The following is a 72,089-nucleotide window of genomic DNA, read 5'->3' as shown; positions in this document are numbered from 1 at the left end:
GGACGTAAAGCAATCAACTATTCCTGAACAACCTGTGCGAGTTTTAGGTCATATGGCCTAGCCAGGTCAAATTATGGAATTATCATCATCATAACTTTGAAGGTCTATGGATCTAGTTCTTAAAACTTGGACAAAAGAGTAACTACATGTATGTATCCCTATATCCTGTGTGCGTTCAGGTCACATGACCAAGATCAAAAGTCATTTAAGGTCAATGAATTTACTATCAGTTACCATATAAAGCGATTTTTAATGACTGTCACAAGCCGTCACAAGGCATATTTCAGGTAATTCGGTTGGGTAGGAGGGGCCTTTAAGTCTTCCGCGCAAATTACTTTGTTGTATTTATTTTTTAATCTACCATCAGACATTGGTCTATCTAGCGGAGGTACAGCTGGGATTGCAACAAGTCTAGTTTTTCTTCGCCATTATTGTCGTGCTTATCGTCGTCTATAATCTTCGAAAAAGTGAGTGTAATTTCAATCTAACATTGAAATAGCTCAAGGTCCACGGGCACATGGCCATGGGAACCGGGGTTCTGGAGATGCTTCAAAAATACCTTAGGGTGCTGCGGGTATTCTCCGTAGGCAGCACCCCAAGGTATTCTGGAAGATGTGTTAACATGGAAAATGTAACCAAATGACTTATATTTTGTAGTGAAACTTTTTTCTTAAAACATTTGAAAAGGCGGCCATTTCTTGAACTTTTAAATGTTTTACATGTATGTCAATAGTTTTTCAATCCTAATAAGGCCCCCAGTTTCGTCAAATCGAATTTTCTTTCCACAAAAAGAAATACCTTCAGCAATAATAATAAGACCAGATGAGGGAGAGAGAAAATTAAGGAACTTGAACGAGATAGAATCAGGGCCTTCGATTTTTATTCCAAATCAGGGGGGGGGGGGGCAAAGTAAAAAAATGTCCAAATTTTCGGGCGGGGTTGTGTTCCTGATTGTAATATAGATTTTGAATTTTGTAAGTAAAACTAATACTTTTGTGCCAAGCTTAATAGTGGGTATTTTTTTACACGTTGATACGTTTTGCATTATATGAATGTGCAATCGTCAAAATGATTTTTTGGGGGAAAATCGATATGTTTGGCCTAATATTTCCATGGGGGTGATCCACCCGCTTCCGATTCGACTCCTCTGAATGGAACGGTGCAAAGAATGTGTGTATTTTTTCTTAGGTGCATTACATAAAACAAAAATGAAGTATGTGCTTAATACCTCGGTCACATTTACTCTACGGCGGCCGTACGGCTAGTCGAAAAACAGCCGTTTTAACATACATGTATTTTGGTGCCAGCTATACATAGGTGGTTTGAATTAAAATTAATAAAACGGCTGTGTTCGACTCGCCGTACGGCCGCCGTAGGGCAAATGTGACCAAGGTAAAGTACCTACCACTCAACATGTCGATAATTTTTTTTATATAGAAAAGAGGAAAGAGCCACTATCAACGGACCTAAAAGAGCAGCTGCTACTCTTAGTCCCACCCAAACAGGGTAAGACTCATTATTTTGAATATATTTACATGTAGGTCATTATATAAATAGAAGGTGAATAAAACAGGGCTGGGGTACAGGCGTTGCCTGTAATTTTCAAGAGGAAAGGAGGTTGACATGTTAGCGATCGAATCATTTATTTGTCGTTTAATTCGTACCTCTGGACAGCGCCAGTACCCTTCATATGATTATAATGTATTATACAGGAGTTGATAATGCTTTTGCCCATGGGGATATTTTCATACGCATTTTCTCGAATTGGCCGCTAAAGCTAATTTTTGTTAGTTTTTATAGGTAACTAATGACTGAAGTTCTCCATAAAGGACAAGTCCAACCCAAAACGTTGATGTGAATAAAAAGAGAACAATCCAACAAGCATAACACTGAAAATTTCATCAAAATCGGATGTAAAATCAGAAAGTTATGACATTTTAAAGTTTCGCTTAATTTCACAAAACAGTTTGATTCACATCCTGGCTAGTATACAAATGAGGAGACTGATGACGTCATCCACCCACTATTTCTTTTGTATTTTATTATATGATATATGAAATATTTTCTCCTCATTGTCAAGTGATACAACAATTAATTCATCCCTGAACATGTGTAATTAGCATCGTTTAATACGATATGGTTCAGTCAAGTTGGTCCTTGTTGACAAATCTAAAAAAAGAAACATTGTATAATTCAAACAATTAAAAACAAAAGAAATAGTGAGTGATGGATATCCTCTACTGACTCACCTAGTTGTGCATATCACTGTTTTGTGAAAAATAAGTGAAAATTTAAAATGTAATTTCTTATTTTACATTCGATTTTGATGAACTTTTCAACACACGCTAGTTTGATTTTTCTCTATTTATTCAAGTCAGCATTTTCTGTGGGTGGACTTGACCTTTAAGCACAATTTTTTTTCGAATGGCAGAGTTGAAAATAACAGAGGTAATAAAGGACAGAGGATAAAAAATGGCACAGGCAAAAATTGCAAAGTCAACTCTGCAATTTTTATCTCTACTATTTGTTTTTACATATATGTCCAGCACGCGCTACGCACTTGCATTATTTAATTCTATGAATTCCCACAAATAATCCTTAAAAAGGTGTTTTCAGGACAGTAGGCCTATATGCATACTTGCCAACCATTCCACTTTGGCGGAATCATCCCGATTTTTTATTGCCAATTCCGCGTTACGAATATCAACTCTATAATTCCGATTTTCATTAATTTTTACATTGATAATATTGAAAAAAAACGGCTGGAGCGAAGGTTATAGACCAATCTGAATTGGCGCAAATATTCACTACTGAATGACACGCGCCGTATAAGCTAAAACAACAACAACAGCTTGCGGACACCTGGATATCGCGATATCCCAATAGCATTACTTTTCCACTAACGAATTTGATGATTAGGACCTCATTGTCTGAAGCACAAATGTTAAAATAATGAATTCCACGTGTTCAGGGAGGAATGAAACTTCATTTCACATGACAATGACAAGAAAATAAAAATATTTCATATTTCATATAATATAATACAAAAGAAATAGTGAGTGAGTGATGTCATCAACTCTCTCATTTGGATGTAACTGGCTCGTTCATATAACTATTTTGTTGAAAATAAGCGAAATCTTAAAATGCCATAACTTTCTTATTTTACATCCGATTTTGATGAAATTTTCGGTGTTATGCTTGTTGAATTTTTCTCTTTTTATTCAAATCAAGTTTTTGTTGGAGTGGACTTGTCCTTTAACCCTAATTCTCCCGGGGGGGCCATAATGGCCCCCCCCCTCAACAATTTTCGCGATATATCTGCTGCGCGAAATTGTTTCACCTCGCAGCTCACTGACTTTTTACATTCAAGTCTCGCGCAAATTTTGAGACCAAAGTTGTGACGCCCGGGTACGCGGTTACGACATTACGCAACATTATGCAAGTGCATGTCAGACCCAAAATTGCTCATAAACGTGATTTCATGTACAAATCCAATGCAAATTGCGTATTTAGCCAAAATTCATAAATGTATCATTATTTCTACTTTTACTGATTAAACTTAGTTAATTTTGCCTTGTTTATGATCAGAATTATGTCTGGAACAATTTCCATTGAAAAAACAATGAAAACAAAAAGTAAAAAAACAAAGAAATACATAAGAAATTCAAAAAACAATAAATACATAAGAAATTTATTTCCAAACATTTTTTTTGAATTACGATTGTTAAGAATGCTACAAAGAAAAATTTTACCAAAAATTAGCATTCTAGGAGCTTTATTTAGTGAATTAGAGCAAAAAGTATGATTTATGCATAAATTAGCATAATTTATTCATATAAAATAAAATCTCATTATTTTGGAAAATTTTACCATACAGCCTTGTAGATTACATCCCACACTACCAGCGTGCAAATTTTTGCGTCGCTCGCGCGATCGGCGGCCGAGATCTTAAGGGAGGCCAAATGCCCCCCCCCCCCCCCGGAATGACAAGAATAAAAATACCCCGGGAGATTTAGGGTTAAAGTGATTGCCCTATTTGAAGATCTGAATATAAAACATTTCCATTCCGTGCTTACATTTGCATTGGTGCATTGGTGAGATATATCTGCTCTTTATGATAAAATCGTTCCTAAAATGTCACTTTTTCTGATCTGAACATCAAAATTTTCAGCTCGCGTTTCGCGCTCGCGTCATTTGGCCAGTAAAATACGTATAGTCTTAGTGAATTCCTACAAACTAGCCTTAGAATGCCCATCTTCAGGTATGAATTTCTTAAAATTTCAGCTCGCGCACTCGCAATATTTGATTTGTGAGATGCGTATAATAATCATGATTACAATATGACATCAAAAAGTGCTTCATGATTGTGTTTATATGTAACTCTAACAAAATCAGCAAAGCGCTTGGCACTCGCATTAGATGACAATGGTGAGATATGTATACTCTTAATGGATTTCTAAATAATATTCCTTAAAATGTCCGTTTGGGGTCAATATGTACCAAAATTTCAGCTCGTGCTTCGCGCTCGCATTTTTTGTCTAGCAAGACAGGTACATATCATGATTGCAAACATTTGCTTATGATGTCCTTTTTTAGGTCTGAATATTTGACAGTGAGATAAATATCCGTTTAGTGGCACAGTCCTTAAAATGTCTTTTGGGTCAGTATAACTGGCAATAGAGCGCGCTTCTAACTCAAAATTTTTGCTGGTGACCCCCCCCCCCATGCCGTGACCCACGGTACGCCACTGTCCACATCATTTGTTTAAATGGTTGTTAAAATCACAGGCGATCGAAGAGTGGGGGGGGGGCAAATACGTGTTTCACAAAAATTTCAGGGGACAGTACGGTCTAAATAATATCATTGATTTCCTCCCGCCTTGATTTTTGTAATGCCCTTTTGTTTTATTTACCGCAGGCTCAGTTACATAAGCTCCAGAAGCTTCAGAATGCAGCCTCTCGCATTGTCACTTTGTCAAGTAAACGCACACATATAACCCCCATCTTTTATTTGCTGCACTGGCTCCCTATAAAAAAACGGATTATCTTTAAGATTTTGTTACTTGCCTTTCATAGTATTCGTGAATCAGCACCACAATACAGTCTTCCATTTACCAATCACTACAGACCAGGCAGATCTTTGCGCTCATCCATCTGGCTTACTTGTTATTCCGAAAGTTTCAAAAACTTGGGGGAAAGATCATTTGCTTTTGCTTTTCCACTTTGTGGAATAGCCTTCCTGAAGACATAAAATATGTAAATCTGTCGAAACTTTCAAAAATCTTCTAAAAACTTTGCTATTTAACTCCTAGCTCTTTATGTGCCTTGAACACTCTACAGAGAGGATTTGGCGCTTTACAAGTCTCATTATTATTATTATTATTGTTATAATAATAATAGGAAAATAATAGGAAAAAAGAATATTAGAAAAAAACGTTTAAAATGGGAAAAAGAAAGGAGATTGAAAAATAACGAATGTATTTAAACTAGAACTACCGAAAAAAAATGAATTCACAAAGAAAATTAACAAAATATTAGGCTCTCTCGCAGTGGCGTAACTACGGAGGCGGGCATGGGGGCACGTTCCCCCCATCGGCTGACCAAAAAAGGGGAAAAGGAGAAAAAGAGGGAAAAGGGAAGAGAAACGTAGTGGGGAATGAAGAAATTATTGTTCATTATAATGTTATATTACATAAAAAGCATTTTTCGTAACTTTATGAAACATTGTTTGCTTCATTGTGTCTTCATTGTTCCTAAAATCAGTCCTTAAATGCCCCTCTTCAGTCTGTATTTCCTAAATTTTCAGCTCGCGATTAGCGCTTGCAGTATTTGATTAGTAAGACGCGTATGATAATCATGATTACATTGACTTAAAAAGGTGCTTCATGGCTGTGTTTAGATGTAATTCTAACAAATCAGCAAAGGATGGCACTATCATTGGATGACTATGGTGAGATATTTATACTCTTAATGGATTCTAAAATACATGTATAGTCCTTAAAATTTCCCTAGTCAGTATGTGCAAAAATTTTAGCTCGCGCTTCGCGGTCGCATTGTTTGTTGAGCGGACAGTTACGTATCATGATTAAAAAAATGCTTATAATGTACCTTTTTAGCTCTGAATATCCAAAATTTTCAGCTCGCGCTTCGCGCTCGCATTATTTAATCAGTGAGATAAATATCCGTTTATTGGCACTGTGATGTCCTTAAAATATCTCTGTTAGGTCAGTATACTGACAACTGAGCGCACCTAAGTGACTCGATTTTTTCTGGTGCCCCCTGTTGCACCCACAAATGTAATAACGCCCACAAATGTAATAACGCCCACAAATGTAATAACACTTTACCCACAAATGTAATAACGCCCACAAATGTAATAATTTTTGATCGCCCACAAATGTAACAATGACTTTACCCACAAATGTAATAAATTTGAAGGGATTTTTGGCAAATCCGTTCTGAACTAAAATCGTATAGTAATGCGTTCATATAGCATAAAAGTGCAAAGACTCTTTTCCTGACCCGTTAATCAACAAATTATAATATAAATCCAAAGTCTTTATTCCAGACCGGTTGTTTCAAATATTGTTGTTGTTGTTGTTTTAGCTTATACGGCGCGTGTCATTCAGTAGTGAATATTTGCGCCAAATATTATAATATAAGTACAAAGTCTTTATTCCAGACCAGGTTGTTTAAACAATAATAATATAAGTCCAAAGTCTTTATTCCAGACCCGATTGTTTCAAAAATGATAATATAAGTCCAAAGTCTTTTCTCCAGACCCGGTTGTTTAAAAAATTATAATATAAATCCAAAGTCTTTATTCCAGACCCGGTTGTTTCAAAAATAATAATATGAGCCCAAAGTCTTTATTCCAGACCCGGTTGTTTCAAAAATTATAATAAAAGTACAAAGTCTTTATTCCAGACCCGGTTGTTTCAAAAATAATAATATGAGCCCAAAGTCTTTATTCCAGACCCGGTTGTTTCAAAAATTATAATATAAGTACAAAGTCTTTTCACCAGACCCGGTTGTTTCAAAAATTATAATTTAAGTCCAAAGTTTTTTTACCAGACCCGGTTGTTTCAAAAATTGTAATATAAATCCAAAGTCTTTTTCAAGACCCTGTTATTTCAAAAATTATGATATCAATCCAAAGTCTTTATTCCAGACCCGATTGTTTCAAAAATGATAATATAAGTCCAAAGTCTTTTCTCCAGACCCAGTTGTTTAAAAAATTACAATATTAATCCAAAGTCTTTTTCCAGACCCTGTTGTTTCAAAAATTGTAATATAAATCCAAAGTCTTTATTCCAGACCCGGTTGTTTAAAAAAATAATAATAAAGTCCAAAGTCTTTATTCCAGACCCGATTGTTTGAAAAAATGATAATATTAGTCCAAAGTCTTTCTTTTCTCCAGACCCGGTTGTTTCAAAAATTATAATGTAAATCCAAAGTCTTTTTCCAGACCTGGATGTTTCAAAAATTTAATATAAATCCATAGTCTTTATTCCAGACCCGGTCGTTTTAAAAAATAATAATATGAGCTCAAAGTCTTTATTCAAGACCCGGTTGTTTAAAAATGATAATATGAATACAAAGTCTTTATTCCAGACCCGGTTGTTTAAAAAAAAATCATATGAGCCTAAAGTCTTTATTCCAGACCCGATTGTTTCAAAAATGATGATATAAGTCCAAAGTCTTTTCACCAGACCCGGTTGTTTCAAAAATTATAATATAAATCCAAAGTCTTTATTCCAGACCCTGTTGTTTCAAAAATTATAATATAAATCCAAAGTCTTTATTCCAGACCCGGTTGTTTAAAAAATAATAATATAAGTCCAAAGTCTTTATTCCAGACCCGATTGTTTCAAATATTATGATATAAGTCCAAACTAAGATACGATAATGATGTTCCAGTGGAATAAAAATGAGAATCGAGCCTAGTCTTCTCTCCAGACCCAGTTAATTAAAACTGGTGGAATCAAAGTCTTTGTTGTTGTTTTAAATTATACTGAACGTATTGTGAATATACGCGCTATGAGTAAATTGAGAATCAAGCATAGTCTTTTCTCCAGACCCGGTTATTTAAAACTAAAAACTAAAACCCTATAGTAATGCCTTCATATAGCACAAAAGTCCAGTCTTTTTCCAGACGCAGTAGTTTCAAAAATTATAATGTAAGTGCAAAGTCTTTTTTCCAGACCCAGTTATTTCAAAAATTGTAAATAACAATACAACAACAACAAAAACCGTATAAAGACCCCATAATCTTATTAATGCTGGATAACATGGACATATAGCGTAGTCTTTCAGCCAGACCCACTCATTTGTTTTTCAAAATAAGGCTAAGAGTAAAAATATAAATAACTCCAAATCTAATACCAAGCAATCCTTGAACCTAAGAACATGTTTTTAAAAAGAGGTTTAGAATGTTGTCTTTATTCCAGACCTAATCATTACAAAAATTACGAAAAAAAAATCTTCTAACATAAGACCCTATCATATTCTCTTGGAATAACATGAGTTGTAAAACGTACTCTTTCCTCCAGACCAGGTTATCTAAGAAATGAATTAAAAAAGAAAATCAAATCTAAAACCAGTTTTCAAAAGTTACACCCAGTAAAAAATATGTCTGTACCCCACACCCAGATTCTTTTGTATAATAATACTAAGACCCATACAAAACATTGTAATTATGCATTTGCAAAGAAAACGCCCATTTTCCAGACTTGGTTATTATTTAAAAAATAAAATTGTCTAAAACAAATACCCAATAATCTAACTACTGTGGAATAACATGGAGATCGATTGTAGACTTTCCTCCAGACACAATTATTTCAAGAATAAAAAAACAATAAAACCCAACCCCCAACAACGAATCTAAGAACCAACAATCCTCCAAATTAAGACCAAGTACAAAAGCACGTTTAGAGCGTTGTCTCTATTCCAGACCCAGTCATTTAGAAATTTATTCAAACAATCTTAAAAACATAAGACTTTGTCATATTCTTATTCCTGTTGAATAACATTATTATTATGCTTAGACCTTCGTCTAGACCCAGCTATAATAAGAAAACACAATATTGAAAAAAAATCAAAGCTAAGACCAATCTTTAAAATCAAACCCAGTTAAAAAGCTTGGGTTTAGAGAGTTGTCTTTACCCCACATCCAGGTCTCTTAAAATACAAATTAAGCAAAAGATTAATCTAAAAACTTAGACACCAGCATCTCCAAACTATAAAACCCTGTGATAAGGCATACCGTAAGTTGGTATACAACTTGTTTTTGTTTGATGGAAGTGAAATAAAATTGAATTGAATACCACAAAAACGTCAAATTAATAAAAGGTGTAAATATTCAGATCTGAATGGTACGCGCCTTAAAAACCCAAAATAACAACAACAACAACGTTATTCTACATCAATGATATTGTGGCGTCTTTGTTAATATTGTTTGTCTGTTTTTATCGTTTCTAATAATTTCCTATTTTGAAATAAGTGCATGGGTCTAGAGCAAAGACTACACCATATTTAAAGACTGGGCGTTGTGGCGTGCGCCTGTAATCCAAGCTATGTGGGGAAGTTACAAATTGATGCAGAGGTTCGAGCCCTGGTCACGTCTTTCGGATGGTGACGTTAAAGGTCGGTCCCAGACGTAAATAATCATATCTGATTGAGACACATCTGACAAAACTCAAACACACACACACACACCCACACACGTTTGCCCCCTGGAAAGATTAAACCTCAAGATGTTGATGGACCTGAATCCACCGACGGGACAGCCTAACTCCGTAACTCTGGTACGGGTGTGGGAGGGGGCTCTTCTTTCTTTGCCTGTCTCTCTTTCAGTCATTTCAAATCAGTTTTTTTTCCTATCTTATCACTTCTTGATCACATAAATCCTCTCTCTCTCTCTCTCTCTCTCTCTCTCTTTACTTTACCGGTCATTATATCCCCAGAAAATATTTCTTAGGCCACTGAGATTATTGGAATTGTAAATAATAAAAAAAAAATGCTGAATATATTACAAATGGTGCTTGGTACTGAAAATTTAAAGTACCGAAGAACTTGTTAAAACTTTATCCCCTCTTGCTAGAATGATTTTCTTTATATAATATCTCATAGATCGTCGATCAACAACCTTATCGTTTACGGGAAGTAATCCCCATATTGTGTGCTGATATCTTATTCCTCAGTTTTTTGTTTTATATGTATTTAAAGGTTTTGTGTTTTTTTTTCATAAAAAAGGAATGAATATACAAGAAATAATAATAATAAACAAGTGGAATGCCTCTGACCGTCTCACCTGCATCACGCGATTCAACATAGCAGCAGTGCTGACTTTGAAAACTACTATAACTCGCACAAGATGTTAAGTGATACTTGGTTACTCTTATTTCCACGTTTTATGAACTAGACCAATACACTTACAGAGATAGGATGGTAATTCAACAAATACCCCCAATGTGGCCAAAATTCATTGACCTCACATGACCTTTGACCTTGATCATGTGACCTGAAACTTGCACAGGATATTCAGTGATACTTTATTAATCTTATGTCTAAGTTTCAAAAGTCAGATCGATAAACTTGCAAAGTTATGATGGTAATTCAACAGATACCCCTATTATGGCCAAAGTTCATTGACATTTGACCTTTGGTCATGTGACCTAAAATGCACACAGGATGTTCAGTGATACTTGATTACTCTTATGTCCAAGTTTTATGAACTAGACCAACATACTTTCAAAGTTATGATGGTAATTCAACAAAAAAAAAACCAATTCGGCCAAAGTTCATTGACCCTAAATGACCTTTGACCTTGACCATGTGACCTGAAACTTGCCCAGGATGTTCAGTGATACTTGATTACTATTATGTCCAAGTTTCATGAATCAGATCCAAAACCTTTTTAAGTTTTGATTGTAATTCATCAGATACCCCAAATCGGCCAAAGTTCATTGACCCTAAATGACCTTTGACCTTGGTCATGTGACGTAAAACTCATGCAGGATGTTTGGTGATACTTGATTAACCTTATGTCTAAGTTTAATGAACTAGGTCTATATATTTTCTAAGTTATGATGATATTTCAAAATCTTAACCTCAGGTTAAGATTTTGATGTTGATTCCCCAACATGGTCTAAGTTCATTGACCCTAAATGACCTTTGACCTTGGTCATGTGACATGAAACTCTAATAGGATGTTAATACTTGATTAACCTTATGGCCAAGTTTCATGAACTAGGTTTTTATACTTTCTAAGTTATGATGTCATTTCAAAAACTTAACCTTAGGTTAAGATTTGATGTTGACGCCGCCGCCGCCGTCGCCGTCGGAAAAGCAGCGCCTATAGTCTCACTCTGCTATGCAGGTGAGACAAAAAGAAGTAATAAAAATAATACTAAATAAAATTGTTACCCTACTTCTCATACAGTGGGTGGCAAAAATAGTCAATCATGACTTATTGCCAAATAAAAACATGGAATGGAATGGTTATCCCCTCTTGTTAGAATGTTTTTCTTTTATATAATATATCATAGATCGTCAATCAACAACTTTATCGTTTTCGGGAAGTAATCCCCCTATTGTTTACTGATATCTTATTTCTCAGTTTTTTTTCATATGTATTTTAATGTTTTGTTATTTAGGTTTTTTCATAGAAAAAGGAAGGAATATACAAGAAATTATTTTTTTAAAGGACAAGTCCACCCCAACAAAAACTTGATATGAATAAAAAGAGAAAAATTCAACAAGCATAACACTGAAAATTTCATCAAAATCGGATGTAAAATAAGAAAGTTATGGCATTTTAATGTTTCGCTTCATTTCACAAAACAGTTATATGCACATCTCGGTCGGTATGCAAATGAGGAACTGATGACATCACTCACTCACTATTTCTTTTGTATTTTCTTAAATGAAATATTTTTATTTTCTCGTCATTGTCATGTGAAATGAAGTTTCATTCCTCCCTGCAGCACGTGGAAATTTATATCATTTAACATTTTGTGCTTTAGGCAAGGATGTCCTAATCGTCAAATTCGTAAAAATTGAAATAATGTATAATTCAAACAATGAAAACCAAAAAAAGAGTGAGTGAGTGACATCATCGACTCTCTCATTTGGATGTAGCTGGCTCAATCATATAACTATTTTGTTAAAAATAAACAAAACTCTGAAATGTCATAACTTTCTTATTTTACATCCGATTTTGATGAAATTTTCAGCATTGTGCTTGTCTGATTTTTTTCTATTGATTCAAATCAACATTTTTCTGAAGAGGACTTGACCTTTAATGGTTGCAGGGTCTTTGTTTTGTTGTTGTTGTTGTGTTTTTAATGACTTTTATAACTGGGTCTGACAGAAAGACTACGCTACATTTCCATGTTATTCAACATAAATAGGATCGTGGGTCTTTGTTTTTTTTATAATTATTATAATTTTTTAAATAAATGCGTCTGGAAAAAAGACTTTGGACTTATATTATAATTTTTTATTTAACCGGGTTTTGTGCTATATAAACACATTACTATAAAGTTTCAGCTTTTAGTTACCGGGTCTGGAGCAAAGACTATGCTTCATTTTCAATTTACCATTAGCGTCTGGAGAAAAGACTAAGCTCGATTCTCATTTTCATTCCACTGGAATATCATTAATGTATCTCATTTGGGACTAAAATTATAATTTTTGAAATAACCGGGTCTGGAAAAAGATTTTGGATTCATATCATGATTTTTGAAACAACAGGGTCTGGAAAAAGACTTTGGACTTGCATTATTATTTTTTAAACAACCGGGTCTGGAATAAAGACTTTGGACTTATATTATCATTTTTGAAACAATCGGGTCTGGAATAAAGACTTTTGGCTCATATGATTATTTTTTAAACAACCGGGTCTGGAATAAAGACTTTGGACTTATATTATTATTTTTTAAACAACCGGGTCTGGAATAAAGACTTTGGGCTCATATTATTTTTGAAACAACCGGGTCTGGAATAAAGACTTTGGATTTATATTATAATTTTTGAAACAACCGGGTCTGGAGAAAAGACTTTGGACTTATATTATCATTTTTGAAACAATCGGGTCTGGAATAAAGACTTTGGAATCATATGATTATTTAAACCAACCGGGTCTGGAATAAAGACTTTGGACTTATATTATTATTTTCTAAACAACCGGGTCTGGAATAAAGACTTTTGATTTATATTATAATTTTTTGAAACAACAGGGTCTGGAAAAAGACTTTGGATTTATATTATAATTTTTGAAACAACCGGGTCTGGAATAAAGACTTTGGGCTCATATTATTATTTTCGAAACAACCAGGTCTGGAATAAAGACTTTGGATTTATATTATAATTTTTGAAACAACCGGGTCTGGAATAAAGACTTTGGGCTCATTATTTATTTTTGAAACAACCGGGTCTGGAATAAAGACTTTGGATTTATATTATAATTTGTTAATTAACCGGGTCAGGAAATGAGACTTTGCACTTTTGTGCTAAATAAACGCATTACTATACGATTTTAGCTTAGAACGGATTTGCCAAAAATCCCTTCAAATTTATTACATTTGTGGGTAAAGTCATTATTACATTTGTGGGCGATCAAAAATTATTACATTTGTGGGTGAAATTATTACATTTGTGGGTAAAGTGTTATTACATTTGTGGGCGTTATTACATTTGTGGGCGTTATTACATTTGTGGGCGATTATTACATTTGTGGGTGTAACACACCCCCATGGTGACCTATGCCGTGACCCACGGTACGCCACTGCTCTCTCGCATACACAATATTCACAACGTCAGTATTGTGTAGTACATTTTTAACATGCTTAACGTTATGTTTTTTTTTATTATTATAGAACGGGCTTTATAAAATTATTCTTTTGAAATAAGAATATTGGAATAAATTCAGCATGGTTTAAGTCACTGCAAATATTCCTTAAGAGGCAGGTCCACCAAACAAAAAATATTAGTTTGAATAAGAAGAGAGTAACCTATCTGTCCACTGATATCTCATCGAAATCCGATGTAAACTAAAAAAGATTTGACATTACACTTATTTTCACACAACATTATATAGTAAATATAAGCATTTATTTCATGGAAATTTGTATTTTTTACATGTAATAATTGTGCGAAACATAATCATAGACAGGTTACATCTAGGATATGTGAAATTATGCAACTATCCGCCAGTCTATTTTCTTGTCATCGATATGAGCGAAATCATTTCAATGCGTTTGGCGTCACATTTTCCCTCAAATATGCTCATTACAGACTACAATACATTTTTAAAGGACAAGTCCACCCCAACAAAAAGTTGATTTGAATAAAAAGAGAAAAAATCCAACAAGCATAACGCTGAAAAATTTCATAAAAATCGGATGTAAACTAAGAAAGTTATGACATTTCAAACTGGCGCTTAATTTCACAGAACAGTTATATGCACATCCCCGTCGGTATGGAAATGAGGGAGCTGTTCACATCCCCGGGGGGGGGGGGAGGCACTCAGTATATAATGCATAGTGGGTATGTGCCGCGGAGGGGACCCCCTTTTCACACCCAAGTTTCCGTTCCAAGGCATATCATTTTTGTGTTATTGAGAAAAAAAAACAAAGAAAGCCGCTCCAAGGCATAGCATTTTGTTCTTAACGAGAAAAAAGAAGAAAGAAATCCGCTCCAAGGCTGGGTGTCTGGAAAACGAAGACCGGGGACACATATCACACTCGTGTGAAAGCGTTTGTAGTTCACGCACGAAGTGTGTACAAAGCAGTGCAAAGTGTGTACAAACACGTGCGCGGGTTAGAATGGACTTTGGACCTTGCCCCTACACATGTTCTCCCATTGACATAACGCATGTCCCCGGTCTTCGATCTTCGTTTTCCAGACCTGTTGTTGGGTGTCTGGAAAACGAAGACAGAAGACCGGGGATCGCATATCCGTCTAGCTAAAATAAACCATTATTATATTCAGATCAAATTCAGGAATATTCTGATATTGGATATGTAATCAGTTATCATTGGTTGATAAGTTAATGATTAATTGTAAGGATATCGTTATCAGCTAGGGCATAATTAATACATAACAATTATAACGTACATAATTTATTTCACCCACGGAATTCAGCCATTGCAATTCTCAAAACTGTCATAAAAATGAAAACTTGCATACAATACACCTCATACTGCACAATCACGTACAAGCAGACTCAACTTAAACTGGCGTTTGCAACTATTTTACTTCCATTGACATTACGCATGTCCCCGGTCTTCGATCTTCGTTTTCCAGACCTGTTGTTGGGTGTCTGGAAAACGAAGACAGAAGACCGGGCGATCGCATCCGTCTAGCTAAAATAAACCATTATTATATTCAGATCAAATTCAGGAATATTCTGATATTGGATATGTAATGAATTATGATTGGTTAATGATTAATTGTATGGATATCGTAATGTGAATGATAATTGATTGAGCAATATATCGCGCTCAGCTCAGCTGGCATTAAAATTTTATACCATTGACATAACGCATGTCCCCGGTCTTCGATCTTCGTTTTCCAGACCTGTTGTTGGGTGTCTGGAAAACGAAGACAGAAGACCGGGGCCATCGCATCCGTCTAGCTAAAATAAACCATTATTATATTCAGATCAAATTCAGGAATATTCTGATATTGGTTATGTATAGTCAGTTATGATTGGTTGATTAATGATTATTTGTAAGGATATCGTTATCAGCTAGGGCATAATTAATACATAACAATTATAACGTACAATACACCTCATACTGCGCAATCACGTACAAGCAGTCTCAACTTAACTGCTGTTTGCAACTACCATTGACATTACGCGTGTCCCCGTCTTCGTTTTCCAGACCTGTTGTTGGGTGTCTGGAAAACGAAGACAGAAGACCGGGGCCATCGCATCCGTCTAGCTAAAATAAACCATTATTATATTCAGATCAAATTCAGGAATATTCTGATATTGGATATGTAATCAGTTATCATTGGTTGATAAGTTAATGATTAATTGTAAGGATATCGTTATCAACTAGGGCATAATTAATACCTAACAATTATAACGTACATAATTTATTTCACCCACGGAATTCAGCCATTGCAATTCTCAAAACTGTCATAAAAATGAAAACTTGCATACAATACACCTCATACTGCACAATCACGTACAAGCAGACTCAACTTAAACTGGCGTTTGCAACTATTTTACTACCATTGACATTACGCATGTCCCCGGTCTTCGGTCTTCGTTTTCCAAACCTGTTGTTGGGTGTCTGGAAAACGAAGACAGAAGACCGGGGCCATTGCATCCGTCTAGCTAAAATAAACCATTATTATATTCAGATCAAATTCAGGAATATGCTGATGTTGGATATGTAATGAATTATGATTGGTTGATAAGTTAATGATTAATGATAATTGATTGAGCAATATATCGCGCTCAGCTCAGCTGGCATTAAAATTTTATACCATTGACATAACGCATGTCCCCGGTCTTCGATCTTCGTTTTCCAGACCTGTTGGTTGGGGTCTGGGAAAACGAAGACAAAGACCGGGGCCATCGCATCCGTCTAGCTAAAATAAACCATTATTATATTCAGATCAAATTCAGGAATATTCTGATGTTGGATATGTAATGAATTATGATTGGTTGATAAGTTAATGATTAATGATAATTGATTGAGCAATATATCGCGCTCAGCTCAGCTGGCATTAAAATTTTATACAATTGACATAACGCATGTCCCCGGTCTTCGATCTTCGTTTTCCAGACCTGTTGTTGGGTGTCTGGAAAACGAAGACAGAAGACCGGGGCCATCGCATCCGTCTAGCTAAAATAAACCATTATTATATTCAGATCAAATTCAGGAATATTCTGATATTGGATATGTAATGAATTATGATTGGTTAATGATTAATTGTATGGATATCGTAATGTGAATGATAATTGATTGAGCAATATATCGCGCTCAGCTCAGCTGGCATTAAAATTTATACCATTGACATAACGCATGTCCCCGGTCTTCGATCTTCGTTTTCCAGACCTGTTGTTGGGTGTCTAGGAAACGACGACAGAAGACCGGGATCGCATATCCGTCTAGCTAAAATAAACCATTATTATATTCAGATCAAATTCAGGAATATTCTGATATTGGATATGTAATCAGTTATCATTGGTTGATAAGTTAATGATTAATTGTAAGGATATCGTTATCAACTAGGGCATAATTAATACCTAACAATTATAACGTACATAATTTATTTCACCCACGGAATTCAGCCATTGCAATTCTCAAAACTGTCATAAAAATGAAAACTTGCATACAATACACCTCATACTGCACAATCACGTACAAGCAGACTCAACTTAAACTGGCGTTTGCAACTATTTTACTACCATTGACATTACGCATGTCCCCGGTCTTCGATCTTCGTTTTCCAGACCTGTTGTTGGGTGTCTGGAAAACGAAGACAGAAGACCGGGGCCATCGCATCCGTCTAGCTAAAATAAACCATTATTATATTCAGATCAAATTCAGGAATATTCTGATGTTGGATATGTAATGAATTATGATTGGTTGATAAGTTAATGATTAATGATAATTGATTGAGCAATATATCGCGCTCAGCTCAGCTGGCATTAAAATTTTATACCATTGACATAACGCATGTCCCCGGTCTTCTGTCTTCGTTTTCCAGACACCCAACAACAGGTCTGGAAAACGAAGATCGAAGACCGGGACATGCGTTATGTCAATGGTATAAAATTTTAATGCCAGCTGAGCTGAGCGCGATATATTGCTCAATCAATTATCATTCACATTACGATATCCATACAAATAATCATTAACCAATCATAATTCATTACATATCCAATATCAGAATATTCCTGAATTTGATCTGAATATAATAATGGTTTATTTAGCTAGACGGATGCGATGGCCCCGTCTTCTGTTTATTTCACCCACGGAATTCAGCCATTGCAATTCTCAAAACTGTCATAAAAATGAAAACTTGCATACAATACACCTCATACTGCACAATCACGTACAAGCAGACTCAACTTAAACTGGCGTTTGCAACTATTTTACTACCATTGACATTACGCATGTCCCCGGTCTTCGATCTTCGTTTCCAGACCTGTTGTTGGGTGTCTGGAAAACGAAGACAGAAGACCGGGGCCATCGCATCCGTCTAGCTAAAATAAACCATTATTATATTCAGATCAAATTCAGGAATATTCTGATGTTGATATGTAATGAATTATGATTGGTTGATAAGTTAATGATCAATGATAATTGATTGAGCAATATATCGCGCTCAGCTCAGCTGGCATTAATTGACATAACGCATGTCCCCGGTCTTCTGTCTTCGTTTTTCAGACACCCAACAACAGGTCTGGAAAACGAAGATCGAAGACCGGGACATGCGTTATGTCAATGGTATAAAATTTAACAATGCCAGCTGAGCTGAGCGCGATATATTGCTCAATCAATTATCATTCACATTACGATATCCATACAATTAATCATTAACCAATCATAATTCATTACATATCCAATATCAGAATATTCCTGAATTTGATCTGAATATAATAATGGTTTATTTTAGCTAGACGGATGCGATGGCCCCGGTCTTCTGTCTTCGTTTTCCAGACACCCAACAACAGGTCTGGAAAACGAAGACCGGGGACATGTGTTATGTCAATTGTATAAAATTTTAATGCCAGCTGAGCTGAGCGCGATATATTGCTCAATCAATTATCATTAATCATTAACTTATCAACCAATCATAATTCATTACATATCCAACATCAGAATATTCCTGAATTTGATCTGAATATAATAATGGTTTATTTTAGCTAGACGGATGCGATGGCCCCGGTCTTCTGTCTTCGTTTTCCAGACACCCAACAACAGGTCTGGAAAACGAAGATCGAAGACCGGGGACATGCGTTATGTCAATGGTATAAAAATTTTAATGCCAGCTGAGCTGAGCGCGATATATTGCTCAATCAATTATCATTAATCATTAACTTATCAACCAATCATAATTCATTACATATCCAACATCAGCATATTCCTGAATTTGATCTGAATATAATAATGGTTTATTTTAGCTAGACGGATGCAATGGCCCCGGTCTTCTGTCTTCGTTTTCCAGACACCCAACAACAGGTTTGGAAAACGAAGACCGAAGACCGGGACATGCGTAATGTCAATGGTAGAAAAATAGTTGCAAACGCCAGTTTAAGTTGAGTATGCTTGTACGTGATTGTGCAGTATGAGGTGTATTGCATGCAAGTTTTCATTTTTATGACAGTTTTGAGAATTGCAATGGCTGAATTCCGTGGGTGAAATAAATTATGTACGTTATAATTGTTAGGTATTAATTATGCCCTAGTTGATAACGATATCCTTACAATTAATCATTAACTTATCAACCAATGATAACTGATTACATATCCAATATCAGAATATTCCTGAATTTGATCTGAATATAATAATAATGGTTTATTTTAGCTAGACGGATGCGATGGCCCCGTCTTCTGTCTTCGTTTTCCAGACACCCACAACAGGTCTGGAAAACGAAGATCGAAGACCGGGACATGCGTTATGTCAATTAATGCCAGCTGAGCTGAGCGCGATATATTGCTCAATCAATTATCATTAATCATTAACTTATCAACCAATCATAATTCATTACATATCCAACATCAGAATATTCCTGAATTTGATCTGAATATAATAATGGTTTATTTTAGCTAGACGGATGCGATGGCCCCGGTCTTCTGTCTTCGTTTTCCAGACACCCAACAACAGGTCTGGAAAACGAAGATCGAAGACCGGGGACATGCGTTATGTCAATGATATAAAAATTTTAATGCCAGCTGAGCTGAGCGCGATATATTGCTCAATCAATTATCATTAAATCATTAACTTATCAACCAATCATAATTCATTACATATCCAACATCAGCATATTCCTGAATTTGATCTGAATATTGTCAGATCTTGGGACTGAAATTCCCAGTCTGGTAATAGATTTGGTTCTGTTTGAAATGAACGTAGTTACCACTTGCAATAATCACACAATCATTCAATATCTATAAGTAACATAAATTTAATTCAGAGCGACCAGCTCTATAAATGTACATATAGTTAAAGAAATTGAATAATCAGAATTAGATCATGAATCACATGCATATCAACATAACATCAAACTGTATTCAGCAGTTAACATCAGCATGAATTAACCTATACTGAATATGTTGCAATATGTATCTAATGAGAGTGATTTATTTATATTTAATCAAGGCCTAATAATTTGGCATCCAAACGTGACAATATTTTTGTTATTAATTCCACCAATTAAGTTTCATCAAAAGAGGGTTTATACTTGGATGAATACCTACACTGGACCGTAGTATATCTAATCTGGTTATAATTTAAATAGTTCAGAATAAGGACCCCTTCGACATCGTCAATGACTATCGTTGGTCCGATGAATATAGTCGTCTAAGAGCGATCAGCGAGCTGCGGTGGCTTCGACGACGACGCGAAGTAAAGCGAGCGAACTCTCGACGAAAAGCCAGTCCAGAATCGCGGACGAAATGATGAGGGCTGAGAGCCACAAGATTGCTACGATGAATCACAAGTCACGAACTCTGAGTTCAAGGATGAAGTACGAGCCCAGCTCGTCCCTAAAGAGAGTAAATAAATAACCATCTCCTAATAGACAAGGTCCAGTAATAACACTATAACTCTTCACAAGTCAGTTACGATATACTAGCTTGAATTCACTGAGCTACTAACGGAAAGTAATAACTACGGTATCTTTTATCCCGAAATAACAAAAGGAAATCTCTCTTCTCATAAAAGTATAACTTCTCAGTTCAATGAATATGTACATCAACTATATCATATACAACATCAATAAACTGATCCTGGCTATTACTCTTGTTCAGTTCACAAGCCATATATCACATAACTATCAGTTTAAAATATATGGGAATCGTCATTGTCATTGAGCGTATAAACCAACAATTCTTCCATAATAAAATGTCTACTTTAATAACATTTAATTACTTCATCTTTATCATTACTTCATGTTTAGTTGGTTTCTCCTTGGTTTGATTTCACAAAGTTTTCATTTATGAAATATGATTTACTATACAATACAACAAAGCATTTAATATTCTTTGCACTTTAGTGTTCAATACTCCAACATTAATCATAAGCAAAATAATTACTGAATTTCTGTTTTCTTTGAAAACACTGAGTTTTGCTTTTAATTACAATAATTATACCAATAAAATAGTGAACTTACAGTTCTTTGGAACAGTCGTGCCTGGTGAGATGAGGGCAGATGTGGTGGCTTTACCTGGCCTGTGCTGCCTGGATCCAGCCTGCCAACGATGGGGATTAAGACTCCGCTGTGCCTGCACTACACAGCCTGCAACATACACCCAAAGTAATGGCCTACGAGAACCACACCCTCACACTCCGAGTTAAGACCAAATGTGGAAGGGTCTTCCTCTCCCGAGAATCAAACGATTTCTGATTTGCTTTTACTCAAACACCACTCCATCTTGACTCTCACAAAGACAAAGTCATTAACATTCTCAATATTCCTCTGCTTTACTCTTCCACGCTGAACATATCCAATAAAAACTACTTAACTATCCAAGCTTTAATTTCACCTATTCAAAACTCCCATCTCAAACATTCTCAACAATCTTTTCCTCTCATACATAAAAACAAACATTTATAGAATTTTAGAGACCCATTGAACTTAACAAAATATATCAAGTTAAATGACCCAATGCTCATGACCTAAGATTGTCAAGAAGTCAAAGTAAAAATCTAATCCTTACACCCCAGCGGGTTTGATCACTTACTTAAAGATACAGTTGATTGACTCTGGGACTATGACAAGAGTCAACCACCCAAATTCCTTTTATTATATACAAGCTGAATGGTTACTAGGGGTTAACACTAAATAGACTTACAGTCGCATTGTGACAAATATAATAATGGTTATATTTTAGCTAACGGATGCGATGGCCCCGGTCTTCTGTCTTCGTTTTCCCAGACACCCAACAACAGGTTTGGAAACGAAGACCGATGACCGGGGACATGCGTAATGTCAATGGTAGTAAAATAGTTGCAAACGCCAGTTTAAGTTGAGTCTGCTTGTACGTGATTGTGCAGTATGAGGTGTATTGTATGCAAGTTTTCATTTTTATGACAGTTTTGAGAATTGCAATGGCTGAATTCCGTGGGTGAAATAAATTATGTACGTTTAAATTTAGGTATTAATTATGCCCTAGTTGATAACGATATCCTTACAATTAATCATTAACTTATCAACCAATGATAACTGATTACATATCCAATATCAGAATATTCCTGAATTTGATCTGAATATAATAATGGTTTATTTTAGCTAGACGGATGCGATCCCCGGTCTTCTGTCTTCGTTTTCCAGACACCCAACAACAGGTCTGGAAAACGAAGACCGAAGACCGGGGACACGCGTAATGTCAATGGTAGTAAAATAGTTGCAAACAGCAGTTAAGTTGAGACTGCTTGTACGTGATTGCGCAGTATGAGATGTATTGTACGTTATAATTGAAAGCTCAAACGATAACTTACCAGTTTGAAGTTTGAGCAGAATTTTATAGGGAGTTGAGTGAGGAGATTAATTGAGATCCCGCCTCGCACATGCGCACTCATTCTTCGGAGCATCAAAATGTGATCGCTGTTTAAAAATATCAGCTTCCTAATGCAGCTGATACGAACGAACATTAGCTTTAAGTCACCACAGACTATTAAAATTAATGTCTCTCAAGAGGGAGGGAGAGGAGGGCAATTAATCTCCTCACTCAACTCCCTCATAAAATTCTGCTCAAACTTCAAACTGGTAAGTTATCGTTTGAGCTTTCAATTTTATTTCGTTCGTCTCGAGAGGAGACTAATTGAGATTTTGTAGCTCAGCGAACACATTTTGAGTTGCACTGTCTGCAAAAGACATGTTTGTGCAGATACAAAGGATATACAGTATGGAACATGTACAAAGCAAATTTGTATATACCTTATTTCAACTTTACTACTGTTGTAGAATTGCTTGCGAAAATTCAGTTTCTTCACTATCAGCAAGAGGTTTATTGTAATATTGCTGGAAGGTTTTTCCTCTTGACCATCCAGCTTGATTCATGATGCTAGAAATAGGTACACTTGCTCTGATTGCTGCCGATGTTGCAGCCGATCTTGTAGAATGTGATTTATACACTGAAGTATCAATCCCGGCGCCTGCTAATGTCACTTTGATCCATCTTGATATGGTCTGTGATGAAACTTGGCCATATGGCTTGGTATAGCTAATGAACAAGCGTCGCTCTAGTCCTCTGATAGACTTAGTCCTTTTCATATATGCTGTGTAAATATTTAACAATACACAACCTCCTGTCTGATGGATATGCCTTCAACTTCATAGTGAAACCATGGTGACCTGGTCGGCTGTGCTTGAGCAGTTCATCAACATGAAAACTCACTGAACTTTGTTTCAGTTCCATCTTATCTAAGTTTAACAAATGTAACGTCTGCACCCTTTTGGCAGAGACTAAGGCTAACAATAAGCAAAGTTTATGTGTAAGCTGCTTTAAACTTAAAGTCTTAGCTGGCGAAAGCCTACGTAGAAATTTGAATGCTATCCGACATCCCAAGTGTCTTGATAACGTGCTTTGTGGTTGTCGAGGTTAAAGGTCCCTTTAAGAAACCTACAGATAAGAGGTTGTGTCCCCACAGAATGAACACTATTCTCCAGCGTTACATACAAGGATAATGCACTTCTTGCTGCATTCATTGTACTATAATACCTAGCCTTCTCTCTATGAAACAGTTCTGCTAAAAATTCTAACACAAAGTTAACTGAAGAACGAAGAGGACTTTTCTTCCTGCTTTCACAAAATTTTGTCCATTTTGTCCAATATACTCGGTACTGACGTTGAGTAGACTTCCTCAATGATGCTGTCAACACGTCGGTGATCCCTTCATCTAAGCCTATATTCTCGAAGGGTCCCCTGTTACCCTGCAACACAAAAGATCAAGGCGATCATAAAGTGGGTGAGGTAAGTTTGTTACAGGTTGTCTAAGGAGGTTAATGTCTCTCCTAAGGAGCAACGGTTCCTCCAAAAGGATGCTATTAAGGCATGGGAACCATGATTGTGTTGGCCATTTGGAACGACCAAAATGCCCGATGCCCTATCAGACTTGATCTTTTGAATGCATTTAGCCAATAAGCAGAAGGGAGGGAATGCATAAAAATCTAGCTTTCCCCAGTCTAGTGTGAATGCATCAACTGATTCTGCATTTGGATCTGGTAACCATGAAACATATCTTTGTGTTTGTGCATTCAACCTGGAGGCAAAAATATCAATTTTTGGGCTGCCAAATCTTTGGATGACTTTTCTGTATGCTCTTTTGCTGAGCATCCATTCAGTTCTATCATTGAAATTGCGTGATTCATAATCTGCTTCAATATTCTGGCTGCCTGGAAGGTGTGCAGCACTAAGCCAGATATTTTGTTCCATGCACCATTTCCAAATTTTTATGGAAAGCTTGTTACAACTTGGGGATTTAATGCCTCCCATGTTATTTACATAGCACACTGCTGTTGTGTTATCAGATCTAATTAAGATATGAGCATTGGATGTACTACCATGAAAGGATCTCAACCCTAGATCGATGGCCAAGATTTCTAGATAATTAATTTCATTATTTTGTGCCTTTTCATTTTCAGACTGATTCCACCTTCCCCCTGTATGAACTTGCATATTTGTGGCACCCCATCCATAGCCCTAGCATCCGTGCGATTTCAAATTTAGGGTTTTCCCTTTTGATAGGAGCAAATGCACTATCTGCATGACTTATCCACCATTCTAGTTCCTGCTTCGACTCACATGATAGCTCCATAATTCTGTCATAATGCCCTTAATTCTTTTTTAAGGCTTCTATTTTTTCTTTCTCCATATTTCTATAAACAATGGTCCATGCTGGACAGCAGGGAAGGTGGAGATTATCTTTCCGATAACATGTGCGACATGTCGAATTGTGGGTTTTGGTTGCAGGAGTAACTTTTCACATTCTTCCCTGACATTCTGAGCTCTCTCTACTGGGAGTTTAATGGTCATGTCTACTGTATTGAGGGTAAAGCCCAAGAACTGGAGCTCCTGTACTGGTTTTAGTACTGATTTTTCTGGGTGAACTTTAAACCCTAATTCTGAAAATGCCTGCAAAGTGGCATTAATTGCAGACTCAACTTTTTCTTTTGTGTCCCCAATAAGAATTGTATCATCAAGATATCCAAGTACAATATGACCCTTTTCACGTAGTGAAGAGAATACTGGTTTCAACATCTTAGTGAATAACCTGGGTGCAGAGGTTAACCCATTTGGCAGTGCCTTGTATTGCCACTGTTGTCCTTGCCAATTAAATTGCAAGTATTTCCGGAATTCAGAATGAATCGGAATAGAGTAGTATGCATCTTGGAGGTCTACTGAAGCCATGTAAAAATTTTCTGCCAAGAGGCAAATCACAGAATGGATATTATCCATCTTAAAGTGTTGTTTAACCACAAATTCATTTAGGTCTGATAGATCCAAGATCAATCTTAGACTGCCATTTTTCTTTGGCCTTGTAAATATGTTGGAAAAATAACCACCCTTGATAAAGGGTGAACTTCTTTCTATTACATTCTTTCCTTCAAGATTTCTCAGTTCAGCTGATATCTTATCTGTTTCTGATCTGTTACGTTTAAATTGATGACATATCAACCTTTCTGGATGTGGTAAACTTGTATCAAATTCTATCTTAAAACCCCTGACAGCTTCCAGTATTGTATGATCGGATGTGATTTTCTTCCAATTATTATAATATTGTTTCAGTCGACCTCCAACAGGGGATGCTTGGTCAGAATTATTTGTGCATGCAATTTCATGATCGTTTGTATAAAAACAAGAATTATTGCTACCTACCTCTTGGGGTATACTGGTAGCTACTTCCGCTGGGGATTCTCTCGGTATCTGCCCTGAGATGCTGGTGGTTTTTTCACCATGGGGGCTTGTGGCTGTCTGCGGCCCCTGATAGGGGCCTTTCTGTTCAAAAAAGGCCTGTAAGGAGCATCTGATTGTGGTCTATGGTTAGGAGTAGACCATCCTGCAGCTCTGTAACCTTGGCGGGAGTAATCTCCAGCTCTGTAAGGGTGGTAATTGGCGTGAGCTCGATAACGGCCACGGCCTGGCTCTGAAGTTTTAACAACTCGTCCAGTAGCTTTCTGCTCTTCGGTCATGTCCTTAACTCGCTTTCCCAAATCGTCCCCAAAAAGGAACTTTGTGACCGGAGTAGTTGGTTTGCACAGGTGGCTGTATGCAGCATTCATGTCAGGCTTTATTTGTTCCTTGCGTAGAGCATTCATTTCATAATTTGCATTAGACAGCAAGGCCAATGCATCTTGTTGAGATGGAGAAAGGTTGCCTGACGAGATTGAGCGAGTGAAGGCAGTCAAGCCCCTAGTGAGGGACTTCTGTACCCTAGCTAGCTTGAGGTCTCTGCTTCTTGTTGAAGGAGACAGATTCTCCCAAATAACAGGGTTCACTTTAGGTACATCCAAGTAGGGGCAGTTGCTTGGTGGCAAATATTTTATTCCAGTCTCTTCGAGGACTTTCTCCTCCAATTTATTGTTCATCATGAACATTGTTGAGCTAGCTATTTCTTCTTCAAGAGGAGCCCCTCATCAGATTGGGCAGGAAACTTAGCTGCGAATGTGGGAATCATTTTTGGCAATGTGGATTCCTCTTGGGAAGTACATGTGATGTCATCGTAATCAACATCTACTGGTTGCGTGTACAGCCTTTGGCATGATTGGTACGGATTGATGTCATCATGATCATCAGCTGAGTCCTCATTATGAGCATGTTCAGCGTAATGTTGGTCATAATCTTCCTCCGGCAATGGGAGAGCACCAATGACACGGTAAAGCATGGATTCCAGTTTTGTTAAACGACTGTCAACATCAGCCAAGTTTTTATTTTCATCCCGTGAGTGGGACGACTGCTCCTTTTTTGAAGATGAAACTGAAGCTGGGCCTGGGGGTCCGCTATTGCCGTCTTTAACATTGCTTTGCTTCTTTTTCTCTTTCTCTGGTTTCTTAACAGACCGTTTATCGATCTTCTTCCCGCTCACGGAGCTCTTGGCTCATGACTTGTGAGGCTTTTGGAGGTGGATGTGCTCGCGGGGTGCTTAGACCCATGGTGGAGCATCGCCGCCGGAGTTTCGGGGGCCGAGGAGGCTCTCGGTCCGGTCGGAGACGGGCTGAAATCCGCCGAGTCCTGATCGCGAGCGTTGCTCGAACTCATGATAGAAAACGTAAAAATACGATTCTGAAGTGCAAGAAATTATCACTTTGCCTTGAATAACTTCTGAAAATAGATATGAATAGTCTTTTGAGTAAAAATGCGTCGATATTCCCGAAGAAAAATCCTTTTTTCTGTAAGAGTGCGGCAGGTGTTTGAACCTGCTATTTTGCGATGAAGCGATAATGAGTGCGCATGTGCGAGGCGGGATCTCAATTAGTCTCCTCTCGAGACGAACGAAATAAAATTGTTATGTATTAATTATGCCCTAGCTGATAACGATATCCTTACAAATAATCATTAATCAACCAGTCATAACTGACTATACATAACCAATATCAGAATACCTGAATTTGATCTGAATATAATAATGGTATTATTTTAGCTAGACGGATGCGATGGCCCCGGTCTTCTGTCTTCGTTTTCCAGACACCCAACAACAGGTCTGGAAAACGAAGATCGAAGACCGGGGACATGCGTTATGTTCAATGGGAGAACATGTGTAGGGGCAAGGTCCAAAGTCCATTCTAACCCGCGCACGTGTTTTGTACACACATTGCACTGCTTTGTACACACTTCGTGCGTGAACTACAAACGCTTTCACACGAGTGTGATATGTGTCCCCGGTCTTCGGTCTTTGGTCTTCGTTTTCCAGACACCCTCCAAGGTTTCGTATATTTTTCGTTACGGCGCCGTAAGCGGTCGCATTGATCTGCTGCAAGTTTGGTGAAAAGCGGCCGCAGAGCGCTGTCCAACACCTCGTCTCTGCGAGAGCGCACCCGGCGGAGGCCGCGCTAGCTGCATCATGCACGCTTGCCCGTTCCATAGGGATGCATGGGGATGCAACGTGGAGCGTTGTGGCCCAGTGGATTAGTCTCCGGACTTTGAAACAGAGGGTCGTGGGTTCAAATCCCAGCCATGGCGTAGTTTCCTTCAGCAAGAAATTTATCCACATTGTGCTGCACTCAACCCAGGTGAGGTGAATGGGTACCTGGCAGGAATTTATTCCTTGAAATGCCACCGCGCTGTAAAAGGCTGCGGGGCTAAAGCCAGGGTAATAATATCCAAGTCCTTTGGAAGCGCATAGAGACGTTATTTATAATGTGTTATGCGCTATACAAGAACTGTCTATTATTATTATTTTTATACGCACGTACTCACACGCTGACGATCCGTTCCAGGGACCCCCGTTTTCACAAAAATTGTAGTTCCGAAGCCCGTTCCGAGGACCCTCCTTTTTCCAATAAGCCCGCTCCAAGGCCCCCGTTTTTTGTCTCTCCGCGGCACACCCCTACCACTTTTTTGGTCGAGTGCCCACCCCCCCCGGGTTCACATCACTCACTTACCATTTATTTTGTATGATATTATATGAAAAATATAATATTCTAATTTTATCCTCATTGTCCTGTGAAACAAAGTTTTATTTCTCCCTGAACAAATGGAATTATCATTGTTTAACATTTTATGGTTCAGTCAAGGTTTTCCTTGTTGTCAAATCTGTAAAAATTGAAATATCGGATAATTGAAACGATAAAAAACAAATGAAACTGTGAGTGAGGGACATCATCGATTCTCTCATTTGCATTAGACTAAAGTGTGAATATAAATATTTGTGGAAAAATCAGCAAAACTTCAAAATGTCATAACTTTCCTATTTAACATCCGATTTTGATGGAATTTTCAGCATTATGCTTGTCTGATTCTTCTCTATTGAGGCAAATTATCACTTTTCTGACGTAGACTTGACCTTGAAACGTTGCTGCATAATGCAGGCGTCACTCTGACCATGTTTCCCACTGGAAATACAAATATGGACAATTTCAAACTCGGGTAGTCATCAGGGACAATTTTATGAATGTTGTTAGCACATATAAGCGTTCTTTCACCGACAGCTGCATTAGTAACAATCATAGACCAGTGGTTAAATTCTGAGCCAATCTAAACCAATAATGTCAATAAAATTATAAGCGTTGGCAGTTTCATCAGTGCTGACAACTTTCATGAAACGCCCATTCTGAGGTGGTTGGTATTCCCGTACAATGTTAAATTAGGTCAACTTCATGTCACACCAATTGCAGGCACTCAACAGTTGACCGAAACGGATATACTTGACGTGACACATAAAGCACACCTAGATCACGCTCAACTGAGGAACTTATTGACTGAACTTCATATCGAATCAGCTGATATGCTTACCGAAAAGGACAGAAAAGCATGTGCGAGTGATTTAAAGCTCCAGGCATTCTACGTCTTGTGCATCTGGCGGAAAACCAAGGGCCTCGACGCCACGAGAGGGACACTACGTAATGCGTTACACAAGTGTGGATACAGTGAAGCATTGGGGATCTTGGATGAACGATGGAGTCTGAACTCTCAAGGTAAATCTAGTCATAATCTTTTTAATTTTAGGAGGACAAATACCCAATTTAGACTGAATTTGGTATAGGATATGAATGTGCAAAGTTCGGCCTTGTCCAAATACAAGCTTCATACTATTTGCAGAATTCTGCTTTTGGCACTATCGGTAATACATTTTGTCGGCGCTCATCCGAACCGTCGTATCAGTCGATTTGGGTCGAATATCAATTTTGAGGTTTTTTCAGAAAATACAACTCTATACGGGGATTTTCAATTTGGGTATGTCAAACAGAAAATAGAAAATCCGCAAGTATCCCATAGGAATCATGTACGCGGTAGCAATCTAAACAACAGTTGGGCGCAGTTTAATAAGAGGTCAGCAAGCTTTCGACTTTGCAAGTGAAATAGGAAAACAAATTGTTAGATAAATCCTTTGTATCCATAGTTGTTCTACAGCTTCAGACATTAAGAAAAATTGCCAGTTTGAAATAAGACTAGCAAGTACAGGTTTGTTCAGCTATTCAATTAGCTTAGATTAACTTCCCGGAGGGGCCAGTCAAATATATTGCTATATATATATGCGTGACAAAAAGCCGCGTTTAAATGGGTGTTTTTTACTCGTTAGGCCCTATTTTTCCCCCCAAGATTTTATTTGCTTCTTGTTTCTTAAAAGTGTTCGGGCCCGAGACAAAGCTTGTTTATGTACATGATATAGGGGTCATAATTCTGGCGACAATTGTTTAGGGCCAAAATGTGTAAATGAAGCCTGCGAAAAACTTGTTTGGGGTTATTTTGCGCACATAAAAAAACTCGTTTAGGGGGTGTTTGGAAATAATTTGTACAGCAATACATTTGACTGTTACTCCCTCCCCCTACCGGATTAATTCTTGTCGCAACACTGAATTTATTAGAAGAGGGCGCTTTATCTAGCTGCTGCCCGCTGCACAGATTTTGGATGTTTTAATGAATCAGAGAATAAGGAAATTAGGAAATGTTTCAAATTGGTTCGGCTGTATTTTTATATGTACTGTTAGCAGTGCTGTTTTACCATGTTTACAGAACAGTGAATCTTTGGATTGCCCACAATGTCAGGCGCGGATCCAGGAGGGGCCGAGCCCGCCCCGCCCCCCCCCCCTAATTTTTTACAACCTGCAGAAAAAAGTGTACTCTTTCCTTGATAGAAACTATGAAAAACAGAAAGAAAGGTAAGAAAGGGTATTTTACCCATGATGGGTAATTTACAGCCTCGAAACGACCGGGCCGACCCCGAAAGGATACCCCAAAAAAGGTGAGGGTAAGAATTGGAAAATAGACTTTATATAAAGATTTTTTGCTCGCGCTTCGCGCTCGCATTGCCTGTGTAATGAATCCCATTCAAGAGGCTTAAATGACACTTATATAATTTATAAACCAATATTTATACAATATATCCAGTTCTGATATCAATTTATGCACACAATTTTTAGCTCGCACATCAAGCTTTCATATTATTTTGTTTGATTACACAAATTGTTAATGTGTATCAAAATGTTCAGCTCGCGCTGCGCGCACGCATTGTTTGATTTGAGAGAAACCTATGCTTTTTTAGAAATCTTACCAAAATTTGTCAAAATGCTCCTTTATCATGTCAGTATATCAAAAAATTAAGCTCATGCTTCGTGCTCATTTAATTGTTTGAACACACAGCTTGTTTAATTTAAATAAAAACGCGCTTAGACTGTTTCATTTTTTCAGTCGGAATATCACAAATTTTGAACTCCCGCTTCGCACTCTCATCATTTAATTGGTGCAACTTGTATCCTCTTCATTAATCACTAAAAACAGTCCTAATTGAGTCACTTTTCACGTTACAATTTGATAAAATTTCGGCTCGCGCTTCGCGCTCGCATTGTTTAATCGGATACTTACCTTTGTTCATGATTATAAAAACTGCTCTGAATCTTCAGTTCTAAGGACCTAAAATATCAAAGATATTAAGCTCGCGCTTCGCGCTCGCATTATAAAATAACCACATGAGAAACCTTATATTATTTATAGCAATAAATACTAACAATACAAAGAACTTCAGTCTTTAGTTAGGACTACCCCCTGAACAACCAACAAAAAAAAAGCCAGATTGAAGCGGCCAGTCAAAAAAATGTTGATCGAAATATTCCCCCCCCCCCCCCCCATTGGCGAAAGCTGGATCCGCCCCTGAATAAGTAAGTCAAAAGAATATGACTTGAATGCAGATATTGACAAACGGTCGTATATCTCGTGTAAATAAAATCGTAGATCAAATTCATCACTCTCAACATTGCAACAAAGCACGTCTAGTATTTAAAGGCCTAGTCCCACTTGCCCGACGACAAAAACGTAACCATAACGGATGAAGCGGACAAGCAAAATGGAGGTGTGCATGGCTTCATCCATATTCATCCGCTCCAGACAATTAAATGGAGAAAAATGGGCTAGCAATTAAATATAACAATGGACGGACGCTCGATGGAAAGCACGAATGAAACACATGTGCAAGGAGGACACAACGTATACATAACGTTTTTTAACGAATGCAAGATTAATTTCTGTTTTACACCCCTCTCTGCGTCCTAGTTTCATGGGGTCAAGCCTTAAGATCGATCATTTTGAGTTTGACAGCTTCATAGGAACTGAAATCTGACACCTGGAGACTTATTCCCGTTGAAGACCTAAACGTCCACCATGATTGCCCTAAGAGATATGGTGTTAAACAGTTTGAAGATATTCCAGCAATACATGTGTAAGCCAACCCATAGCCCAGAAGGAAAAACCCATAAGACCAGTAAAAAAAATTACTGGTTTCAGTATATTTCTACTGGGCCAGTTGATTTAAACTGGACCATTAAAAAGCAACTGGTGACAAGTTCCTAAATTGCATTCCAGTTGAAGCAATTAGTAATACCAGTTAAATTGTTTTTCATCAAACTGTTGTTACTGGTCAAATAAATAATTTATTTATTTCAAATCAGATCATTTGACAAATTATGAAAAATGAATCTCGCAATTCAGAGAAAGTTATCGTTATCGTTTATCATTGTTATTATCATTCTTCTAATAATAAACATAATAATCTTATTATTATTATTATGATCATTGTTGTTCATTACTTATTACTGTATCATTGTTATTAATATGTAATCATTATTATTATTAATATTATCATAATCATCAAGTATTAACATTATCAAAAAAATAATTATTTCCTTTAAGTATGATTGAGATCAAAGCAAGATATATCCTCTGTTATAGTCACGGTTCTAAAGTAAGCTTGAAATTGAACTGACCAAGATCAGTAATACCAGTAATTCTGATGATGCCGATCACGTGGTTAACTCATTTTGCATATTTCTTGTTTTAAAAGAAAAAACATGATTTAGGATGGAATATCCATGCAAGACACTCATTGTTGTTTAAAAAACTTTCTAAATAACTGTATGAAACTAATTCACAAATAAAATGTGTAATTTCTATATCATATTAAAGATACCAGCAGAAAGATTAATTTACTAACCATCTTTTCCATCACATTTCACTGACCATGGTATATAACAAACCAAATGCATGTAATAAATAACTCGAGTAGTAAAAAAAAATATATAAATATATATAATATAAATGTGTTTGACCCTTACGAATTGCAACAAATGATTATTCAACTGTTTCTGGCAGTATTTGACCTCAAGAATAACATACTAAAAATCTACCAAATTTATTTTCAATATGGCGTCCAAAGGTGGTCAAGTGGCCGCCATCCAGTGAAAATGGATGGATCATATTCCAAGGTCCAAACGAATTCATTGACACTAGTAAGGGTGAATATTAGCACTCCATGAAACCAGAAATCCAAGATGGCGCCCAAAATGTAGGCTAAAGTGTTCACAATTCATCTATTACTTAAGTGGCTTTGATTTGGTTTCTATTCAATGGTTTCAATGTGTGAACGTATTACATCGGACAAGTTACAACAAGGACAGTCAGTGGTCTGGTGTGTCAAACAATCCAAGATGGCTTCCAAGAATTGAGTTTAAAATGGCTGTTAATAATCGACATAGCTCATAATCAAAACCACCTGGAAGATATGATATAGGAGTCCTAGACCATGGTGTCCATGGTCAAATAATGCATTGGACAAGTAACAAGGACAGACAGTGGTCCGGTATGTTCAGAAATCCAAGTTGGCTTCCAAAAATTTTGTAAAAAAAAAGCTGATGCTACTTTAAAAAAAACCCATCATAGTTTGTTCAATATCCGGAAATTATCCGGGTTACCATCATATTTAACTTGGCATAAGTTACAAGAACGATGGTGGTCAAGTATGTGCAAAAGTCCATGGTGGCTAAAAAAATAGTATACATTAGCCGCCGGTATTACAAATGGACATAGTTGATCAAGGGCATATGATTTTGATGTCTATACCATAGTTTTAAAAATTCCAGAAATTAGATACAAGGACAGTCAGTGGTCCCATAATGTCGAAATTCCAAGATGCCTTTCAAAAATAGGAGTCTAAATTGACTGCTGTTACTTTAAAAGGGAAGTTCACACCCTGACAAACAGTTTATTGTAAAAAATAGCAGAAAAAATAAATAAAAAATAATGCCGAAGGTTTTGAGAAAATTCATCAAATAATTAAAAAAAATTAAGAATTTCAATTATTTGATTTGTGACGTCATATGCGAGCACATTCCTACATAGCGAATGAAAAAAATCAATGAAATGTCATTTTCTCAGAAAATTGAAAATGGTTTTTCACTGTAATTTTTGTATATCAATAGACAAATCGTTTTTACACCCGATCATGAAAAGAAAACAAAATGAAGTCATCAGAACCATACCAAATTGAAATTCATACATTTTATATTACATAACACATGGGCAGCTGCTCGTGTAAGACGTCACAAATCCAAAATTTTGAACTCTAAACTTAACTTTCTTACTCTTTAACGGATTTTCCTCAAACCTTCACCAATATTTTTTATTATTTTTTCTGCTATTTTTACAACAAAGTTTTGCTTCAGGGTGAACGTCCCCTTTAATTGCATGAAAAATATGTGCCAGTTTGAAATAAGACTAGCAAGTACAGGTTTTTTCAGCTATTAAATTAGCGTAGATTAACTTCCCGAGGGGCCATGTCAAATATATTGCTATATACATGCGTGAGAAAAAAGCCGCGTTTAAAATGGGTTTTTTTTGCTCGTTAGGCCCTATATTTCCCCAAGATTTTTTTCTTCTTGTTTCTTAAAAATGTTCGGGCCCGAGACAAAGCTTGTTTATGTACATGATATAGGGGTCATAATTCTGGCGCAAAATTTTTTAGGGCCAAAATTTGTAAATGAAGCTGCGAAAAACTTGTTGGGGTAATTTTGGGCACATAAAAAAAAATCGTTTCGGGGTGTTTGGAAATAATTTGTACAGCAAAACATTTGACTGTAACTCCCTCCCCCTACCGGATTGATTCTTGTCGCAACACTGAATTTTATTAGAAGAGGGCGCTTTATCTAGCTGCTGCCCGCTGCACAGATTTTGGATGTTTTAAATGAATCAAAGAATAAGGAAATTAGGAAATGTTTCAAATTGTTCGGCTGTATTTTTATATGTCTGTTAGCATGAGTGCTTGTTTAACCATGTTTACAGAACAGTGAATATATTTGGATTGCCCACAATGTAGTACTAAAAAGAATAATGACTTGAATGCTGATATTGACAAACGGTCCGTAATCACGTGTGATATTTGTATATCAATAGACAAATCACTTCACACCCGATCAAGAATTAGAAAACAAAATTAAGTTATCAGGAACCATACAAAATTTGAAATTCATGCATTTTATATTACATAACACATGGGCAGCTGCTCGATTATGACGTCACAAATCCATAACTTTGAACTCTAATAACTTTCTTACTCTTTAACGGATTTTCCTCAAACCTTCACCAATATTTTTATATATTTTTTCTGCTATTTTTTACAACAAAGTTTTCTTCAGGTGAACTTCCCCTTATAAAAAAGGATATAGTTCATTTAAAATCCACCAAGGAGATGTGATTTCGGTGTCCACACTATGGTTTCATGTTAAATAAATACGTTTGGACTGGTTACATTGAAATGCAGTTGTCAAGTTTGCCTAAAATTCCAAAAGGATTTTCAAAAATTGCATCTAAAACGACTCATATCACTCAATAATTGTCACATTATAAAGTTCTACATTATCTATCTGTAAGAAATAATGTTGGTTCTAAATTATGGTATGAAGGTCGAATAATACATTCGGACAAGTAACAAGGATGGTTAGTTATCCATTTGTCAAATATCCATGGTGGATTCTAAAATTTCATTAAAACGGGTGCTGTTATGAACTCATGAAACAAATATGATAACATATCCCCATGCATTTACATTGTTAAGTGTAGCACCAAGATTATTTTTTACAGATGGATATTGTATGAACTCTCTTCATTTGAAAGTAACAGCAGTCACATTAGAACCCACCTTTCGAAGCCAACTTGGATTTTAAGGCAAAATGAATAACTAAATATCATGAAGTCAGATTCAAAGTATTTTTTACCCTTGAAGCCCTAATGTAAACACCAAAAAGATATGCCAAGGTGTATTCGTAATGTTCTATATCCACTTTTAAGTAACAACAGTCATTTAACACTACCATATTTGAAGCCATCTTCAATTTTGGACATACCTACACCTGACCCAATGTATTACTTGACCCATTAAAATTCTATTGTAGACGCCAAAAACATACCTCCAAGGTGTATTAATAATGAACAATACTTTTAAGTAACATCAGTCAATTGATACCCCATTTTTCAAAGTCATCTTGGATTTTTTTACATATAGACAACTGATTGTAACTTACCCTAGTGTATTACTTGACCCTTTAAACCATGGTTAGACACCGAACTCATATTACCCAGACAGATAATGAAAAATGTCCTTTTATAAGTAACATCAGACATCATGTAATTTTGGACAAACTTGACCACGTCATTGTAACTTGTCCTTATATCTTATTTAACCCTTGAAACCATGGTCTAGACACTTATATCATATCTCACAGCGGATATAAAATGAGCTATGCCACTTTTAAGTATCAACAACTATTTTAGAATCAACTTTTGGAAGCCATAATGGATTTTTTTTGGTAATACCAGACCACTAACCATGCTAACTGTTCTTAAAACATGTCCAAAATTATTTTGTGACCCTTGAAACCATGTGGTTTAGACACCGAAATCGCATCCTCCAGGCCGCTTTAAGTAACAGCATCAAATCAGAATCAATTTTGGGAAGCCAACTTAGATATTTTTGACATACCAGGCCATTGACTCTCCTTATAACTTGCCGTAATGTATTAATTGACCCTTGAAACCAGTGGTTTATACACCAAAATCAAATCTCCAAGGCCGATAAAAAATGAGTTATGTCAGCTTAAGTTCCAGCAATGAATCGAAATAGGACTCTAGGGTGGATAATGAGTCAGTTCTATCCATTATCAGTGAATGGGCGGCATTCCTTGGACGCCATCATTGAAAATGACTATTTTCCCGAATGCGGATTTTGGTAATTTTTTGTATGTTAATACTTGAGAACAAATAGTACAAAAAAAAAACGTTGAAAATCATTTGTGCTATTTCTTCCGGTAAGTGTATGTTTGGTCGTATATTGACCCGTTCGATTTAGGACCAGTCAGACCAGTAGAAAATGACAGTAAAGACCAGCTTAAATTGGATACCAGTTTGAAGACCATGAGACCAGTAACAACGACCTGAAATAAGACCATTTTAAAATTCCAGTAATTCTTTAACTGACCAGTAAAAATTTAACTGACCAGTATGACAGTTAGACCATTAAATGGATGTTTCTAATTTTCAGAGTTACCATTATAACACTCTACTGGTCTGAACTGGTCCAGTGAACTGGTTTTTCCTTCTGGGAGACAAGTTCATACGTTGGATGTAGTTATAGGAAGAGAGGATAGGATCTTCGTGTTCCTTAAGCACAGATTATAATGTCATGTCTGACCATGTTGCTTCTAATAAAGCTGAAGACTCCGAGGTGAAAGACCATGTGCTGTAGTACAATTTAGAGAGCATCGAAAACTTGGCATATGAGGATCTTTCCTACTTACTTGAAAAATACTGTGTTGCTGAGGATGTAAACATTTGTGTTCAAATCTCCTTGATGCCCGTGCTCCGATTCGCACCCTCACGTCACGTGTTCATCACAGACCTAGATAGTAAACATCGAACACAGGAGCAGGAATGGAGGAAATCCTCGAAGAGCAATACTGTCAGTGATAAAACGGCCTACAAAGATGCTAAAGCTGCTGCAGTTGAAACATTATATCAGGCCAAATGATCGTATCTTCGTTGAAATTGGCTCAAAGGACATGTGCAGAGAACTTAATGATCTTTTGAACAAAACAAACGTTATCTTAGGGATGCAAATTCACCTGCTATACCGGCTGCCTCTTTATGCAGATTCTTTAAGGAGAAGATTAGTAACGTGAGGAATTGATTAAATGTCAATGTAAATGCTCTGGAAGTTCCGAGTCTCACAGAGAGAAAAGTTCCCTCACTACCCGATCTTCCATCCGTTACAGTGAAAGAAGTCCAGAATATGATCAAATGTTCTTTAAATAAAACAAGTCCCTTGGATCCTCTTCCGACATGGTTGATGAAGCGTCTGCGTCACCTCCATATTTTTCTACCCAAGCTGACGCATATTATCAACACATCGCAGACATCAGATGAATTCACACAATGTATTAGAGTTGCATCAGGGGTGCATGTACTTAAATGAAATAACAGGCCTATCTCAAACATCAGATTCATCGCTAAGCTTTTTGAAAGATTGTCTCGGCCCAACTGGTGGATCACATTGATGATAGCAATCTTGGAGACCCCAAGACGATTCGCATTTAAAAGGAATCACACTACTGACACAGCGTTTGTGAGTCTGCAGAACAATATTATTTGCGTTCTTGATAATCGAAAGTGTTTAATTTGTTTTTGTTGACATGTCATCTGATTTTATACCACAACACTTAGATCATGGGACGAGTGTAGAATTTGAACATCGATGGGGAGAAGTCAACTAACACTATAGAGGAGCATGGTGTTCCACAGGGATCAGTAATGGGTCCAATGCTGTTTACGATGTACTCAAAGCAAGTATCTGACATTCTCCGCAGATATATGGAGTAGACTATCATGTACGTGTATATGCTGATGACATCCGGCTTTTCCCGAAGATTGATCCATCAATAATGGACTCTTTTGACTGCAAAATGCAAATTAACAAAGGTCGTGCAAGAATTTCACACATGGATGGTATCGAATAAGCTGAAACTGAACCAAGACAAAACTGAGCATGTAATATTTGCTTCAAAAGGTCAATCAGCGTCTGCTTAAGAACTTTACACTAATAACACGGAGCTGAAACCATTACTAAATCTTCACATCCTTGGAGTAATTTTGACAATGTCATGCTGCTGGATGATCATGTTTTGAAAGATATCAGGAATGTTGAATATAAAATCCGTAATATAAGCAGAATCAGGAAATACTAGTACCTGAATGAACACAGTGCGCATGCTGCTGTTCATGCCCTGGTTCTGTAACGTCTAGACTAATGCAACAGTCTTTCCGGCACTACAACAAAGAGCATCCATCTTCTTCAGCTGCTCCAAAACCATTCTGCTCGTCTTATCTTTTGTCAGCCCAAGAATACTCACACCCCACCAGTACTTGACTGATCTGACTACATGTACAACAAAGACCCCAGTTTAAGACGGCTACACTCTTAACGATCATTTGCCCTCATATCTGTGTGATTTTATTCCTGTAAATCAATCTAGATTAAGATCTAATGTTAATAAAGTTATCCCTATCCACAGACGTTGAACCAATGCTGGCAAGCGGGCATTCCTAGCCACCGCCTTAAGAGCAAATGACACAGTCTCCCCAGCTCTATAAGAGAAAAACGCAGTATCAATCAATACATCAAAGAAAAATCTTCAAAAGGTCTTTAACAAGTCTATTCCATTAAAGAATGATTGGTCTTTCAATATTCTTAATTTTCATTCCCATTTATGTACATGTTTATGTTAATATGTTTCATTAATGTATGACAGGTTTGTTACAACAACACTATGGGGCAGTGGAATATTTAGTATTTTGTTTCAGTAGACACAAGTGATATCTGCCAAAAAAAGGGAACAATTGGATGTACAATTTATTCACTGATGGTAATCTATTATCTTTTATGTGTACAATGTTAATTATTATATTTACGCTATTAATTATACTGAGGTCAAGCGAACTTCAAGAAGAAATTAGAATGGTCTTATGATACATAAAACTCGGAGCTTCTAGAAGATTGGAAATTGAAACAAAAGGCTGGGAGATCTTACAGGAATATCAGAACCTGGAATTTCAGCGCAAAGAATTGCAAATAGAGTTTACCTTCATAAGGAATTCAACATTAAAGTCTATAGAATTGCCCATTGCATCAACAAACAAAGAGTTCTTAGTTCTCAACAACAGCATCAACCTGTTAATATGGAGAAGATTCTTTTAATCAATGAATTGCTGAAATCAACTGTTTATCATCATCAACCTTGCCTTCATTGACATTTCAGCTCACTACAGTGACTGATCTCCCATGGTATTACAAAATGACTTTCATCGTCGCCCTCATTGTGGACTTTTGTTTCTTCGAGTTACCCGCCGATTCCTTTGATTTAATAATAAAAGAGAATCATAACATGTTGCCATAATATCTCTGTTATTTGTTAAGGCGCTTCTGTATCGTACTACATACATGACATACGAGTATCGACGGTTAGCTAATCGCGCATATTAAAAGTGAGGTCATGTCAGTGTTGTTGTATGCCCTATGTCATAATCTAAACCACTGAAATAGCAAACATGTAGCTCATTAATTCTCTAATTCTTTTGTGTAAGCAAAGATATAAATGTTAAGCGATTGTTTCGGTATTCCCTACCAACTACCGTCAATTCTTATGGCATTGAAAATTTGTAAGACTTGGGACATAAAGTTGCAATTAGTGTTTACTTTGAAGTCGATTTTATTTGCAGTTGGTTTCGCGATGTCATGTATAGACCAATTCTGTTCGGATGCCGTTTATTATGGTAGTTTATAAGTATGGGGAGGGGGCTTCAAGTTTGACAAACAATATATGCTTTATGCACTGACATAACAACGCGCCTGGCTCAATGCATAATTCATTAAAGATGTTTTTTCCCAGCTTATGGCGGTTATAAATTACAGATCCCCAAGTCGATTTCGAGATTACGTACGTTCCGGCTTCGGATGACCGCCGACAATTTGGTAGAAATACGAAAATTTCCCCCTTTGACCCATTTTATGCAAATTGTTCAACGAATATTAGTATCCCTAAATTAGACCCAAAATAGCCAATCTGGAATTAAATTATTGTAAATGGTTTTCAACTGATTTTAGTAGGTATAGGTGTCAACATTCACCAAAAAAAGTTAGGAGGAATAAGGTTTGGGGAAAGTGTTTTTTTCAATAACCTTTTCATATATACTGTGTGATGGTATCTCTGAGATGGAAAGGCGCAGGTTGGTGATCATGGTGTCAAAATACACAGATTCTTACAAGAAGATCAAATAAAATAAATTTAAGTACCTAGAATAGACATTCAGCAATAAAATTCAAGGTCAAAGCTTTTCAAAGCTCAATGAACTTTTTACATCATATACCATACTGTATGGTATCTCTGAGATGAAAAGGCACAGGTTGGTGATCATGGTCTCAATTGCACAGGTTCTTACCAGAAGATCAAATGAAATAAAATTAAGTACCTAGAATGCACATTCACCTCCAAAATTTAAAGCCAAAGGTCAATGACCTTTGATATATTTTATACCATATCATATAATGGTATCTAAGATAAAACGGTAAAGGTTGGTGTTCTTGGTGTCAAAATACACAGATTATTACAGGAAGATTAAATAAAATAAAATTAAGCATCGAGAATGCACATTCACCCATAAAATGCAAGGACAAAGGTCAGTGTTCTTTTTAACAAAAGAGGATAATAATGGTATCTCTGAGAGAGATAAAACACCTCAGGTTAGTTATCTTGGTGCCAAAATGCAAAGGTTTGTACAAGAAGATTAAACACCACCAAAAAAGATAAAGAATAAACCTCCACCCTATTATCTATGACATAAAAATAACCAAAATTTATCATTTGTGTTCATATTTTATTTATGAATAATTTAGATAAAGATGACTTATTTCTAATTAAAACATGGAGGTTTCATAATTTCATTCTGAAATACATGTAATGAAGGTCATCAAGAATGTATTTAGAGGGGTAAGAGGTCAATGAACTCTTTCCAAAATATCAGTTGAAATTAAATTTTAAAAAAGTTGATAACCAAATAACACTTGTTCATATATTGTGATGCATTGCCAAAAGCAATGAACCAAAATGAAATCAAGTTTATAATTTGAAATGATTTTTATCATAAGTAGCAACATTTAATGCATCATAATATCTAAATCAAGGTTGTCGTGTCTTTTTCTCTCCAGTGATAGGCCACTCACCTCAATGCTATAATAAATACAGAAACAATTTAAGCTTAATCTTCTGAAAATGGATAGGATAGGTCTAAGTCTTATGTCACAGCTAGGATCATCTGAGAGCATTTCCAAACAGCAGAGGGATGGTGATGAAAGATGAAATGAAGGCCATCATTAGACCTGCAGCTTCTGTCATAGTAAATGGCATGTATGTCAACTTCAACAAAGATGAATTCCCGTATGATTATTAATTACATCTCATTGCGAGCTGCCAAAATCTCTTGAGATGCTAATGCTGCAGGACAAAACTTCATATCTGCTGTCTGCATTCCATCACCCATGATGCTATTTAAACTAGGTATCAGTTTGTACAAGGATCATGTATTTGGTCCAGAACAACTGATTGTTATCATGCACAAATTAGGCATAATAATGAAATTCAAAAGGAGATAACAGCTTACAAGTACACATCCATCGACCTAACAAAACTCCTGCAGCACCACTTCCAGTTCTTGAGATTCAAGCTATGCAACATATCAGTAATAATATAGATCCTGGAGTCTGATATCCCTTGACAGAACGTTTGGCTTTCATTCAGTGGGCCAGATCTAAGTCCTGAAAATGTCAGGAGGTTTTCAAGAGTTTAATTACTCTTTGCTGAAGTTGAGACACAGCTGCAGCTCTTATGATTGCCTTATTTTAATTCTTCATTATTGTCTCTGGCTAATTGAAAACCTTCTCGGATGATGCTTGACATGATAATTAGGCCTATCCATTTACTGATTAAGTTGTAGTTTATAGTATTGATTGCAGCATTTGAGGTTAGTGACCTATTGTTACAGAGAAATTAGTACCTTGATTTAGATTTATCAAATGCATATCTAAATGCTGCTACTTTAGACAACTTCACCATTTCAAATAATATGATACATTATTTTTTTTTACTTTTGGCAATGCATTACAGTATATATCAAAATAAGCTATTTGATCTCAATTTCACCTCGAACTTGTATATTGACATTATCATTGGTCAAGGATTCAGCTATTAAATTTGTGTTCTTTTTCCACGCAAGTCAGTCTTTATCCCATCAAAATCACTCTACCTAAGCTATTTTTCTTTCTATCATTCACAAATAAAAGGTGAATATATAATGGATTAATTTCTTTTTGGGGAATCATGCATGGATGGATATCAAAGGTGAAGGATTATTCTTTATGATTATTTTGTGCATTTTTATCTTCCTGCAAAAATTGCTTTTGACACCAAAATCACCAACATGCAGCGTTTTATCTCAGAGATACCACTATACGATAAATATATATATAGCCTATGTAACAAAGGCAATTTACCTTTGACCTTGAACTTTATGGATTAATATTCATTCTAGGTGATTAACTTCATATTAGTTGATCTTTTTGTAAGAATCTGTGCATTTTGACACCAAGATCACCAGCCTGCGCCTTTTCATCTCAGATATACCATTAGACCGTTTCCAATAATTTTATTCCAGATGGCTACTAATTACGTGATACTATATAGAGTGTCATGATTACAGCTTATGTCGAAGTGCTGCGGTACGCTAACCGAACCATTCGAGAAAGCACCCTCTTGTCTGAGGGGTTGTGCTAGGAACCGATTGGTAGGGCTTAACTCGAAAGGTTGCAATAATATAATGAAATACTGACATTCAGCTTGACTGTCTTATGAATATAAATATAATTGAATGTATTTGTACAAACTTTGCCCAATTAACAAGGGTCACGTACGGAACCGAGGGTGCTCCAGTCCCCCCCCCCCCCTTCTGCACCCACACACACCCACTTTATTCCAAGACCGTGAAGAATAACTAGAACTACCCTCTGAAAGTATTTTTGTACAGTTTCCAAAAAGCTTACTGACCCCTACTACATTACACATTTTTTTTAAGATTTAAGTAAATTATTAGGTTTTGTTGGTTATTACTCTAGTTGACATGAATACAAATCAAAGCAGGAGGCTTTTCTCAATATGAGTTAGGTTTAAGACCACTGCACCGCAACTAAATACTTCGAGATAAGCCCATCGTTAAATGGATCGTCAAGTCAAACATGAATTTCCCTTGTTTTAACTGAATAAGTTACGTGCATTATTCCAGTGATGTCTACAGTTACAGTGCATACCATTCAGAAGAGCAATTTTTAGATAACAAGCATAACTGTATAATTTTGAAGATAAACAAATTAAACAAGACCACGACTGGTAGCCTGATCTTTAGAATAACCCTAACTAATTCTACTTTCAGAAAGCAGCATACGATTTGCAGCAGCAGACACAGTGTCAGAGCTAAACGAGCACAAAGATGGACCTGATGTTGATTGCTGTGCAAGCATGGACGTACTTCAGAAACATTACAAGGAAAAACTCAGGGAAATCCGAAATTAAGTAAGAGATATTGTCGAACTGAGACATAAAGGTACACACAGTATTGATGAAACGATGATCAGCAAACTTGATCAGTTAAGGGAATTGATGAATGTACCTAATGAAACATGGATCGAAAATTATGACGATGAAAGTCTTGATGACATGATCAGCAAGATGCTCTCCGACATAAAGCATCTTGAACAATTAGTTGAAGGTAAACCAGAAAATAGCGCAGCAGAAATTCTGGCAAATGCTTCGGAAGGGTTAGCATTGAGGGGTATTCTAGTGGGTGAATCATATCGTGATGATGGCATGAAATGTGTTGTGCTTAGCACACCGACAGATGTTAAACTCATGAATCCTACAATGAAACAAATTGACGATGTTGTGCACTTCTCCTCCAAAGCACAGTCCGATCATTTTCACCAATGTTTACATACAATGGGGTACAGTGTCGCCTGTCTTGTTAAAGACGGGACTGGGGGTTCAAAGCGGAGGCCAGTTTTTCCAAGATGTTCGAGAAGGCAGATGAAAAAGAATCAGAATCTTACAAACGTACCAATTTTGAATCAAGTGTACTATATACTATTATTCCAACTGCTGCATGTGAGCTGAATGTACACAGCTTAAAACTATCGCCACAAGCTTTGGACGAGCTCAAAACAATTGACAAACTTTTGGTAGGTGAAAAAAACCCAGACCTTGTGCATGAAAAGTGTGAGGGATTTCTTAAAGCATATGGGTCACACATCAATGCTGGGACACTTCATTTCGGTGGGGTTAACCAAATTGTAGCCACATGCATAAGCGAGACCGACTCAAAATCCGAAGAAATTAAGTATATGGTTCAAGATGCACTCAATGAATATGCTTCAGCGAGCTATTTTGGCTTCGGAGTCGGCGTGGATGGCTCTGTTAATGCTAGTCACACAAAAACCAATGCCAGCTTAAGAGATAACTATAATAAATCATATCAGGCCAAACCAAGCTTGCACGCTACCAGGAAAGGTGGGCCACATGAGGTAAGTGCCTTACCACTGTGGAAACTTGGTCTTGTTACATGCAGTAACACCTGGGCTCTTATAGATAGAGGAAAGTCGTTATTCACCGATTTCGTTAGAATTTGGAAGCTGATACCAAACCATAGAGGTGACTTCCTACAACCAGATGAACTTGAGTCTTCGTTGATGGCAGTATGGGTGAGCAGTTATCTTGGATCTAGTTGCGAAGGACGAACTTTAGTAAAAGGTTTGGATGAAATAGATCTACTGGTTGGCAGGATCGGAACATGGAATTCCAATCCAATACGACCAGAAAAGTGCATTGAATACCTCCAAGATATGCTGAAAACGGTTGAACGTTTTAAGGATCAGACAGGCACAACTAAGTACTGGGAGGACAAGTTATGCACTGACGCAAACATAAGCAGCTTCATGAGGAAGATCGTGGAACTGGCAAATGATATTGACCCAATGAACGTGTCCATGGTACAGATTTTAATACGGAAGCTTGTCAACCCTGTTGGATTTAGAGAGTTTCCTGACAAACAGAAGATTAAAGAGTGGCTTCAGGTCATCCCCAAAATCGTGGACATTCAACCTATACTAGCTAGTGCTAGCGTCCAGAGCATACCTAATCTTATAAAGACTCTTAATGAAATGATCATACGGAAATTTCAATCTGAACATGTATTTGACAGTGTCAATGCAGAAGCAACAAATGAACTGTCTGTTTGTGTTGGTCAGCTTCTAGAAAAATTACAAGCATCTGGAGAAGTACATGAAATGTTCATTTTAAAAGTTGCCCTCTTATCTCTTCACTACCATTGGCCTACAAAGAGTTTTCAAACCCCTGTTGAAATAGAGAAGCTTCGGAAATTTGTCCAGTCAATTGAAGTGTTGTGGAAAGAGTTTCAAGTAAAGAAAGAGAAAGGGATATTTCAGCTCGAGGCATTTCTCATCTATACCCTTCTGACTTCTGGCAATTTCGATGAAGAAAATAACTCGTCAGAAGAGGAATTCTCTGAGATAACTAAAGACCTTAGGCAAGTGTTATCACCCGAATTAACCAAGGTCCTAAACGATTATGCCACTCATTCGCCTTATCAGTGGGTTGAAATCCTTACTACTACTGCTGAACTATCAAATGGGAACATGGCAAATTCTGAGGAAAAAGATATCGATTATTTGAAAGCTAAACTCTGCTCCAAAGACAGAAATACACAAGCGGATAGATCAGATCTGATAACCAATTCCGATCTCCCAGCACAAGGAGATTTTTCAGATATTCTGAAGACTCTGGGCTTAGACATATACTATCCATCAAGAATTTCCCCTTTGGATGCAATGGTAATTAAAAAGGCCAATGGGTCCCTCAAGTTGGTTGACCTTCCCTGGACGATAATACACAAACTTTTGATGATTGATTTTCATGCAAGAGATGAATTTTTGTCAATGGTTAACAAATCATCAGAACAAGAGATATCTGATGACAGTGGTGAAGTAAACTTTGAAGCGATTCTTCGTAAAGTGAAAGACACTAGTGATGGTGGAGATAAGGTAATACATCTTAATACTTTGGATGTACTGGTGGCAACATTTACTTGCTGTGACAACTTTCTAAAACAAACACTTGCTCAAAAGCTGTTTGTTTGCCAACTTGCCATTCCATTTATCTACCCTCTAAAATCAGAAGGAATGATGGGGATGTCATTATGGGCACTCAGAACGATAACTGTTCAGTGGCAAACGAAGGGAAATGTAGTTACCGAAACGTCAGTGGCAGAAAAACCTTTCCCATTGGTAACGTTTGTCAGATTGGGCAGGCCACCGCTGTCTAAGTCCAAGCTAATTAATGATATCATGAGGGATGAAAGTCATGACACTTTCTTCCATCATGATTGCAGCAGTGGTACAATAGCACGAAGGATTACTGATGGTCTTGTGGAATGTTCCTGGTTCATAACAGGAGGGAATGAGAAAGAACATTTACCAGGCACAACAATGATCCTAAATCTGAGAGGCGACGGCTCGTTAATGAAAAAACAGATGCAGATCTTGCAGGAAATATCATCAGTGATGTTTGTCATGGCCACTGCTCAAGACTTAGCGAGGGCCCCAAACAAAAACACATGTCGACAGATTTTGGAAACTAGTTCTAATGCCATCCTATTCTTGATTAATGGGGAAAACAAACAAGGGACACGGGGACTAAATGATGAACTGCAAGTTGGTTTCGAGGCAGTCGGCCATGATCTTTTGAAAAGAGTTCCTGTTATGCTATCCAGCACATTGCAAGGTAGTAAGAAAAATGCTAGTGAGCTCAAGACTGAAGCTCGAGCAAAGCTCTCACATGTTCTTGCTGTTTGTTCTGAAATGTCCATAGAAGTGTGTGCTGAACATGCGAAGGAAATGGGGGTCAAGATAGATGAGTACGATAGTGAAGCCTGCCTGGAAGGTAAGCGCTTTGCAGATAAAGTTGTCAAACATCTAGAAGGTAAAGACATCGCTGACTGGAAACGCATGCTACTTCCCCTGCAAGGTGCTGAATGGATTGATTACTGCAAGCTACAAAAGATGCAACACAGAACAAGTGGAAAGGGTCCACAGTTGTCTGCAAAATACGTTGTTGATGAATTGAAAGAGAGGATGGACCTTCTTCGTGAAAAACAGGTGGACATATGCCAGAACAGACTCAATCCTTTCATCAAATACTTTATTTCAACTCTGAAAATGGACCACGATGTTGTAATGTATTTCCTGAAATGGATGAACATCCTATTCGACGAGAAATCGAGGGCCTATTTGCCAGATTTGCGCAGGGAGTATCATAGCGTATGGACAAATTTCCAGGAGGCTAAGAAAAAACAGAAAGATAACTTGCATGACTTCAAATCAAAAGTGGATTTAGCAGAAAATAAGCTTGCCAGTGCATCGCTTGGAGTAGAAAATCTTTTCAGAGAGCTAGGACATATTTACGAGGCGATGAAGAGCAGCAAAGTAGGACAAGATACTAAGGCAGTCATCGAGAGTCTGCCAGAAATAGCAGCAAAATTGCTGTTGAATGGCATCCCCTTGGAGTTGGTTGATGGAGACGCATCCAGCGTACCAATTGCATGGGTGAGAGCAGTGCTATGCAAGCTTGAAAACATTATCGGCGAAAAAAAACTTTTTGTCATTGCTGTCCTAGGCATCCAGAGCTCTGGAAAATCTACACTTCTAAACACCATGTTTGGGTTGCAGTTTGCCGTCAGTGCAGGCAGATGCACAAGGGGAGCATACATGCAACTCATCCCAGTAGATAAACACGCCAATCTGCCATTTGGATATGTTGTTGTAGTGGATACAGAGGGCCTCCGGGCACCAGAGCTAGGACAACTTAAGTACGACCACGATAATGAGCTGGCAACCCTCGTAATTGGACTGGGAGATGTAACCATGATCAACATAAAAGGAGAAAACACAGCCGAAATGAAAGATATTCTGCAGATTGCAGTGCATGCATTCTTAAGGATGAATCTGGTCAGGAAACACATCCGAGACCACAAAACCTGCATATTTCTTCATCAGAATGTCCCAGCATCGAACGCAGATGAACTGATGATGCATGCATGCCGGAAACTACAGGAAAACCTGGATGATATGACCAAAGAAGCAGCCCTCAGTGAGAACATAGCAAACGTTCAGAGTTTTTCACAGATAATCAACTTTGATGTCCGAAAACACGTTTGGTACTTCTCTGATCTCTGGCATGGCAATCCACCCATGGCCCCTGCTAATCCTGGCTACAGTAAAAAAGTAGATGCAGTCAGGTTTAACATTTTGGGAGAGATTGCAAAGGGGCAGAAAACATTTCTGACAACTTCAGATCTTGCAATTCGCCTGAATGATCTATGGAACGGGGTTCTTGCTGATGACTTTGTCTTTAGCTTCCGGAACAGTCTTGAGGTAAAGGCCTACAATGGTTTGCAATCAAAATACTACACTTTGGAGTGGAAGATGCAGAATGAGATGAAATCTTGGTTACTGGACGCAGAGATCAAATTGAAGATGTGTGAAACTGTGGTTCGCCTACAGGGTAGCTTTCAGGTCCTCATGGACGAACTTTCCCAAGTTCTGACTGAAAAAGCCGAGGAAATTGAAAATTGTTTGAAAGATTACTTTGAGGAATGCAACCTGCAGGAAATAATTATCCAGTGGCAGCAGTCCAAGCTCAATCAACTCCACTCTGCTGTTCAACAACAACAGAATGAGAGCCATGCAGATCTGCTCTCAATAAAAGAATCACGCCGACTTGAAATCTTGCAGACTAAAAAGTGGTCAAAGCATGAGGCATATATAATGGGCAAAGCAGTTGAACTGGCAGACTCATTGAAAGGAAACGAAGCGAGTGATACTGAACTGAAAAAGAAGTTTGATATCATGTGGATGTCAATGGTTCGCGAACTTGCAGCAGCGACTGAAGACAAGGAGCTCCATATGGATATAGTGATGGAAAGTATTCTTCTTAAACGATTTTTTTCACATAGATGCGCTCTTAAACGTGAACTAAAGCTTCATCCTCTGAGTTTTCCAGTCCAGCAGATGTCCTTGGAAAACAGTATCACTGCAAGTGATATTACAAAGGAACACATCAGTTTGAAGAGTATTCTATTCGAGAGAGTGTTTGATGTCAGTGATATGCTAAAGGCCAAACAAATGACAGTAGTACTGACAAGCAATATCTTGAAAGATATTAGCACTTATTTAAAAGAACTGTCTAATCAGGACGTGAAATTTCAAACGAGTCACGCGGCCGAGGTCGTACAAATGCTTGTCACTGAAATGGACGCTTACAATCAGAAAGCCTTTGTGTCTAATGACTGCAATTTCACGATCCTCCCTGCCTATGTTGTGAAACTAGCAGTCCATGTAAGCCGTCACTGTGTCCAGGTGTTCAGCATGATGCAATCCAAATATAGCAGCAAACATGGCGTGAGAGCAAAGGTACAAGACTACAAGAATACCGTCTATGCTCTGTTTAAGAATATGGTGAAACAGAGCAAAGAAGAAGTCATGGCTGGTGACCTTCTTTGCACACAATTGATTGGAATGGTAGAGAAAGCGGTAAAGAAAGCACTTCCAAGACAATGCATAGAAGAAATTCTCAGAGACTTCCAGATGAACAAGTATTACCTGATGGTGAAAATGATGGATGATCTGGCTGTAAACGGAAAGTTCAAGGAATATGAATCATATATCAAGAATGCAGAAGCATTTGCTTTTACATGGATCACCAAGTACACAAATGAGAAGATGTTTACGAGAAGAGACGGAGATGACATGTCCCGGTATGCACAGCTAGCTGCGTGTCATATCAAAAATATCATAAAGTGTATTACCAACAGTGTCAAGTATGCAACTGCTGAGGTCGAAAGGCGCAAAGACATGGGTATGTCACTGTGGATTGACAAGTTCTGCCACAAAGCCTCGGCAGAAATAGCGGTACCAGTCAGTACTCTGACCTTAGTGAGAGATCTATTAGTAGTTGATTTCAAGAATATGCAAAGGATCATTCTTGATAAGTTGGCTGAACAGGAAAGTAATCTGCTGGATTTTTTTGTCAATAAAACAGCATGCACTGTTGAATGGTACGGGAAATCCCCGGCACATCAAATTCTAGAAAGGATCTGGGGTTGTACTGAACAGTGTCCATTCTGTGAGGAACCCTGTACCGACACTACCCCTGACCATTATTTATTATATAATAGAAGGCACACATGTGTACAGCACAGACCAAAAGGAATTGGAGGAGTTGTCTATTCTGATGACATTGTTCGTGATGGCATCAAAGTCTACAAGAACCAGCTAGCTCACGATAGTTGCAATTATTCCGTACAGGAGAAGGCCGTTGATTTCTCGTGCAGTGCCTGTAACTTCAAGTGCCGATATCATAAAAAATGTACATCTGGCACAAATTGTGTGCTTCACAAATATACAGAATTCAAGACTTACTTGCCGGACTGGGACATTTCTCCTGATCCAACTAACAGCGTGTCCAAATATTGGATGTGGTTTATGGCGACCTACCAACACCAGCTAAAGGATAAGTACAACGCACAATTGCCAGATATACCTGCTTCTTGGAGGACAATTTCAAAAGAGGAAGCCTTAACAGACCTGCGCAAATTCCACCACTAAAAACCTTCTTTGTTTCTGCGGAGTGGTACGCTAGTGTAAGGGATATAAAAGTCAATAGCACAAATACCTATTTGAAAAGATTTCTTCTCGTGTTAAACATTGAGCGGTCTTTAATAAAGATTAGATCTGGCTCCATTGAAGCATTGACCTACAACGTGATGGATGTTCAGTGATTAGTGGAGCGTTGTGGCCCAGTGGATTTGTCTTCTAACTTTGAAAAATAGGGTCGTGTGTTCGAGTCCCAGCCATGGCATAATTTCCTTCAGCAAGAAATTTATCCACATTGTGCTATACTCAATCAAAGTAAGGTTAGTGGGCACCCGATAGGATTAATTCCTTGAATGCATGAGCGCTGAAAGGCAGCTCGAGCTAAAGCCAGGGTAATATTAATACTAGTAATAACATCGCTCCTCGGAATAGAATATTTTCTAGATAGATGGCGCTATATTAATGCCTATTTTTATTATTGATAATAATGAATTTACTAACTTAAAACATACAGTGCCATCTGAGTAACATTCTCTTCATATTTGTCTACTTTGGTTCTATGATGGTCGCTGCCAATTAGTCTGGGTATTGAAAGAAGCATTCCTTGATTAAAAATTGGTATCGGAGAAAAAAGGGGTGTATGATAATTGTGATCATTTACAAAGGAACAACTTTCCTGTTCTTGATTTTTGTTGGCTGGTGTCCTATACCACAAAATGCTTTTTAATCAATATGATTCGGAATTGGAGCAGCAAACTTAAGGCCCAGGCAAATTTGTGATATAAAATTCGTAAGTATCGTTTCGCACATACAAAGCGGTCTCGATAACAAAGAGAGAAACACAATTTTTCAGGTTATGTGTCATGTATCTCTTAAATATTAGGATAGCACATTAAAGCCGATATGGCTTATTTCCAGTCATGCCAGTGGTGTCCTAACATAATATTTGATAGGTCTAGACCACTAAATTAGTAAGATGAATTGTAAAACGTAAAAAATATAATATTTTCTCATTAAGATGTACATAATCAGAAGGCGGTGACTATCATTGCATCAGAGGAAGGCTCGCCTCATTCGACCATCCTTTGGAAAGTTCGTGTTTTAAGTAACTCTCAAAAGTTATCCAAATTACCACTAGCCCATAATAAATCATATCTCTCCACCTTGCGTAAACAAGTTATTTTATAATAAGGATTAGAAACACAGGTGGTGTCATTATAACTTAAGAGCAGGTGTTTGATATGTGGGATACTTTGAATATCTATTGATTGGTGACGTTTCTGCTGAAAGGATCATAATCCAAGACAGACGAAAGTTGCCTTAAATTGTGTCATTAGTGCAGTAAACTTATGAACTGCATTTTGCATCCCTTGTGAACAGAGGCGAGATAAATACAATAGGTTAAAGGACAAGTCCACCCAGACAGAAGGTTGGTTTGAATAAAGAAGAGACAAATCCAACAAGCATAACACAGGAAATTTCATCAAAATCGAATGTAAAATAAGAAAGTTATGACATTTTTCATTTTCGCATAATTTCACAAGACAGTCCTATGCATATCCAGGTCGGTGTGAAAATGAGATTGATGACCTCACTCACTACTCATTTTGTATTTTATTATATGACATATTCTTATTTCTCCTCATTGTCCTGTGAAACAAAATGTTATTACTCCCTGAGTATGTGGTATTACCATTGTTATAGCATTTTACGGTTCAGTGAAGTTGGCCCTTAATGTCGAATTGGTAAAAATCTAAATATCTTATAATTCCAACAATAAAAACAAAAGAAATAGTGAGTGATGGACATCGTCGACTCTCTCATTTGCATTCCAGTCAGTTGTGCATTAAACTGTTTGGGAAAAATAAATGACACAACTTTTTATTTTACATCCGATTTTGATTGAATTTTCAGCATTCATTTAAATCAAAATTTCTATGGATAGACTTGACCTTTAACTGACATAACAGCTAGATGGGCTTCATGGATGTTGGCTAGTAAATATTGAACTTGACTAGATGTTTGCCTGAATTACCATAGCTAATAAAACTTTTGAATGTTCGAAGCTGTACCGGTGGACGGACAGTGAAATAATAGTTTCGACTGTAGCTCCCGTAACTTCACGTGTTGATTACGAAATGTGTCTCAACAAATACTCGAAGTGGATGAACCATTGCTCATGGCGCTTGAAGAAAGTAAATATACATATAAACTGAATTTTGAATAGATGAAATAAAATTTGAATATACATTGAACACATTAAAAATAAAAAAAAATATTATGGCTAATAGAATCGAAACAAATGTGTTTTTAGTTGGAACTTGAATGTTCTGTTATTGAATTTCGCGTTAATGGATTGGTAAGTGACGATCAATTATTTTTTCCATGTCCACATAGTTGTGGTTTGTTTACGAGATGCTTTTAATTCCGCTTTTATTTGTTCTGATATATGTTGTCCATAATGTGTCATTCACTTCACATATTACTTATTCTGAGATATATCTCGATGTCATTATGTCGGAAAATGTAGCGACTAGAAGCATGTTAAGATGTTTTAATAAGGTTTGCTGGGTAAATTGAATGTACAAAAATTAGAAAGAATCCACAAAAGAGTTTGTTAAAAATTATCTTAGGCAAAGGTTATTCAAATTATGAAGATGATTTAAAGCGATGCAAAGTGGATACACTAAAAGATAGACGTGAACAATTATACTCTGATCTTTGAGAAAAAAATCCACATTGTTAAATCTGGTTAACGGAAAGGGACGTTGTTGGCATGACTTTACGCAATAAACAAAAGTATATAAATGCAATACAAATACAGGACATCCCGTTTTAAACACAGTGCAACACCGAATTTTATCAGTCTCCTTAATAACTCATGAAGTGCATATTTTCATTATAATTTCATTTTGTATACTGGATCTTTCTTAATGTACCGTTAGTTTTATAATTACTATATTATTGTTTAATGCTACATTTGCAATTGTTATATTTCAGCTTTTTAGTTGCACTATGTGTATGATTGATTTACTGGAAATAAATAAACCATGAAATGAAAAGAAAATGAATGAACCAGATTTCAGCTTGTCATCTCGTAGATATCCATGAACATGACGGGATATTATCCCCATTGTTCCAAGATTATTTCTTACTTATCATCTTTAAAAATGGAACGTGCTATCTATAATGGGGATGCAAGCAACAAATGTATCCATATTACTCTTGTTAATGACATACATTGGCTATAAGATATTGTTAATCTCACATAAATGGCTTGTTCAAATATGCTTTGTCTGCAAGACTGTATTTCTTTTACATAATTATGTTGGTTCTCAGAAGCATAGGCTATTGTTTATAGTGTCAATACAGATGTTCCGGTGAATTTCCGAATCATCCATGCATGTATTTTGTAGGGAATTAATTTTAGCTTCATTTTAGTACTCCCTTCAGCTCTGCATCAGTAATAATCAATGTTACCATGAACTTCTGTGTAATTCTAAAAGTTATACCTAGAAAATGTCTTACCATGAACTTTTGTGTAATTCTAGAAGTTATACCTAGAAAATGTCTTTGTCGTAACCTATTCCAGTCTTGGATTATGGCATTACAAAAAGTAACATTATTTGGACAGTCAAAAATGTCAAGGCTCAATTGCTAAATTGTAAGAAATTGTAAATATCCTTCCGCATTTTAGAATGAAGTATGAAATATAATCATTTGAATCCTACTAAAAATTGATGCTCTTTGTAACTACAGTTTATGTTCATGCATCAAACCTCACAAGTTCATATTGTGTATTAATGAAAACTGGCGTACGCTACGCACTGTCTATAAATCACATTACTCCTGGTCTCCCGCTTTTTAAGGTTTATAATTGTTTTTGTGTTATTCTTGGTATTGTGGCATATGTGCATACTGTTGTTACATTCATGATTTATGTATTGGATTAACAATCAATAACAAACAATCAACAGGATCGTTGGATGAGATATTTCCTACCGCTTATTTATTTACGGCATCAATCACATTTTTCGTGCATTTTATTCTTTCCAGGTCATTTTATATATTTTTTTCTCCTTTTATACACATTGAATCCAGTTTGCTTGAGTCCACGATGGCATGTGTTCTACCTACGTTTAGCAGCACCCATCCATCTTCTCAGGGCATTCTCCCCTTTCTCTTTTTTTTTGGGGGGGGGTGGGAAGGGTGGATATATTTTTTGGATATATTTCAGGACGGTTTGTTTTATCTTATACAAACTATATTTTTTGATGTCTTCGTATTTTATATTTTGTAAGTATTATTTCTCTCTCATTTATTTTTTATTATTTTTTCTCATTTGATTACATATGTCTGCATTTGTACTCTGTTAATGGTTTTGTTATCTATTTTTGAGGGGCCCACATTGTACAAGCATTGCTTTTTAGTGGGTCCCTCCATTTCCATCTTAATTTAATTTCTATTGAAAAATAGTTAAAACCTCCAATGTGTTGCCCAAATCGTGTAAGTTTTTCCACAACATATGTATTATTATTTTTGTTTCTTTGCATTGGATACAAATACTTATTTTTATATATATGGTATACAATTTGTTTTTGTTTGATGGAAGTGAAATAAATAAAATTGAATTGAATTGAATTGAATTCGAGAAAAAATATGAGAAAAGAAATATAACTATTGACATTTGTGTATATTGATGTATGGAGACCAGCTGGTGTGTTTCCTTATTGCAGTGAAATATTTTTTTTCAACCGTTATGCAATTTGTATTATCATTGTCTGCTAACATACATGTATATACTGTTAAAAATATCATATCAATGTACATAGGCCTATATTTTGATTATGCATTCACTGTTGTAAATATTTGCCTATTTAGCATGTTTGGTGTGACTATTTTTTACTTATAACAGCAAAACATCCTTTCAAACTAGTATCATGTTACAATATAAATAATGTTTCAAAACGAACGTTGGCAGTTAGAGGACGTTTTCTATTACTTAATGTAAGTAGCGCGTTCAGGATAGATGTCGGAGTGTTTTTTCCTTTTGTATTTTACAATTTCGTCTATTGTCATTATTGCAGTGTAATATTTTGTACAACAGTTATGCAGTTTATTTTATCATGTATATCTGGAAGAGTGTTTTTTTTGTACTGTTCAACATATCAATTCATTGAGCTACTGGTTGAACGGGCAATAGTTCTTTCAAGTCAATAATCATAATTTTACAGATACCAACCGTGATGACATTTGTAAACATGTGTTAATATTTTGTTACTGTTGTTTGGGTAATTTCTACAGTTTTGTGTGTAAATATTTATGTTTATAGAAAACTTGTAAATTTATAAATACACATCACTTTTGCATGCTAGTCTATTTCTTATACCTATCCTTTGAATTACTGCCTGTGTAGGTGTACCGTACATTGGATACGTTACAAATATCTTTCAAAGCATATCCAGTTTCCTTAAAACCTTTCCAAGATATTCATCAGAGTCTAAGGTTTTTGTCCAAAATTTTGTCCCGCCATTTCTCGTCCTAACTGAAATTCATACGTTATTTTGTACAACACTGATGCAGTATGCTTTATCATTATGTCTGTAAGCATGTTTTTAGATACTGCTCAAAATGTCAATTCAATGAGCTACTGATTGAGCGGTCAAGATTAAGGCGTATTGTACACCAATTCCTTTTTTCCAGGACAGCATGGTCAAAATTACACTCTCCTCAATATTTTTTTTTTCAACTTGGTTATGTGTATTTAAGTGCTTAGGCATCATTTGTAAATATGTATTGATATATCGTTACGATTGTAGTATAGTTTTGTGTTCATTTTTGTGATAGAAAATTGATAATGTACAAATACACATCACGTTTGCGTGCTAGTCTATTTTAGATTTGTTACAATTTTAATTACTGCCTGTGTAGGTTTGTATCATATTTCTGATACTTTGCAGATATCTTTCAAATCAGTTCCAATTTCCATAAAATCTTTCCACGATATTCAAATGTTTCTAAAGTTTAGTTTGCTACAGCATCTCTTTCGCACTCGGCTCCCAGTGACATGAAACAAAGGTACAATTTTAATTGCATTCGAGGGGAAACTTGGGAATGAAATATGATTCAATTAAAGAGAGAGTTTGATTCGGCGTTTTCGTAAAGAAAAATCTCTTGTTTTAGGAACATGACGTTCTTTGCTTCCGGGACTCGTTTATTAATTGTTCACATGAGATTAATAACGTGTCAGGTTATTTGTTATATTCATTTAATAGACCGGTTTACTAATGTAGTCAAATTTATGGATGTTTCTTCCCTCGTGGCCTAGTAACGAGTTATTCCATTAACCTGTACCTAACAATGGTATTTCAATACTTGGAATCCACTTTGCATACATTAGTTGTTGCTATGTCGGGGAAACCTTGGGCAAGCTATCTGGTTGTTAGAGGCAACCTTTGTTTAACTAGTATGCATCAAATTTGAATATGTTAATTATTTTTAACGATCATCAATCTTTGTGGCCTTTTTAGATTTCCTTTATTTCATTTATCGATACGAAGGCACATGGCCATTTTCAACAATGTCTTATGTTATTATTTTTGCTGTGTTTTATATTGTTCTTTGATCAATGTTATTTCAATCGTTTTATGTCTTTCAAGCATTCTGGGATTTGGGCTGATTCCTCAATCTACCTAACAGAAATTTATACGTTGCCATATACCATATCGACAGTGTATCATGTCATTGTGTTTATTTTGTTATTTTGAATGTTTGATATGATGGTTAATAGTTTCGTCATGGGAAATAAAAATCTATAAATCAACAAAGCACTGTCTATAGTGAGTTTGATGTGGAATATTTTCACATTTTATTCCAATACATTAACAAATCAATTAGCCATATGGTTTTAAAATACGAAAAAATACGCTTTTGGAAATTATACCTCCTGAATATACTTATAATTATCTTCAGTGTGGTTGAACTACCCTTAAGATCGTTAGAAATCATTAAGGATGTCATTTGTGCTGGAGAACATTTCCAAGCTGTAATTCGTTTTCGAAAATGAAAGCTATAACACAACGCAGGATGTCCATGAAATAGACACCTTTGAATGATTTGCAAAAATAATTATACACAAGATCAACGGAGAAAGAGGAATAAAGAGATTCAAAGTTGAAAAAAATGGGAAGAAAGAACTTGCTAAGGATGAAGGAAAATATGTTAACATATAAGAAACAAACGATACATACATGTGTGCGATCGCTAATTGGGTGCGTGTCGGTTGTTGTGACTTCTTAATGAGTTCTGTGTTGATAGATTTGTGCGATTGTAATAACTTACTGACTAAAAAATACAAGAGTGATCAAATGTCACCGTAGCACCTTGCCGGGGGAAAAAAGGAAGAATTCAAAAGAGATCTGTAGAGAAACAAAAAGGTCATCAGAATTTGTTAATATTTCAGCCCCCATAACACCCCCCCCCCCTTGCTTCTGGTAAGACCTGGGGAGCGTTTCATCAACATTTTCATCAGACAAGTTGTCAGATCTGACAGCTTCCTTTGATTTTGATTGACTGAGAAAAGCTGTTACTATGGTAACTGTCGGATAAAAAAGGTCTTGTCGGGTAAAAATATCCGACAAGTCCTTAGATAAAATACTCCCCATTATTCTGGTGGATGAAAGCGTTTGATCATGTGAGGATGGGTGAGTGTATGTTAGTGTCCGTGATAGTCCACGTGAGAGCGTGTTTATACTTAAGTACATATACATTTAAAACTTGCAATAAAAAAAGACAAACAAATCTGATTCTTCATTTTATTCGATTTACTACTGTTCATCTGACAAAATTGTTGAGTTTCTGGCTTTAGTCCCGATTAAATCTTAAACAAATTTTGTTAAAGTTTTTATCATTAATAACCCATCAAATCTTTTTCATCAAAGAATTTGTCTCAAAAAATTTCCATGAAAAATATGAGAAAAAAAGAAAAATGCATCAGTATGCATGTATATTTTCCATATTCCTCTAGATAGTTGTTATTTTCTTTGAGCAACAGAAGAGGGCGGTCTTTTGGAATTCAAGTTTTCTACCAGTGACGATAATAAACTCAAAAAGTGCTCTGAGAAAATCGTATTTTACCTAGGCTTATAATATGATAGGCCTATATTTAAAAAAATCAAACTTGATTTAAATCTAAGATTCTTTCTTAATTAAACTCTTAGTCAAAATGAACGGCAAAACAAAAATAAGGAACATGATGTTTTACTTCACAGCAAAAACTGTGGTGTTAACCGGTGTACATAGAGGACCACACCAGTTATTTTACACCGATGTTAAATTGGTGGTGTTAGTTTTACACCTATAGGTGTTATTACAACACCTATGGTTGTTACATTTACACTCTTTGGTGTTATGTTCAATCTCTAGGGTGTTATTTTAACACCTCAGGGTGTGGTCCTCTATTAACACCAATTGGTGTCAGTTTTAACACCACAGTTTTTACAGTGTTCCTTTTCCCGAAGTCAAAAATTCTTTAATATTTTAAATTGTGCACGTTTGTGATTACACTCGCTGCATCATCGTTGGTGCTCAGTTACGCTGAACAACTTTGAGTGTGTAGCTATCTTTCTTTGACATGAGCGAAGTATTGTCGACAGGTGGTGGAATCTGAAATTGAAAAGGGGTGAAATCATAGAGATGCATAAGTATAATTGATATAAGGTATCTTAAAAAAATCACAGCTTTATCTTATTTTCAGGTCTGGCAAAAATCTTAATAGATCTTGTGAGATTTTCAATAAAATTATCCCTCGATATCAATCAAACTCAAAAGTTTTGTGAGACATACAAGAAAAGAAAAATAATGAAATTACACGATATTTTTCCATGTTTCAACGGAATGTCGTGAAAAATAGCGAGGACCTTTGAGCCCCATCACCATTTTATAATAAAAAGAGACGTAAGAAGATGATGAATGTTCATAACAGCTGACATTGAAAGAGCCTAGGACCCCCATACTTTTGTTAAGTTAACTTAAGCTTAAAAGAAAAACAACTACCGAAGTCAGCTAAGAGGAGCACTAGACTCATACCCTATTTATGATTAAGTATATCTATGATGTTGTAAATACCTTGGTTAGTGGTGAAATCTCAAAACGAACTTCTTGAAGAGATCGGACGAGCGCCATCTTAGCCTCCATGAGTGCGAATCTCATTCCAAGACAGATACGAGGTCCAGCACCGAAAGGCATCCAGGTAAACGGGTCACGACCCTCACGATTCTCCTTGGTGAATCTGATGAGGGTGTGAAAGGAGTGGTAGAAAAAGGATTGGGAAGTCAGTCAGGCATCCAGGTTTTAAATCTCATTAAAGGAAACCAAAACCCAAGAAGAGAAGTAATCTCATTGAAAAGAGTTAAATGAAAGGAACAATTTAAAAAACGTTTCATCAAAATCGGTTATGAAATGAGCAAGTTATGGGAGTTTGAAAACTCTAGTTGTACTTCCTATGGGCATCCTCAAATTGGCAAACGTGCTTCAAAATGGCTGATTTTGTGGACAACTCTCCATTTGTTTTGTACACAAATTTTCAGATTTTCCTCATTATCTTTCAAATTGCATCTTGCCTCCTTCTGAGCACAACATATGTCATGGGAAAATATAATCCACACCATATAGGTCAGGGGGAGATGATGTGAAATATGTAAAATAAAGGGGAAAATCTGGAAATATGTGTACAAAACAAATGGAGAGTTGTCCACAAAATCAGCCATTTTGAAGCACGTTTGCCAATTTGAGGATCCACATAGTAAGTACAACAAGACTTTTTAATTGTCCATATCTTGCTTATTTCATAACCGATTTTGATGAAACTTTTAAATTGTTCCTCTCATTTTACTCTTTCCAATAAGATTGCTTCTCTTCTTGGGTTTTGGTTCCTTTAAGTACCCAATTACGGGAGTGGCCGGATGTCCCTCGCACTCACGAGATCACCCTCCCTCCTCTCTTTTCGGTGCATCCTTCTCTCTCAACTCAACCCTTCTACTCTCCCCCACTACTTGTTTCTTCCATGGCTTCCTCGGTCGTCCTCCACCCCTCTGACCGGCCACCCGGAACTAATCAAACGCCCTTCTTAAAATGACGATGATGACAATATGCAACATTGCTTTTATTACAACATTGTTAACAACTGAAAAATATTTCCCCAGATTTAGCATTTATTTGGTGCCCTGATCAGGAGCCCGTTTCATAAAGACTTATACAGCAATTAAGCTCACTATCAACCGATCAAATTGAATGGTTTCAGTCGTTGAAGGTGTGTTTATAACAAGTTTTATGAAACGGGGCCCCAGGTGCTGGAACAATCAAGAAATGTCTTCTTATCGTTTAAAACCAAACATTTAAATCGTCTCAATTGTACAGCCTTCTTGTCCAGGTTGATCAATACATTCTCTGACACATATTGAACATGGAACTCTGTCATACCTTTCCGGGTCAAATTTGAGAGGATCAGGCCAGTGGTTAGGGTCTCGCTGGATGGAGTATGTTGGTATCCAAATCTGAATTCCCTTGTCAATCCTACAACCGTTGTACGTACACGTCTCACCACACTCTCGGTCAGATCTGTCAAGACAAAGAATGAGGCAGTATGAAAGCATGTACATTGGTTCATGATGAAAATAAGTGACAAAGATATATGAGAGAGAATGGAAGAAACGGAGAGAGAAAATGTGAAAAGGGATTTAGACTACAAGCAGGACAAGTGAAGGAGGACTTGGGGCCCCCGAGTTGTGATTGATCCAATCAATCCCAACTATGGAATCCAGCAACATCTAAAATACACATTTGTTTCGGATATTTTCTAGGTTTGATGTATATTCAGATTTTTCTTGAAAATTCAGTCTGCTTCTCCATGTTAACAATGGACATTGTGCAAATTTCCTGAAGACAAAATTATGAAATTGATGGGTGTCCATATACTTGAGTTGTATCGGATCAATCAGCATAATTCTTTGTAAGACAGGGCACTGGGAAGCATTTCATCAACATTAATTTCGTCGTCTAACAAGTGTAGTAAGATCTGACAACTTTCCTAGATTTTGATTGGCTGAGAAGAACTGTTACTATGGTAATAATAGTCGGGTAATATATGCCCCACATAGTCCTCATTTCCTAAATAAGGTTTCCCTTCGTTTACAAATTATTATGAATTATTTACAAAATACATCATATTCGTTGCAACCTGTCCGACGATTTCTAAAGGTCAAGTCCATCCCAGAAAAGTATTGGTTAGAATTAATATAGAAAAATCAAACAAGTTTAACGCTGAAAATTTTATCAAAATGTCAAATAAGAAAGCTATGACACTATTCATTTTGTGTTTTATTGTTTGAATTATTTATTTTTACAGATGGCGAACTTGACTAAGCCACAAATGGTAAAACAATGGTAAATCTACATGTTCTGGGAGGAATAAAACTCTGAGTTACATGACAAAGTAGAGAACATATATAGAAATATTTCATATAATACAAAAAATAGTGATTGGGTGAAGTCTTCTATCCCCTCATTTGCATACTAACCAGGATGTCTTTTGTGAAATTAATATAAATTTTAAATGCCATAACTTTCTTATTTCTTTAATTTAGTGTTATGCTGCTTAGTAATTTCTCATTTTATACAAATTAACTTTTTGTTGGGTTGGGGTACGGTTGTCCTTGATATTTATTATCATCATTGTTTTCGCATAATTATGTTTTTTAATGCACAGAGTGGTGGCCTAATTCAGTAACTTTGGAACTTTTTTAAATCGTTTTTTTTTTTAGATTGATTAACTTACAACACTCCAGGTGGGTATATCCTCAGCACCTCACACACCACCTGATCCAAATAAGGCATCTTAGAGATTGACGTATAGCTGACGTCATCGCGCTTTGGCACGACGTCATCAATCTCGGCAATGAGCTTGTCTTGACAGTCAGGGTTAGAGGCCAGTAAGTAGGAGGCATAGGTCAAAAGAGTCGCAGTAGTCTCGTAGCCAGCCGAAAGGAATATGATGGACTAAAACGAATGATAATGATAATGCCTAACTAATTTTCTTAATCGCAATGATTGACCAACAAGATTGTCGATTAAATCTTTTCCTCAAACTAATTTTTTGTTGTCTCCAAACAACAATATTAGATATATACTCTTAAAAATTTGCATGGTAATCGTAACAAAATCACAAATAAGGATGACAATAATCATTATAAAGATCACACTTGGATAGGAGCGATGCAATTTTGATCGGATTTTTTTAGGGTTGGCAGGATTGGACTACCCATACGACTTATTGTTTTATTTTCTCATACATCACAAAATGGATTTCATGAAGGGGGAATTAGCAGAAAAGGGGATACATGTATAGAAAATGGATGAAAATTAAGTGGCGATATGCCAAACCCTGAATTCCATTATAATAGCCCTATTATATGACTAATATTTTCCCGTCCCTCCCCGTTATCACAAATGTCATGGCTGGTACAATCAAAATAACAATATATATGTAAATAATATATATTATGAACATGATAAAGCACACAAAAATAGTTGAATAATAAAGACATAAAACAATAAGAGAACGAAAAAAAGTATATAGAATGAAAAAAATCATTGACAAGATTCAGACGAAAAATAGAATATCAGGAAGAGCAGAGGAAATAAAGATGAATAAAATCAACGGATAAAATGAATGATAATGAATGAAATAATAATAATCAAGAGAGGATTATCTCTACCTGCCCAAATAGTTCCTCCTTTGTCAAATATTTCTTAGTTTTGGTCGAAACGCTTTCCTCAGCTCCTGCGTCTTTAAAATACTTGTTATGGACGTCATCGTCGTCGTTTTCGATCACCATCTTGGCTTTGCCATTTTTGGCGTCAATCAAAAGTTGCAGGAAGTCTTTTCCCTGTTTGTTTACAAAAAAGTAATGTGATACAAGCCTAACAAAAAAAATGTAAGTGTACAGACACTGTATTAAAATTACAATTCTACCGTTTGTTTAAACAGAAGTGGATACTGTTTGATCTAAGGCAGGTTTCATCATGCAATACTAATAGTTTTTCAAATATTTTCATAGATATATATAGACAAATATTTCATAGATAATGCCTCGGACGATAAAAAAGGCCTCAATTTTAGGAAGAGATAAAGCTTTCAAAAACAGGCGCAACAGGGAAATTGCCTACAATTCGTGGGAAATCTTCAAGAGAGTCCTATACACACAAGAAGGGCGCTAAATACACAGTTTGAATCATTCACGAGAGATGCTTTTATACATTTTTGATGTTTTCATCATAAGTCATGGTAATGTTGATAGGATTAGGATCATTCTTCTATTATTATTTTTATATTTGTAAATATGTTTTATAATCAAGTTGAAATTAAAATTTTTACCACATATTGTGACGGCACAGCCTCATTAGTATTATCATTTTTATAAAATAAAATCACACTAAAAAAACAGACCTGTTCGGATGGTTGACTTTCCCTCATCGCAACTGTCTTCTCTGTGACGTCATGAAAGAAATCGATGACGTCCTTCGGGAAAAGCGTGAAGTTGAAGAACTCAAAGATGGGCCGCAAGGATGGTATGAAAGCTGAAAGTCAATTCAAGGTCATTTTTACGTTAGTTGTGCCTTTGTACGATCCTTACGACTTATCTAAAACAAATTATTTTAGAACTTGCAACGCCAAAGCTTCTTATCGTCACATCTACATTAATACGCACTTGTTTCGTAATGGAATTGACCGGAATTATGTGACGATTTAAAACATAATACATGAAGATGAGTAATTGAAATTGTAGATTTGTAAGTCTACATTGATATTTCTGCCATTAGAATCATCAAAAGAACGTATTTCTAAAATAACACATTTAGTTGTCGATCGCTTGAGTTGGAATCCCAGTTAAATGTGAGTGTCTCAGAATATTGATAAATTAAAAAAAAACATGTTTCCGTGGCTGCTATTCTAGGCTAATCTGAAGACGATTTAAACTAGAGCTCGTTGGCGTCACAGAAAGTGACTGAGCCACACTTTTTTCAATTCAATTCAATTCTTTTATTTCATTTCCATTCAAAACATAATACAAAGTAATATAAAGCAATACAAATCAAGTACAATTGTATAGAAGGGGATTCTTACTTCGTAAAACAGAAAAAAAACATAGCGTAAATGGAAATGCTATTTTGAGTGGGTTTTAAAGTAAACATTTCAAGCCACCGATATATATCTCTATGTATTTGGCCTGTACATATTTGAACAAAATGTCTTGCTTAAAGTGTTTGAATTTTTATTTCAGAAGAAAAAATCTCTTACAAACAGCCATAAAAACAGGCGACGTAAAATAAATTTCGAAGAGTTTGGCGGCGTTCTTGACGAAGGGGTCATTTTTGTCCTTCTGTGAGTTGACCTTTAGACCGAAAGCACAGCTTGCCAGTGCGTCCATTACGAAACTCCCAAATAACCTGATAGGAAAGAAGATACAATGAGTATAGAAGAGCGGAAATTATGAAAATAAGATGGTGAATTGAGGGGACAGAAAAGTGAAAAAAAAAACGACAAGAGTTGAAATGCAATGAATGTAACGAGTTTATTAAAAATATAGAAGCATTTTTTTCCTAACTATCTCTGAAATTTCACACAAAGATTGTATACTGTCCTAGCACCAATATATTTAATCTCTCATCAAAAATAACACTTCGGATGGGTGTTGTAAATAGTAAGAAGTATTTTCTGGTTATGACAAGATACATAGTCGCGCTTTTAAGTTGTTGATATCCCAAAACAATATATAATTGGAGGTTTATACATTCATATACTTTAATACTCATCAATGAAAGGGTGGGGTGGAGTAAGTGACCTTTTAAATTGGTCTTGAAGACGCGTTAATTGCAAACGCAAAAAATGCCATAGTTTCAATTGTAGGAATACTTTATTTTTTACAAGAAACAAAAATGTGATTGCTTTTGAGAAAATAAATGTGATCGCGCTTGTCTAGTACCGAGTTGGGGAGGCGTTTTATTACCCATCAAACCCACACTCTTCTGCAACCCTCAGAATGCGACTTACTCCTGTGTCTCGACGTTCCCGCCATCCTCAGAAGACTGGTGTAGCTTCTCGACCATCATGTCTGCGCATTCATTGATTATATCAGACATCTGATAAAGAAAGAATCATGACGCAGAGAATTAAAAGAAACAGAAGGGAGGAATAATAATATGTTGCACAGCCACACTGTGTTTCAGAATCAACACATTGCTACTCAAAGTATAACTGCGTGTAACAAGGAATGACACACACTCACTATCTCTTTTGCTTTATGAAATACCAAAATATTTCAAATTTGTATAGCTGTGTTTATGGTAACTCCCGCAGGAACTCGGCAGGACAGCATTTTGCTGGTAAACGCCAAGCTGAGCATATAACCAATTACCTACGGAACATTTTACGTCTAGCTTAATCAGTCATAGTGGCTGACATTATAGACGACATGATATCACTCTCGGGCCTTTTTATCGAAGTGGCGACAATGTCAGAGTTGGGATTCGAACTCACAACCTTGCGATTATGAGTCCAATGCTCTAACCATGCTCTAACCACTGGACCACACGACCCGGCTGATAAAAGTGTTTTCGATCATGATAATTCAAATTTGGCCTAGCGTGCCTAATTGCTGTTCTAAATCGTGTAAACGTATAGTGGAAAGAAAAATGAAGAACTGCATTCCTTAAATGAAATTTAAAAGTGCTTAATGTCCGTGTAGGATGTCATGGGATTCCTGATTATGCATACCACCCATGTTTTGGATGTAGGTAAAGAAAAGAAAGTTGGAGATTCTACAGCTTCTTGAATATCACGTCAGCTTTATGCTTTCTCTAGGTCTTCAAATGCCGTCTTGATGAAACAATTCGATGTTTGGGCAAAGCTTAGACATCTTATTTCACATAATTCTGAATTCAATTCAATGTTCCTCTTCAGTATTTAGACGCATGTCATGTCTCATTGCACAGTTTGGTACGTGAATGAAATTGGACTGTATACCATTTTCATTTTCTTTCCCGTGAAGGATGGTGTTATGACGTCACGAACTCTCTTCCACTGGGCATCTCTGAGTAAGAAGAGGGCGGTGTCTAAAGATCCAGAACCAAGCGGTAAAGGCTGGAGAAAAGAAATAGAAATGGAAACAAAATTAAGGTTGCTATGTGGCTTCAATGGATTGTTGACAGTAAACTTTTTTTAGAAACCGTCATTTACTTTACTTATTCGATCGCGATTGTAAATTACACCATACAAAATAGCTGGAAATGTATGGCACCAACGACTGGATATAAATAAAACCCGGGTAATAATATCTGAGTCCTTTGGAAGCACATAGGGACTGACATAATGCGATATGCGCTATACAAGAACTGCGTTAATATTATGAATATAATCTTCCCCTTTTCTAACTTCCTGTTCCTTTTCTCCTACCCTTCCCCCTCTTCGTTCTGCTTTTCATCTTCTTATTTCTTCTTCCACTCTGAGTACAGGCAACCTTCTGGGACCCGTTGCAGAAAGAGTTGCAATCAAACGCAACTCAAAAAATATTGTGCAACTTGATTTTCAGCCAATCGAAGCACCCGTATTCGGGACTTGCGCTTGATATTTTGACTTACGTTTAAACCTAACTCTTTCTGCAACAGCCCTCTGATGTATTATCGTACTGTGGAGGTTTTACAGGAGACTGGCTTTTCTTCGCCAGCTTCCTCTTCGCGCTTTCTTTCTTTTATCCTTTGCTACCTTCCTTTTCCTTTTTCTAACTCTCCTTATTTTCATCACCGTCATCACCGACGATCATCTTCGCAATCATTATCATCAATCTATTACTTAATAATCATCACCATCATCGGCACTTTCTTTTCACAACAAACATCTAGGAAGAGCCGTCATTACATCAATGGCTCAGAATAAGACGTTTCGTATTATTTCCGTTGGTGATCTTGATATCGAATTAAAGCATATCAAACCAAGCACCTAAACATGATATTGACATCATTCACCATTCCTTCTTTCTTTTTTCCTTTTTTTTTGGAAAAAAAATACCACCATCTGGTCATTGTTTTCTTTACGTAATGTTCCTTTCGTGAAAAGGCAACCAGGAAAGTTGATAAATTCATATGGCAAACTGCCGTCTGTGTGTATTTCTAAATTTCTTTCGAATCTCCCTTTCTATTAATCAAGGCAACACGATCGTTGATAATAATAAGAAATATAAAATCATTCTTACAAATTTGTTGTAGAAATTGTGAAAGTCCTTGACCATGATGTTTCGCAGCATGTCGAGATCGCTTATTACTAGGACCGGTCGTCTAAACATGTAGATACCCACAACGGGACCATATTTCTCACTGTACTCTCCAAGTACTTCGAAGATTGGCTGCATTCAATAAAAAAAAATACATTATGGCTGGTATAGGACTATAAAGAGTATCAAATTGATTTTACCCAAAAATGGATTTAATTCATTCTGTTTGGGATTTTTTTAAAGAAAATTCTGACTTAAAATTCCGTACTGAAATATGATAATCGTTGTTATTTGTCGTTGTCAAGAACTTTGGAGGCGATATCAATATGGTGTTAGCATGGGTTTTAACCCCTTTTGCATTAACTCGAATTACCACCATAATTGTAGCAATAAAATTTGATTGTTCTTATAACTACTACAGTAGCATAAAATTTTGCAAAGAAGAATTAAAATTTCTAAGAGTTCCCCTAAAATAATAGAAGTATATTCAATATACGGTTGATAAAATCACATGGAATCTACTTATATTCCTTTTTCCAACTAGATTTCAATCTACTTTGAAAATTCAAATTTACATTTCTTTTTAATCTACTACTGCAACCCATAATTATGAAAGAAATTGGTTTGTTTTCAGACCAAATTTAAGATCGCCAATATGGGACTGTTGAAAGGGATAACTTCTTCAAGGTTCTAAAGAAATATATTCCCTTTCCATAGTGTGTGTTCTCACATGTTACAGAACTATGTCAACTCACCCTGCCAAAGTCCATTGCGTTGCCAAAAATCGGTTTGGGTGGGGGACCTGGAATACCAAGCCGTTTGAAGTATGTATGCGTCCAGAAATCATAGCTTTAATTTAAAAAATACAGAATTTTAAACGACAAAACAGTTTTGAAATAAATAAGAATGTTTTCAACAAAATTAATCCACTTCATGCGAGTCATTCTCAGCTTGGTGACCTTATGCAAACACATTTTATTTGAGGCTTTACATATAGGGGTCTGTGATTTGTACTGGCCTGGGATGGATTTTTGCAGAATAAAAGGACTTCGATGTGGGTATAGTCGGTCTTCGATATATTTGTTTTCCTTCGATGTAGAGGATCAAACAGCAGGGTCCATGGTCAAACCAAGAGGGTCACATCAATATTAAAAGGGAGAGGGGAGTGCCAACGAGAGAAATATATGGAAGAGATATAGTGTATGAGGTTAGTCTGTATAGGCACACACCCTGATTGAAACTTTGATCAACAAATGTGTCTCCCCTAAAAACTAGAACATACAAAACTTGCTGTTTCAGTACACACGGCATGAGTACTTGAGTAGGTTGCATATTCAGACCCTTAACTCGAGCGAAGTGTTTGCACGGCAGACTAGTATGAGCCCGTATGAGCATGGATCCTACTAGAATCCGTGGTATGAGGTAGGCCTAGATGGTGATAACATACAGAGAGGGAAAGAGATGCGGGGTTTTTATGAGGGCGGTTGTGCGCCAATGTTTATTCCGTGAATGCGGGGAGTGAAAGCATGAAGGCAATAACTTAATCAGTAGTACAATGGTAACAAACTTTTCAATCATGAATATAATTACAGACACCACAAAGATCTGATACCAATTTGTAGATTATACTTACATGAAGAATATGACGATTGTAGCAACGGTAAGATAGAGGGTGGTTAGAGAGAAGATCCCACTTATAATCTCTAAAACAGCCATGTCGATCATGTCACTATGTGCTTTCTCGACTTGGTCACTCGATTCTTTAGAAATTAAGCAGCACCAATATTAGTAGAAACGCCCTGGTAGAACATGTACAGTATACAAAATCGCATTAAAATGCAGATGCTTCAGCTCTCAGATTGGAAAGATTTCCTGTTACTGTTACGGTCTCGGTTTGTTATGACACTGTGTCTTCGGTCTTGGTCCCGGGGACGTCGCCACGAAGTGTTAGGGCTGCCCCAGTAAGGTTTGTTTATATGACTTAATCTTAAGGACGTTGAAACAGGTGTATATGCATTGTTACAAAAAGCCCTACTAGCAGTTCCGGATCCCAGAACAATCCCCTCATCATGTACAGATCAGAATACGCACTTAGCATGCTTAGTCCGCATCGCTGTTCGCACAATTTGCAGTGTGTGTGTATATACCTGGCAGGAGACAAGGAGAATGATGGCAGGATATCAATAGACAGCGCCTTTCATGACCTTTGGTGTATTTACACTGTCTGCTGAGCTAATAATACCCGGGGAACAACACCCTGAGCAAGGAGTGTGATCTATTCTAGATCATGTCTCCTCCTATGACTAATATGAATTATGAATTAAAATCATTTTCCTTTAGGCCAGTAGCGTAGGCCTAATGGGCCAACAATTTTGAGGGGTTGAGATGCGGTGTTTCGCGAAAATTTTTATCTATAGAAAGTCGGGAGCGAGACAACAAAATTTTAATATTCTTTTCACAAATTTCAAAATTTTGTGATTGATTTGACATCATATTCAGAAAATAGTGTCTTATTTCACCCTTCTCTCATTGATTTTCTTTCCTTTTCACTCGTTTCTTTTTCTTGGGCGCTCCAAGCCCCCCCCCCCCCCCCTCCCGTACACCACTGATTGACACCTTTCGTGGAATGACTGACCGAAGAACCAAAATGGAACTCTGAGTTACCTTTCGATTGGGTTTCTCTTGGTAGAGGGATACCTTCCATTATACAGCGCAGCGTGGACCATAGAGATATAAACTAATAACGAAATTAATACTTATCTCTATGTGTTATTGAA

At 36.6% G+C, this 72,089-nt stretch overlaps 3 protein-coding genes and 1 long non-coding RNA gene across 4 annotated transcripts; 1 reads left to right on the top strand and 3 right to left on the bottom strand.

Annotated features, from left to right (window-relative positions):
* Positions 1-20,402: 20,402 nt before the first annotated feature.
* On the bottom strand, positions 20,403-21,598 carry LOC121420835. Its single transcript, XR_005970848.1, has 2 exons — positions 21,363-21,598; positions 20,403-20,736 (listed from the first exon to the last, which is right to left on the bottom strand). It is a non-coding gene; the product is annotated as an uncharacterized LOC121420835 (long non-coding RNA).
* Positions 21,599-23,919: 2,321 nt separating this feature from the next.
* LOC121420418 lies at positions 23,920-27,173 on the bottom strand. The gene is made up of 2 exons (XM_041615046.1): positions 26,071-27,173; positions 23,920-24,125 (listed from the first exon to the last, which is right to left on the bottom strand). The coding sequence occupies exon 1, from the start codon at positions 26,787-26,789 to the stop codon at positions 26,091-26,093; it is 699 nt and encodes a 232-aa protein (XP_041470980.1). The 5' UTR covers positions 26,790-27,173; the 3' UTR covers positions 23,920-24,125; positions 26,071-26,090.
* An 18,491-nt stretch (positions 27,174-45,664) lies between these two features.
* On the top strand, positions 45,665-52,000 carry LOC121419673 (interferon-induced very large GTPase 1-like). Its single transcript, XM_041614131.1, has one exon. The coding sequence runs from the start codon at positions 45,665-45,667 to the stop codon at positions 51,998-52,000; it is 6,336 nt and encodes a 2,111-aa protein (XP_041470065.1).
* An 8,458-nt stretch (positions 52,001-60,458) lies between these two features.
* On the bottom strand, positions 60,459-71,343 carry LOC121420417 (cytochrome P450 3A6-like). The gene is made up of 12 exons (XM_041615044.1): positions 70,946-71,343; positions 70,068-70,161; positions 69,295-69,444; positions 68,070-68,186; positions 67,098-67,186; positions 66,345-66,493; positions 65,493-65,623; positions 64,762-64,932; positions 63,822-64,042; positions 62,468-62,605; positions 61,115-61,277; positions 60,459-60,652 (listed from the first exon to the last, which is right to left on the bottom strand). Exons 1-12 carry the CDS (start codon positions 71,035-71,037, stop codon positions 60,575-60,577), a joined length of 1,593 nt encoding a protein of 530 aa, XP_041470978.1. The 5' UTR covers positions 71,038-71,343; the 3' UTR covers positions 60,459-60,574.
* Positions 71,344-72,089: the final 746 nt, after the last annotated feature.

Source organism: Lytechinus variegatus, chromosome 8, assembly GCF_018143015.1.
Source record: "Lytechinus variegatus isolate NC3 chromosome 8, Lvar_3.0, whole genome shotgun sequence".
Classification (NCBI taxonomy): domain Eukaryota; kingdom Metazoa; phylum Echinodermata; class Echinoidea; order Temnopleuroida; family Toxopneustidae; genus Lytechinus; species Lytechinus variegatus.
The sequence above is the reverse complement of the archived record's forward strand: the minus strand, read 5'-3'. Positions and strand labels throughout refer to the sequence as shown.

Coding starts and splice junctions, on each gene's coding strand:
- LOC121420418 (XM_041615046.1), bottom strand. CDS start 26,789: ATGTTCATGATGAACAATAAATTGGAGGAGAAAGTCCTCGAAGAGACT.
- LOC121419673 (XM_041614131.1), top strand. CDS start 45,665: ATGGTTCAAGATGCACTCAATGAATATGCTTCAGCGAGCTATTTTGGC.
- LOC121420417 (XM_041615044.1), bottom strand. CDS start 71,037: ATGATCGACATGGCTGTTTTAGAGATTATAAGTGGGATCTTCTCTCTA. Junction 69,445..70,067: donor ACGCAATGGACTTTGGCAGG/GTGAGTTGACAT, acceptor TATTGAATGCAG/CCAATCTTCGAAGTACTTGG. Junction 64,933..65,492: donor AAAGTCAACCATCCGAACAG/GTCTGTTTTTTT, acceptor GTAAACAAACAG/GGAAAAGACTTCCTGCAACT.